Source organism: Eublepharis macularius, chromosome 3, assembly GCF_028583425.1.
Source record: "Eublepharis macularius isolate TG4126 chromosome 3, MPM_Emac_v1.0, whole genome shotgun sequence".
Taxonomy (NCBI): Eukaryota; Metazoa; Chordata; class Lepidosauria; order Squamata; family Eublepharidae; genus Eublepharis; species Eublepharis macularius.
Window position 1 is genome coordinate 16567922 of NC_072792.1, and position 72089 is coordinate 16640010.

Sequence of the window (72089 nt, forward strand, 5' to 3'; positions counted from 1 at the left end):
TTTTTGTGAAAAATCACCTTGCACAACTTTAGCTGCAAGCAGAAGACAAAAAAGAGGAATACAAGATGAACACTGGAATCAAGAGAAAGAACAGTAATTGCAATGCTAAGTACGGGAGAAATGGAAGAAATAAAAAAGAGGAGAGGCCATCACTGGTATGATTTCAAAGGAGAAAAAGTGCTCTTTCTGGAGCACCTTTTAAGCCTTAACTTCTGGGCTCCTGTACATCTTAGAGAACACCCTCTTCAAATGTTTATCAGATGTATCATCTTGTTGATTGCATTGGTTTACCCATCCTGAGTCATGTGAGAGAGGCAGACTATAGATGATGTAAAGAAAAATAAAATACATTTCCTCTTGTGACTGCTTCAAAGTTAGCCCTGGATCTCATTTTGGATAACAGCCAATAGCTGCAGTTTCAGCAAGGAGCTGTGGCTCCTTCAGAGGAGCTGCGGGGTCGATACACTTGGCTACCACCAGGGCTTTTTTTCAGCTGGAACGCGGTGGAACGGAGTTCTGGAACCTCTTGAAAATGGTCACATGGCTGGTGGCCCCACCCCCTGATCCCCAGACAGAGGGGAGTTGAGATTGCCGCAGCGCAGAGGACAATCTCAACTGTCCTCTGTCTGGAGATCAGGGGGCGGGGCCACCAGCCATGTGACCATTTTCTCCAAGGGAAACCCACTTAATTCCACCACCTCTTTTCCCAGAAAAAAAGCCCTGGCTACCACCCACGAGAGACCGCTTTAAGACTAGGAGCAGGGTTTGGATTCAGCATGCCCAGAACCTTGACATGAACATGATTGTGTGGCCATCTTTCCTCACTCAGCTCTCTCAATTCCACCTGTAGCAAGCTCTTAATCCACACTGCCTTTGGTAATTGTCAAATGTGTGCCTGCGCAGTAGCCTCTTGATCAACTGGTTCAAAATGGCTGCCACAAAATGGCTGCTACAGGAGGCGGAGCTAGCCACCAAATGGCTGCTACAGCTTACCTTCAGTCACACAGAGAAGATTCTATGGAAGCATCTTCTGCCAAAGCAAAAATCTGCACAGCCAGTCAAATCTCGAATAACCAATCAAAGCCCTATTGGGCAAAAGCCCCACCTGGCCCCACCCACTTTCTAAAAACACTTGGTGGGCCCAAGGAAAGGTGTCCATGGGCATAACTGTGCTTACAGACATCATGTTGAGGACCCCTGATCTACAGGATCAGGTGTTGCAACTCGCATCTTTTACTCATTTCAAGAACTAAGTTTGATCACATGTAGAGAAGGCACAAACAGGAAAAAAAGGGAACCTGATGTTCATTGTTCATTGTCATCCATGAACAGGGACTCACAAACACTTACGAGCATGACCTGTTCATGAACATGTTCATTGTTGGCTGTTCGTGGGGGCCAGCAGGCTCTCCTCCAGCCATCATCCAAGTCAAGATCCCTACTGCACCACTCCCAGAAACCTGACCTGAGCAGGCAGCAGGAAAGGTACCAATAATAACTAATAGCTTGGCCCCAGAGCCCGGCAGCAGCCCTGGAACTTGAACGGGTAGATCCCTACTGCACCACTCCCAGAAACCTGACCTGAGCAGGCAGCTTGGCCCAGAGCCTGGCAGCAGCCCTGGAACTTGAAGGGGTAGATCCATATCCCACCACACACAAAGAAAATTCAAGCTCCAATCCACTCTCTGTATCAAACTTAGCAGGATGTTTTGAATGGGCAAACAGTAGGGAAGAAAAGGTTAAGCAATCTTTCATCCATCTACAGGCCAACAGTTCTCAATTGCAACCTCTACGGCTCTTTTGGTTTGTTTGTTTAAAAAAGTGAGAGGAAACAATATGCAACCCTGTGAAGCCAGTAGTTTCATCCCAGGATATTGTACAAAGGCAAGACCGACAATAATAACTCACCAACAAACAATCCAATCCACCAATGGACATCCTGATGTGAATAAACTGATTCTCAGTTGACATCAAAAAGCTCTTCAACGGCAATAAATGAAATCAATTTCCCATCTTATCACACAGTTGTCTTGTGAATAAGGACCAGACTACCATATTACTACTGAAGGAGCCAGTCCAGAGCATTTTGTTCGCTCTGAGATTATTATCATCAGTCGTAGGTGTGCTTAGGGCATCATTTACTCAGCTCTGAGACCCCATTCCCCAGTTCAGCACTTTAATAAACCTCCCGTTTCTTCTGAATTCCCCTCCAACGGGCTTCAAGAATCAAAGCCAGGTCAATGGGAATTTTCATTTAAGAAGGACATTCAATTTGGATTTCCATTAAATCGCTACCAATGTTGCCGGAAGGATCAAAGCTTTTTGAGAGAAAGCCAGGTAATCAAGCTCCAAATATATATAACTTACAGCCAGAGTGGCCAGCTCGCAGCATTTAGACTTCATCCACGCCCTTAAGCAATTTACTTAGCTTGGAGACTCCAGATGAAATCGCACCAAATTCAGCTATTTTTGAAAAGTTTCTAACCCTCATGCTTGCAGGGGAAAGCTTGAGAACATGAGCCCACAGCCTGGAGGCAGGAAAAAATTAGAACTGGTAATACAAAGTTTTGTCAAGCCAGCTGGTGGTTATAAGGCAGCTGCCAGGAACCACTCCATAGACGTCAGAGGCCGCCCTGCCATAGCAACTGCCAAGTACTTGCAGTTAAACTGATCACTGAAAGCAACAATGTGTTGGCTTAAGAGTTAACCACTAACTAAGTCCTTGTTATAGTTTCAAGAGGAAATGTGGCAGGAACAATCTCTTGCAAGTGGCCATGTTGGAAACAGGAGAGATGTCCCTTGGAAGGGCTCTTCTTTTGTTAAGTTACTGGAGTCAAAACTAGAGATGGGCACGATCCGCATTAAGATAAAAAAAACCCACGATAATGGCAATCGCGCGATCATGACCCGGCGGATCGTTATCGTCCACGGCCAATGATCCAGTGATCGGGAGGGGCCTGGATCGGGGTGATCAGGCTCGGATCGGGGATCCAGACACTCAGGCGCCAGCAATCTATTCCCCTGGCAACGGAGCCAGGGGGATGCCTGAGCTGTGTTTGCCCTCCTTCTGTCACCCTGTAAACCCGAATGGAAGTCCAGCTTTCCTTGATCAGCAGGGCTTCCTTCCAACCACGGAGCAGCAAAGCAGTCACCAGTTGGGAGAAGACACCCAAGGGAGGGAGGGGGAAGGGGGTGTTCTGTAGCCATGGGCACTCCAATCTCATCCCTGCAAACCCTGATAGGCAGCTCTGACGGCCAAACACAGACAGCCAAACACAAACACAGATGCCGCCGGCATCACCCACCGTTTCTGTATCACTGGAAACAACGGGGCGCCCCTATGCTTTTGCCTCCACGAACCACGATCCACGGATCGGGAACGGGAGATGCTCGGTGTGGGTCGTTAAATCGGGATCGTCGCCGGTGCCGATCCACGATCAGCTTGATCATTAATTTTTTTTGGATCGTGCCCATCTCTAGTCAAAACCACATTTCAAATATCCTTTTTACAGATTATACCACTGAGAATTCTGTACTAAAAATATGTTATTCACAGCTCCAGAGGAGTTAGCCGTGTTAGTCTGTAGTAGCAAGATAGAAAAGAGTCCAGTAGCACCTTTAAGACTAACCGACTTTACTGTAGCATAAGCTTTTGAGAACCACAGTTCTCTTCGTCAGATGCAAGAGACGAAGAGAACTGTGCATCTCGAAAGCTTATGCTACAGTAAAGTTGGTTAGTCTTAAAGGTGCTACTGGACTCTTCTGTTTTGTTATTTACAGCATAATCCTAGACACATTTATTGGAAAGAAAATCTGGGTGCAATAGAATTTTCTTCCTAGTAAAAGAGTTTGTATTGTACCCTTGCCCTAGAATATCTCAATAGAACAGGCCCTAACCGAAAATTGTGCAAATATTTACAAGGCTTTTAAAAACTATTTGGTTACTTATTGCCTTTACAGGCAGTTAAATGATATGTGAGTTTGTGTGTGTGTGTGTGTGTGTGTTCCTTCTCCCTCCCGTACCTTATCCTGATATGCTCAGGTAGGATTCATCGTGTTTTTTGGGTTTTTTAAAAAAATTCTGTCTGTAGTTGTGCCTGCCAATAAACAACTTAATGGGGAAAAAATATCCTTTTTAAAGCATGGACCCTGCTTTTTATTTCTTCTCAGCCCCACCCCAAGCCACCCATTTCATATTTCATTTCCCCCATCATTTTTCTCTCTGCTTGTCCGGTCAGGGTTAATAAGGAACTTAGCCAAGATCTGGAGGTCATGTTCCAGGAAACAATGTTTTGTATCTACATTGGCTCCCTATTTGCTCCTGGGCCCAATTCAAGGTGCTGGTCAATACCTTTAAAGCATTATCCTGCTTGGGACTAGCATACTTTAAGGACTGCTTTCTCCCATATAAGGTTACCTGTCAACTCCAGTCATCTTCACAGGCCTTGCTTTGGGTGCCATCCCATCTGATTCTAGGCAGGTGGCTACCCAAGAAAGGGCCTTCGCTGTTGTGGCAAAACTTTGGAACTCCCTCCTCAGGGACATTCACCTGTCTTTCTCTGTCACTGAGTCTCTCTACATGAAAAATGTTATATGAAGACAATTGTAGGGAGAAACAATGTTAGCAGGGAAGCATAGTTTTAAAAGACAGAGCCGGCAGAGATCACTCCTCAGAGGGTTTGTCAATTTCATCTTCACCTCCCCAAAGGCTCTGTCAATTTCACCTCCCCTTCTGGGAGGCTTAGATGAAATTAACAAAGTCTCTGAGGAGCAATCTCTGCTGGCTCTGCCTTTTAAAACTCCTGTAGAGAGGTAAACTATGCTTCCGGCTAACATTGCATCTCCCTATACTTGAGCATCCCTGTGCAAGATGTCTTGTGTAGAGAGACTCATTGTCTTCTATCAGAGAGTGAAGACTTTTTTGTTCCTTTTGGCATACCTCCCATAAACTCTTCTCCCTTGTTTATAGATGCAGAGGAGTTAGCCGTGTTAGTCTGTGGTAGCAAAATCAAAAAGAGTCCAGTAGCACCTTTAAGACTAACCAATTTTATTGTAGCATAAGCTTTCGAGAATCAAGTTCTCTTCGTCAGATGCATGGTACAGAAACTGGTCAAATATAGAAGAGGAGTGGGGAGGAGGGGAGGAGAGCGAAGATGCAATTAGGGGGGGAGAGGGAGGTTGCAACCAAAACATTCCTTTGCTAGTAAATGTAAACATCTCCTTTTGGTGTGAGGTTTCAAAGGAGTTTGCCGTGTTAGTTTGTAGCAGTAAAACAGCTAGACCATTCAATTCCAATGCAGTATAAGCCTTCGATAACCACAGCTCTCCCCGTCAGATGCATCTGACAAAGCATTTACATTTACTAGCAAAGGAATGTTTTGGTTGCACCCTCCCTCTCCCCCCCTAATTGCATCTTCACTCTCCTCCCCTCCCCCCCTCCTCTTCTATATTTGACCAGTTTCTGTACCATGCATCTGACAAAGAGAACTTGATTCTCGAAAGCTTATGCTACAATAAAATTGGTTAGTCTTAAAGGTGCTACTGGACTCTTTGATTTTCCTCCCTTTTTTGTGTGTGTGGGTGTTTGTTTATGTCTATATGTTTTCTATAGCATTTATGCATACACTTTAAATGATATTTTAATGTTTTAAATGTTTTAATATTTGTTGTTTGCCGCTTTGGGGCTCTATTTTGGGCAGAAAAGCAGCTTATAAATGTTTTAAATGAATAGCATGAGGGCAATTTTGTTTATGGTTGACACTACACCTATACCAATAACAATGTTCACTCCAGCATTAAGTGCAATTTCTAGATGCATCTGGTGTGGTATAATGGTTAGTATTTCTTACTAGACTATGGGAGAACTAGGTTCAAATCCTCACTTTGCTGGGTGACTTTGTGAGCCAGTCACAAAGGCTCAGCCTAACCTACCTCACAAGGTTGTCGTTGTGAGGATAAAATGAGGGAGAGGAGAACAAAGTATGCCACTATACTTCCCAGCTAACATTGCATCTCTCTGCACTTGACAAACACGCATTGAGGCATCTCGTGTAGAGAGACTCCAAGACCTAGAACTACAGAAGGACAAATTAGCACTCCATGTCACGCTGAAGTCACTACAGCTTTCCCCATCTAAATACAAGTCCCAACGATATACGTGGTTTGTAGATCAACTTGCCTGACTGTAACACCCTGCCAGAGAAATCTATCACTATCTTCATGCTGTCCAATGCTTAATACCATGCTGGAATATTAACAGTACAGATTGGAAGGGAATAAAAAACCCAGTTACACAGGATTTGGAGTGAACACTGATTAACCCTGACCCTCTTCTGAGGTTCCAAACAAATCGCAGCACAGAGATATTCTGCAGTCCATCAATACTCCGACTGACTGGATAAAAATGAGTGCATAGTCCTTATCTCTGTATCCTACATCGGCATGCTTTTCCTTTAGTATGCTGTGTCTTCCCGCCACCTGTCTGCCTTGATAAGCTCAGCACCGCAATCTAAACCAGTCATCAAAATATATATTTACTTCACAGCATCGACTCTCACATGCATTTGGCAACTTTTTTTACGTGCCAAGAGGGTTTGCAAAGTTTGCATGTCAATCTGAAAATGGAAAACACTTTAAGAGTGATTCTGTCCTCGCTGGATAGCCTGGATAGTCCTCCCCTGAAGAGCCTAAGAAGAGTTCTGATGGATCAGGCCAATGTATTTTCTAGTCCAGTATCCTGTGTCACATGGTAGCCAATCAGTCGCCCTGGAGGGCCAACAAACATGGTACAGAGACTAAGGCTTTTCCATGATGTTGCCTCTGAATGTGGAGGTTCTCTTCAGTCACCATGGATCATGGATAACAACAACAATAACAACAACAACATTTGATTTACATACTGCCCTTCAGGACAACATAACGCCCACCCAGAGCAGTTTACAAAGTGTGTTATTATTATTTTCACAACAATCACCCTCGGAGGTGGGTGGGGCTCAGAGAGCTCCGAGAAGCTGTGACTGACCCAAGGTCACCCAGCTGGCTTCAAGTGGAGGAGTGAGGAATCAAACCTGGCTCTCCAGATTAGAGTCTTACTGCTCTTAACCACTACACCAACCTGGCTCCCTGAATCTTGTGGTGGGTGAACAGAAAACTATGCTGGTAGAAAAGAAAAGAAAAAAGCTCTATACCACTTGCCCATGGAAAACTCTTCTAACAGAAGGGTGGAAACCGAGTGGAACTAGAATGTACTGGAAAAGACTTGTAGATATTGGAAATCTTAGGTTGGCTCTGGGATGATTCCTCTCCCAGTGCTATCAAAGAGACGTGTGGTGTTGGAGAGTGCCCTCAAATCAGATTTGACTTATGGCAACCTCTGGTGGGATTTTCATGGCAAGAGACTACCAGAGGCAGCTTGCCATTGCCTGCCTCTGCAACCCTGGTCTTTGTTGGAGGTCTTCCATCCAATTACTAACCAAGGTCGACCCTGCTTGGCTTCTTCTGAGATCTGATGAGATCAGGCTCACCTGGGCTATCCAGGTCAGGGTATCAAAGAGATGTAAGCCATCATGTTTTCATCCACTCACTGTTATGTTTAGAGTTCTCATTCCCTCAGTGGGAGTGGGGGATACCCCGCTCCCAGCATCCACATCCCACCACCTCTTACCTGGCTGAAAAGGGGGAAAGGTTAGGGTTAGGTCAGGAACCCCCGAGCGCATGCTCCATGCACTCTGGAACGCTCCTGCATCACACCCAAAATGACATCATTTAAGACCCACACACACCCCTCTGGAGATCTGCATTCACTGTACTCGTTCTTTCTTTCTGCAATGATAGTTGTGCGCTTGCAGTCTGGCCGAGGAGTCTTGTAACAATATGCAACCACATACTTTTTTGAAAGAAAAAAAATTACTACCGACTTTTCCTGTTGTTCTGGCAGTTTCCACCTCCTCACACATCCCAATTTATTCTTGCTGTTTTATTTACTGGCTAGCTCCCCTCCCCTTCCTTCTCCATCGGGCTGCTGTGGCTGCTGAGAATTAACAGTTTGCAAGTTCCACACCACCAGGGGCTACATCCCACTGACCCCAGCCTCTGAAAATGAGGCACAGTCCTCAGATGCGGCCCCTTGGCCCCGATTTCCAAAATGAAACGTTGGCAATCCTGTAGAGCAATCCTGCAGCCTCAGTCCCCCTGTTATGTCAATGTCACTATGAAAACTACCGCAGCTGAAATGCATTATACCAAAACTGCTGTGATGTCGCTTTCTGCTGAATGACGTTCATGGAATGCCTTTTTCATTGCCTGTTTGGGAATCAAGCATCTCGAAATGCATTTTCCCCAGACTAAGCCAAACGTAGCAGTCGAGGATTGTGGTCTGGTCTCCCCCCAGCCTCGGTGCTTACTCATCAGCTCGCAGTATGAAACTCCCACTAATGATGATTCAGCCTGACCGGGGCCTTCATGTCAGTGTGAAAGAAAAGTACTCTGAGTTTTACTGTCCTGAAACTTGCAAAATAGATTACAGCGTGTAATCAAAGCTGAACAGAGGCATTTTTTCCCAGCGTTCTGCACTGTTGCCATACCTTATCATTCAGAACAATATCCCTCCAAGGCTTCTTGCTCATCTATGAAGGGAAGAACAGATTGCCTGAACACTTCATGCATTCATTCACTTTTTTCCTTCCCATGTTCAGCTGAAGATGTACCTGTAAGGGATTTTTGAGGGGGTTTTATATTAAAGAACTTTTCAAAAGAAATGTTCTTTGTTGAACCTCAGAACAGTTCTGGACATTACCGAGGGCCAAACCACAAGAGATGAATTACATGTGTCTATGCGAGTGAATATAATCATGTCTGTTCCTACCTCCTGTGTCCATCTTCCCCAAGGTGAGCACGTGTCCTGTAGCCCTAGACAATGCATTTATGGGCTATAATCACAGTTGTGAGTGTCTGTGGGCAGCATCAGTGAATCGCTGCTGTAGACCAGTCACTTTTATGTGCTTCCACTTCCCAACCCGGGGAAAAGGGGGGGAGGGAAAAGGGATGCTTGGCAAAGTGGAGGTGCATGATGGGATAGTATCCCATATCATGGAGGAATGCTGAAGAAACCCATGCCAGCCCAAGCCAGAATGAACACAGGGATGCGTGCAGTGTGGCTGTGCTGTGCTAGTGGACAGGAGAGCAATGGGGAAACACGTGTAAGTGCATTTGCGTGCCATTCATGTGCCATTCGTCTCATGTAGTTTTGCACCAAGTAGTATACCAAGTGTCCACAGAATGACTGACAGCAAGCATGGTGATGGTGTCAGACCAGGATCCGGAAGATCGGAATTCAAATACTGAGAACCAGTGTGGTGTAGTGGCTAGAGTGACATACTCTCAGCATAACCTACCTCACAGGGTTGTTGTAAGGAGAGAACTGGAGGAATGATGTATGGCTCATTGGGTTCCATAGGGGAGAAAGGAGGGTTCAAATAACAAACAAACGGAGGAAGGAAGGAAGGAAGGAAGGAAGGAAGGAAGGAAGGAAAAGAAAGAAAGAAAGAAAGAAAGAAAGAAAGAAAGAAAGAAAGAAAGAAAGAAAGAAAGAAAGAAAGAAAGAAAGAAAGAAAGAAAGAAAGAAAGAAAGAATAGGGTCCCCAGGATGTTGTATAGGCTTCTGCAAACCTGGGTGTAACTACCAGATTTGCAGAAAACTAAGAGTCTTTCTACACGAGGCGTCTTACACGGGGACACTCAAGTGATTAACTTTCTGTGTGGTCTGATATTCAAGTGTATTCCGTCTCCCTTTCAGTGCACATGTATCCACAATGGGAGAACAAGTGTAATATTTTTCACTTGAGCATCCCCGTGTACAATGTCTTGTGTAGAGAAACTCCAAGAAAAGTAAAACAAAACACCCGGAATTACATTTTTGAGTTATAAATCAGCCCAGATCTCACAAAAGTACCTTGCAAGTTCTCAGCAGATGACTTAGGACTGTTACTGTCTCACTAGCTGACCTATATTACAAGCTGGTTGCGAGGTGAAGATGGAGAAGAGGGAGCCACCTATGCTCTCCTGAGGTCCTTGTATGAAGTGTGGGACAAAATGTTAATTTTTAAAGACTTACACCTTGAATGAACTGTAGGCTTGATATTTCTTGCGACTTAACAGATCAAATGCAGGCCACCAGCCATATACTGTAGGATGCCCGTGCTAGACAACCCCTACCCCCTCCAGGTTTAAATGCCACAAGAGCAGCCAAAATGGAAGGATTAACAAGCCCATCAGAACACCCCCCCACCCCAGGCATCCAATGAAGTCAATGGGCAGTAGATTCATGACGGACAAAAGGAAATACTTCTTTACACAATGAGCGATTAAAATGTAGAATTTGTATTAGAGGTTGTAGTGATGGCCATAGGCATAGCTTTGAAAGGGGATTAGCAGGGTTTTTTTCTGGGAAAAGAGGTGGTGGAACTCTCAAAAGGGAAATGAGGGAGAAACACACTGAAGAAAATTGTTGCTACTTTCAAATGGACCACTGCCTTTTTCAGCTGAGGGGAGAGGGGGGTCCCCTCCCCCCTCCCATCAGCTGAAAAAAACCTGCCGAATTTGATATCAGCAACACTTTGCTTGTGAGGCAAGAAAAGTGTTGCTGCTTTCAAATGCCCTCCTCCCCCTCCCCTCAGCTGAAAAAAGGAAGCAGATGGTTGAAAGCAGTGTTGCTGCTTTCAAGGGCTGCAGCTTTTTTTCAGCTGATGGGGGATCCTCCTCCCATCATCTGAAAAGCGGTTGGCTTTGAAAGCAACGCTTTTCTTGCTGCTTGCAAGTGGCAAGAAAAGTGTTGCTTTTTGCCCAAAACTAAAGTGCTGGACACTTTAGGCTGTGCACAGGAGGAAACATGATCAAGGGGTGGGACCATCGGACATGTGATTACTTTCAAGATGTGCCAGAATGCCATTCCACAGTGCTCTGGTTGAAATAAGGGCCTAGGGATTAAACAGATTCATGGAGGACGGATCTGTCAGTGGCTACTAACCATGGTGACTAAAGGAAACCCCTCCGCACTCACAGCCAACATCAGAGGGAGGCCTTGGACTCTGTGCCTGGCTGTTGGCTCTCTGAAGTAACTGGTTGGCCAACTGTATGAGATGGACTACTAGTCTGATGTTTTTATAACTTACGTTCTGTGAGCTGCTCAACAGAAAGGTGTTAGGGTTTTTTGTCAAGCAGTGTAGCTGTCTGAGAGTAGCTTAAGCCTGCTAGTAAGTTATTTTCCACATATACAAACAGTCCTATATCATATGATCAGTAGCATTTCACACACATGCATGCCCTCAAAGCCTACTGCGATTACTAATTCCCCATTGCCACAAATCCATCATTGCTGCACCTCACTCCCTCGCCATTTACTGAATGACCATACCAATCAGTAAGTTATTTATAAACAAACTTTGTTTTAAAAATGTTTACCATTTGGACTTCCTTTAAATCCTTGTTATGAATGTTTGTTCAATCACGGACATGTTCACACAATTCTTCTGGAAGCTCTAGTCCCCTCTCCATGTCATTTAACCACCTAACCCAACCATCTATAAGCTTTCTGGTCAAGTGCAAAAACCGCTGCAAGATAGAAGGAAATGAAACTTCAGCACCACAGGTACTGCACAGCCTAGGGTGGTCATCTCCTGGTTGGGAAATTCCTCGAAATCTAGGGGTGGAAGCTGGGGTTGGCAGACAGGAGGAACTTCAGTTCTCTCCAGGGGAACCGATCTCTATCATCTGGAGATAATTGCAATTCCGGGCGATCTCCAGAACCAACATGAAGCTTGGCAACCTTAGCACAGCCATAAAGCTGTTTGGTGAGTTCCTCAAGTCAGATGACAACCGGTCAAGGGGATCTGAGGTTCAACTCACTAGTTCAAAGTCTCTATAGATGAGACATCTTACATGAGGATGCTCGAGGGAAGAGAGATACACTCTCTGGGAAACGTAGGAGATAGAGCAGAAGGCTTCGTCACTTTCACCTCTCTACACAGAGCCGGGAGATCACTCCTAGGAAGGTTTGTTTATTTCTTCTTTATTTCCCCCAACTAGGTGGTGAAATTGACATAGCCTTCAGGAAGGAGAAGAGGGGAGGGGAAATTAACAAACCCTCCGAGGAGCGGTCTCCCGGCTCTTTGTATCGAGGTGAAAGGTTGAAGCTTTCTGCTCTGTCTCCTACATTTCCTGGCTAACATTGTGGCTCTCTTCACTCGAGTATCCTCATGTAAGACATCTCGTCTATAGAGACTCTGAGAGCCAAGCTACAAGTGACAACTGACACAGGGTGGACACTAGTCGGCTTCCCTCAAGTTTTGATGGGAAATGTAGGCATCCTGGTCTTGCAGCTGTAATGGAGAGCCAAGCTGTAAAACCAGAATGCCTACATTTCCCATCAAAACTTGAGGTAAGCTGACTAGTGTCCAACCTGTGTAAGGCGTCACTTGTAGCTTGGCTCTCAGTTATTCTCCAATCCTGTATTGCCTCCTACCACAGCAGCCCAAAGTATTGCACCTCAGAGAAAATTTTTTGCACCTGCACACATGCTAGTCTGGATCCAAGCCCAGCGTTGTAGAAAAAGGCATATCTGCTTGCCAAAAATATCCGCTGTGATGTTTGCACCATCCGTAATAAGCAGCAGCATGTATTGGGGTCTTTTTGTTTTAATGTCATAAAGTGTAAAAGACAGTTATGAGTGTTGCCCTAATTAATGAGGAAAATTGGCGTTTCAAAATAATCTGCCAAGTTTCCCAGCAACTGACAATCTTGAAGATGAAGAGTAGGCATCAGACACTTTGGCTTTCCTAAGCAGAATCAAAATACTGATGCCTTGAAACGTTAGAGCTCAATCCCCCCAACAGCTTTATAAAAGCAATTGGTGTCACCAAGAGGCCAAAAGTCAATTACGCACCTTCACAACTAATGGCAGACATGAGGCTCCTTAAGATTTACCTCCATGCACAATCTAGTGGTTGTTTAACTTTAGAATATAAGGTAGTTTATTACCAAGAACCTGACATAACTTTCTTGGAACTTTGTGGATCCGTTTTCACTTCTCCTTTCCCTGCTCAAAAGAAATGCAAAATGTGTATCCAAAAATTGGTATAGGTTACTATTTCATTACCTATCAAGTTTCATTCACGTGATTTCTTTAAAAAAAAGTTCTCAATGTGATAAGTAAGCCTTCCTGTAGCAGGGAAACAAAAAGAGCCACGAGCTCCTCTCAGGGCCAAGCTACACATGACGAATGACACTTGAACGGCAAGTGGATTGAGTGGAGGGCAAGTGAACAGGGAGAAATACACCTGCTGTTCAAGTGTCATTCGTCACTTGTAGCTTGGCCCTCAGTCCAATTTCCACTTCCCTTTGACATGTTTTTGAACATGGAAAGATGGTGGATCTTGCGAACTGTGCTAGCATCACATGTCATTTCTCCAAGCGGCGTTGGGTGCATACAATCTTAAAGGATCGATCCCAAGGTCTATATATTATCAGTGTCTAACCAGGCTAGAGTCAATCATTTAGGTCAGGGAACCCCAATGTAGTCCTTGTGGGCACCGTGGCTCCCACTAACACTTTTTTTGTTGCTTGCCAATTGTTTTTAAAAACAGATGAGCCTACTTGAGTTTTTGATGTTTATGGAATAATGCTAAGATTTCCATCCCCCTGTTGGGAGCAGGGGAAACTCCGCCCCTAGTTGCTGCCCTCCGGACCCACTCATCTGGCGGGCAGGGGGAAAGCACGGGTGGGTTGGGAGCACTTGTGTGCACCCTTCTGTCCCACAGAACTGACTTCTGGTGTTTCCTCTCTTGTGCTGAAAAAACAAACATTATTTTCTAGTACAAGGGAGGAAACTCCAGGCACACTGACGCCTCCAAATAGCGATTTTTGGCTTCAGCGTGCCCCGCGGTTTTTCCTTCATGTTGGAAAATGATGTCAAGGGAGGAAACACTGGGTGCACTGAAGCCAGTTCAGTCGAATGGGGGGAGCACGTGGTCTGGAGATAAATACCCTGCTGCCCTCTGCCCCCAGCCCTCTTCACCCCCACTTTGGCCCCTGGAGCCCCTGGCCACCCTATATAATACAGTCATGATGAAGCTTACTGGGTGGACTGGGGCCAGATTCTCTCTCTCTGAGGGCCAAGCTACACATGACGAATAACACTTGAATGGCAAGTGGATTGAGTGGAGGGCAAGTGAACAGGGAGAAATACACTTGCTGTTCAAGTGTCATTCGTCATGTGTAGCTTGGCCCTGAGCCAAGCTGCAAGTGACGAATTACACTTGCCTGGGAAGTGAACAGACTCCCATGTATTCCTCCCTGTTCACTTGCCATTCACCTGATCAAGTGAAGCACAAGTGAATGGCAAGTGAACAGGGAGGAATACACGTGAGTCTGTTCACTTGCCAGGCAAGTGCAATTCGTCACGTGTAGCTTGGCTCTCTTTCTCTTTCTGTGTGCATGTGGGCAGGTCAGCATAACCTACGCTACGGTTGCCAGCTCCAAGTTGGGAAATTCCTGGAGATCTGGGGGGTGAAACCTGGAGAAACCTGGAGAAAGTGGGATTTGGGGAGGGAAAGGACCTTGGCATGGCATAATTCCATAGAGTCCACCCGCCAAAGTAGCCATTTTCTCCAGGTGAACTGAACTATGTGGCCTGGAGACCAGTTGTAATTCCGGGAGATCTCCAGCCACTACCTGGAGGCTGGCAGCCCTAACCTACGCCCCCTGAGTTCTGTGAATGAAAGACGGGACAAAAATATACCAGGTAGGTATTATACTAGATAAATAGAAGATAACTACTAGTGAAATGAAAGGATAAATGTACAAATATGTCTGGTGTATTCTGTATTTTCTCTCCATATATACCAATTTGTAGGATTCTCACTTCTAATTTTTAATGGTCTTTTATCCCACCTTTCTCACCAATGGGGGACCAAAGTGGCTTACATCATTCTCCTCTGTTTTTAATAATAACAACAACATATGATTTATATGATTTATATACCACCCTTCAGGACAACTTCATGCCCACTCAGAACGGTTTACAAAGTTTTATTTTTATCCTCACAACAATCACCCTGTGAGGTGAGTGGGGCTGAGAGAGCTTCAAGAGAGCTGCAACTGACCCAAGGTCACCCAGCTGACTCCAAGTGGTGGAGTGGGGAATCAAATCCGGTTCTCCAGATTAGAGTCCTGCTGCTCTTAACCACTGCACCAAACTGGCTCTCACAACACTGTGAGTGGGTTAGGCTGAAAGTATAGGACTTTCCCAAGATCACCCAGCAAGCATCCAGGGCAGAGCAGGTAATGGAAGCTGGGTTGGCCAGAGCCTGTCTGGCACTAGCCACTATACCACACTGCCCTTGTGATGTATGTTCTTGTGTATATTTTATTTTTGCCTGACTTTCTTCTGCCATACAAGATGGATCAGGCCATTCCTGTGTACAGGATTGCAGCATTATTGCCCTGGGGTCCAAAGTAGAATCCACTATGTTGCTTTTCAGCAATAACTAGACTTGCTTAAGACAAGACAGGGAGGACACCAGATATTCCTCTTCCAATCCCACAGATTCTTCCCTGGGGAAAGTTGTGTCTCAGTCCTGTGACAACGTACGTTCTTCTGTCCACTCTCCTTGCCATGGGAATCTCTTGTCTTAAAAAGCCCTTTAAATATAGTTTAACTTTCCACGCTCAGGAGATACTTGGTTCGAAAGTTGTATCTTCCCACCGAGATTAACGAAATGGGGGGAGCAAGACAGCGGGCGCAAGAACTCGGGCCTCACTTTGTGGTCTCCTGGCTTTGCATTCTAAGAAGAATTTAGCTTCAAATCTAGAGAAATTTCACGTCTCCCTCGGCTCTACACATAACAAGAATCACTAACTTGAGCAAAGCAATACAATCTTCATGTGTTTGCTCAAACTGCCGGACCACAGTTTGCAATTAAAATCCGTAAATAAAAAAATAGTTGACAATGATACAAAGTCAAGAGGGGGAAAAAATATTCTGTCTACCACTTACTTTGCTTGCATGCCCAGTCTCCATAATATCGGCTATCGTATCAGATCTGGGATATGAGGGAATGTTGAAAAGGGGTGTATTAAATTTTTATTATCTTACAAGGAATGATTTAGTAGCCTGTGTTTTGCCTGCCTGCTTCTTGGAGAGGGGTGTCATGTACAAATGACAAGGAAACTATGCAAAAAACGGGAGAAAACACTGCATATATTCACCTCACAGTCTTCCTCTTTTAGAATATTTATTATCTATCTCCTTATTGTGTTCCTTATTCATCTGACTGGCTGTGTTTTGTCTGGCCCATTCTGGGCACACACTTTGTCTGACCTCACTGTCTGCAGACTGCCTCGAGATGACAAATGGAAACAAGACACAGAAATGCAGAGCAGGTATGCCCTGATTTATGCATTGGCCCTGAAAAGACAGCTGTGGAATGCAACTGAAAAGAGGCCCTTGAAGCATGAGACAGAAATCAGCGGGAAAGCCTGATGAAGATGGTGATTTAATTGTTACGTATCTGCATTGTCTCATCCTCTGTGATGCTTTACAGAGGAAATCCATACAAGATGAGCCACTGCCCCAAGAGGCATACAATCCCCATTTTGACATTAGGGAAGGTTACGGCTGTTTCCTCTTGGTCTAAAAATAGCACGATACTCATGGAAGGCTGCCGGCTTCCTCGCACGATTTTCGGCACCATCCGTTTACAAAACGCCACGAATCACATTTGTAGCGTTTTGTAAACAGATGGCGTCAAAAATCGTGGGAGGAAGCTGGCAGCAGCCTTCCGTGAGTATCGCACTATTTTTAGACCGTGGGGAAATGGCCTATGCCTGGATAGCCCCGGAGATTCTGATCTTGGCCGATTCCAGACGACTAACCTTAAATCGCTCCATGCCGCCCTCTTCCGGATCGCGACGGGGAAAATGCGAAATATCGCGTTTCCTCGCGCGAGTTTTGCGCGACGACGCGCAAAACTCGCGCGAGGAAATGCGATATTTCGCATTTTCCCCGTCGTGATCCGGAAGAGGGCGGCATGGAGCGATTTAAGGTTAGTCGTCTGGAATCGGCCCTTGTCAGATCTCAGAAGCTAAGCAGGGTCAGCCTTGGTTAGTAATTGGATGGGAGACCTCCAATGAAGATCAGGGTTTGAGAGGGAGGCAATGGCAAACCACCTCTGTTAGTCTCTCACCAAGAAAATGCCACTTGGATCACCATGAGTCAACTATGACTTGAGGGCAGGGTTTCATTTTCATAGAATGGGGAAATTAGAAAGACAACAGTAGATGGAAAATAGGCATACAAGTTGCTCCCTCTGTATGACCATTCCCCCACAATCCAGGCAATGGTACAGCTGGGATTAGAGAAGAACAAAGGGAAGAAAAGCTTTCCCCTCCAACTCCTCATCAGCTGACCAGCAGTGGAAACGGTGGGAGACATGGAGCAGAAAATGTTCCAAGGTGTGTTTTTTGCTGAAGTATTCCCCTTCTTTCTATTACCAAGGGCCAGCTGTTTGAAAAATAAAGCAAGCTTTCTGTTTCAAGCATAGACCTCTTGCCCCATCAACTGCTGGATAGTGTTTGGGAGAGTAGAAAGCAAGTCCTGTAAGCTTTCTGCTCCATACCCCCCATGGGCATGGCAACAAGTGAGAGGTAGGGGTGGGAGGTACCCACCTGTCATCCTGGTACATGTGCATGCACCTGCGTCCCCTGGTGTCACCTTTGGCCAGATCTGGAAGTGATAATGTTTTTGCTACGTTTGGGGCCATGTGTTACATAATCAGACCTGGTGTGACACCATCACTCCCGGGTCGCACCAGAAGTGATGTCATTAGTTGGGGACACCTTCCCTCAGGGATAGTCTGGAATTAAAGCACAATATCCAATGAGCCAGTTGAGGCAGGGGTGGCTGGTATAGGGGTGGGAGCTTAGAGGGCACCCTGTGCATAAAAAGAGTACAAGAAGTAAGGAAAGGGAGAAAAATCGCAGCTGAGAGCTGATCATTACAATATCAAGGAGAGAAAGAACAATTCCTAACCAGGATTTGTGATGCTGTAGAGCCTTAGGTGAGAATAAAGCCTCTTACCCAAGGGGAGGTAGAGACGAGTTGACTCAACACTCTTCTGCATCCCAATGCTTGTTGTCAATAAAGAACTCACATTTTAGCAGCTGCCCCTCTGGCTATCATTCAGGCAATGGAGTCTCAGGTGTACCTGCCCCTCTTGCTAAACTCCAGACATTGATCATACTCTTTCCCTCTTCCCATTCTTGGCATAAGGACAAAATATTGAGAAACTACAGATATAGGGAATTATAACCACATAACGTGCGTTTATATGTGTATGTGTGTGAAGCGTCAACTCACAGCTAACTTACAGCAACCCCTCATGGTGTTTTCAAGGCAAGAGATGTTCAGAGCTGGTTTGCCACTGCCTGACTGTGCGTGACCCTGGATTTCCTTGGAAGTCTCCCATCCAATTAATTACCAAGGCCGACCCTGCTTAGCTTCTGAGATCTGATGAGATCAGCCTTGCTGGGCCATCCACATAAAGGGTCTTTTTTTCCCCTTCAGAACTAGGGAAAACTTGGAATAGAACCTGTAAGTCAGCATTATGCACAGGTTGAACAGCCAACTCAGGGAGGATGAGATTAACAGCATGGCAGGCTAATTGGCACAAGAGCTCTGTTGTTCAAGGAAACAAATCCCTCCCTACTGTGCTGCCCCTGCACTTTACCACTGGGAAAGTGGGAGTACGTAACAGTAGAAAGCTGCCTTTGTGTGTGTGCAAAGTGCCGTCAAGTCCCAGCTGACTCATGGAATTTTTCAAGGCAAGAGACAAACAGAGGTGTTTTGCCCTTGCCTGTCTCTGCAATCCTGGCTTCATTGGAGGTCTCCCGTCCAAGTACTAGCCAGGGCTGACCCTGCTTAGCTTCTGAGCTCCGATGAGATTGGGCTTGTAAAGAAAAAATGTTTAAGAGTATAGGAAGCCCTTTTGAGAGCTAGGTTGGAGGCTTCCTTGGCTGGAGAAATTCCCTCCCCCCTTTTGGAGAGGCTTTTCGCTTTTGCTAGCAGTAAGTTATGTTGGCTCTGTCCTTGAGTCCAGATAAGCTGTTCTTACTAGCTAATTGGTAATTAACTTCACACCTGTAGTTTGGGGTCGTGTGCCAAGAGCTGCAGACCTTCCACACGTCCCTTTGCGTACTTGTCAGGTGATGTGGTCAGGTTGGGAGCGGGTGTGGTTAGGCCTGCCTCACTTTGGTTCCAGCTTGAACCAATATAAACCGGCTGTTAACCAACATGGAGGAGCTTATGTTGAGTGTCTACCTTAGACCTCTGCCTATGCTCTTTTGCTTTGTTTCTGGCTCTATTTGTTGAGAAGGACTGAAGCTCCATCTTTTGCCTTGCTGTTTTGTGGGACTTTTGTTTGCTACAACTGAGAAACCAACTTGCTTTGCCTCCTAAGAATTTACTGTGGTATGTAGAGCTTACTGCTGTAGGTTTTTGTTTGTTTGTACTCACTTTTTGTCTCGTGTGTGATAACCCTGCACCTGGAATTAATAAACCTTTATATTTTTATCTTGTGTGGGTTATTAAGACTCTGAAGCCTCACTGCTATAAAACCTTTGTTGAACTCACCCTATGTGTGCTTGAGATCCACCTACCAAACAACTGTTCTTTTGCTGTGAACTCTGCCTGTAAGTTTATTCTTGCAAGGTAGACCTTGCTTTGGCTAAATTCCCTAATAGGCTCTGGAGCTTTGCTCCCTAACTCCTTAGCCTAGGGATAGACTGGGGAGCTGGTGGCAGCTTACTTGGTTTGCTATTTGCAACAGGACCTTCCAGGCAGCCTGTGTCCCTTCCCCTGAGCTGGGCTGGGCCCCAGGGGTCTGGAACTCCTTGACAGGGCTACCTTGACCTGGATCAGGGTATACATGGGGTGGAGGAATATACTGCATCCAGCACAGGATAACATCTCTGCTATTATCAAGAAAGAGAAAAGAATCATAATAATATCAGCAAGCCTCTTTTACCCGTAAATTTCTTGTCCTCCTCTTGTAGCGTACAGGGCTGTGTCAATTTCCCATCAGCACGAAGAACGTACAGAGCACAAAGGCCGGTGTCCTAATCTTCTGTATGTGCCAAGCAGATTGATGAATAGCACTAATTGCATGAAACAATACCGTCAGCACCCCGTGGGTTTTTTTGAGAGCAAGCTTTCTTTTAGCAGGGGAAAAACGAGATAAGTGGACTAAGAGATGAGTCTGCCTTGCAGAGCAACACATATGTAAATATCGATGCTTTCATCAGCTGTATCCATCAGGGTTATATTTTCCTGCTGATCGCAGCTTTACACACTGTAATAAAATATACACCACCAGTCACAGAAGAGGCATCTGCTCTAAATATTGACTATTGAGCTGAAATGCACCTGTCTGCTCTAGAATTTACAGTCCCCGAGGAATTCCCTGTGTACTACTGAAGAATTCTACACAGTTGTTGTTTCTAACTGATGTTTAAATATCCAAGAGCTTGCTTGAAATTAATTGAAGAGAAGGAGATTGGAGATCACACAGTATTTCTCAGTAGACTGTTTCAAAACGGAACGTCACGGTATCTTGAAGGGAAGATAGTTTTAGTATTGGAATCTGGTGGGAAAAATCTCTCAAAATGCAGTCCGATGAAAGAGGAAGATCACTTTCTGCCCCTTCCTTAAGCATCAGTTGAATCTTCAAGCTCTTCTTCCTTGGGCCTCTTGTGGATTTATTAATGTACAAAACGGGTTATTGGAGTTTTAGGTATGGAGTCTCAGAACTGATCAGTGAAGGTTTTTTGAGCGCCCGCCTTTCTGTTGTGCCAAGAACATGCAGACTTTGAGACTGCACTGAACATTAAAAGGTTGTAAACATCCAGCCTTAGAGCCTTATCCTGCCCACAACTAAAAGATCCTGAATGTCTATCAGTTTATTTACTTTGTAGTTGATCATTATGAAAGGACCGTTGAAGTATATAAGTTCAGTGATCTTCAGTCCCTCAGCAGGGTTGTGAAGCTCTACCCACTGGGTCATGACACCCTCTTAAAAACCTGCTACTACAGAACATGCATAAAGACTAGGATTGCCAGGCACTTAACTTTTGGCCGGGCCCATGATGCTCCTCACATGCACTGGTGCAATGACATCACATCCAGGAAGTGACATCATCATGCAGGGGCAGGGGCATATGTGTGCTTTGCAACAAGTTGATTTGGGGCTCAAATGGGCCCAAAACAGGCCCGTTTGGGGCCAAAATCAGCCCGCTGAGAAGTGCAGGAGTGCTCTCAGGGTAGTGTAAAGACGTCATTCTCAGGAATAATGTCATCACACCACCCTGGGAGCACGCCTGGGAGGCCTGTTCTCATGCCTTTCTCCCCCACCAGCCAGGTAAGTGGAGGTGGGGGGCAGAGGATAAAAATGGGGGATCCTCACCCCCACTGGGGAATGAGATCTCTAATGGAGACAAAGGGCTCCCACCTTCTCTGCATGCTAAGAGGAACAGCTGGGCGGTATGTTGTGATCATCCAACCATGGAGCAAACAGCGTGCACACAATGAGCATGGAATGGCTGTTGACAGGATGTTGTCATTCTGCTTATAAACCATCTACTCAGTAAGATCCACACAGTGCGGGGCTGATATGTGGGGATGCTACAACAATGACAGGGTGAACTGAATTCACAAAAGGACCAGAAAATTTAAGGAAAGCTATGAACATCAGGGTTATCCATCTACAACTTTCAAAATCACAGCTTTAAAAAATGCCCTGAATGAATGGCCCAGGCTAGCCTGATCCCGTCAGAATTGGGCTGCCAAAGAGGATCAGCCGTGATTAGAATCTGGATGGGGAAACAACTGAAGAAGTCTAGGATCACTACAGACAGGCAGACAATGGCCAAACCCTTCAAGTATGCACTGAAAGAATTTTAGTTTCAGTTCTGGGGGTTCTGAACCAACTATGCACTGTTATTCTTTTTCCAGCTGGGGTGTTTCCAGGCCCCAGGCCCCAAATTTGCAGGAATTTCCCAACTTTACCTGGACTTGGCAACCCTAGTAGTACGAAGGGCATGAGTCAGCCAAGGCCGGGAAGTGCTATGTGGCTGGCCGCCCTGCCACCATAGCCTCATAATCCGGCACCACAATGGAGAGGCCATTTGGCCACCTGCCCACCACCACCACCTCCTCTGCCTTCCAGTCTTGGGATGGAGGGACCGTGTGGTGGAGAGGCTGCATGGGCACCCACTCACTGCTACCGCCTCCTCCATCTCCTGGCGCTAGGATGGAGAGGCTGCTCAGGCACCTGCTCACCGCCGCTGGCTCCTCCTCCAGCTCCCAATGCCAGGATGGAGATGCTGCTTGGCAAGTCCAGAGGAAAGGCCGCTCCGCCACCTGCCCAACACCACCTCCTTCTCTGGCTCTCAAGCACCAAGACTGAGAGGCTGCTTGGTGAACGCAGCAGAGAGGGAATCCCTGCATGCCAGGACCAGAGCTACACCAGGCCCTCTGGGTGGGCCTGCCATGCACTGGGCTTCTCAGCTGTGCACTGAGTTGTGAAAATCCATGCACAATTGTACATGGGTGCACATTAGCAGGAACAGTAGTTCTGACTCTTGGCTTGTTCCTCACTTGTGCTCACTTTGTGTTTCCTGTTCCTGGCATGATTGGTGTGTATCCAGCACCCTGGCCTTGATGCTGGTGAAGTCATATCTTCAGCTCAGCTTCTTCCTGTCATGTTACTCTGCCATGCACTTGCAACTTAGTGGGTCCTGGATCTAGCAAGGTTGAAAACTGGTGTCTTAATACAGAAGGCCCAGTTGACATAAAAAACTTACCACACGGTAAATATCTTCCCGGACTGTTCCATATTTGAATACTTTCCAATGGGGACAAAATCCCTATAAACAGAAAGCCAGAATGGGGGAAAGAGGGCTAGACCAGAATCTGTCCCCCTGAAATCTAGTTTCCTTGGTACAGGGAATATTCATTACTAGCAACAAAGCATGTTGTGGGAAAAATACCACAGGCTCTAGAATGGGGAGGGGGCAGGCAGGCATTCGCTCCCCCTCCGTCACTGATCCTGGTGGGATAAAGGCTGAGGAGGTAGGCATGGCCACTTCCTCTGTGCCTGATCCAGGCCCAGTGAAGGAGGGATGGGCAATGCCACCTGCTCTGTGCTTGATCCCAGTTGAGTGAAAAGGAGGTGGGCATTGCCTTCTGCTTAGCACCTGATCCCAGCTGGGTGCTCCATGCCTGATCCTGGCTACGCGAAGCCGGGGGGTGGTTATTGACACCTGCTCCACTCTTGATCCCAGATGTTTGAGGGGGGGTACGTATTGCCACCTGCTACACTCAGATACCAGTTGGGTGAAGATGGGGTGGGGGGAGACATTGCCTTCTGCTCCACTCCTGCTCCCACCTTGTTGAATGCAGGGAATGGCCACCTGTTCCCCTCCTGATCCCAGCTGAGTGAAGGGCAAGCAGGCATTGCCGCCTACTTTGCTCATCCCAGCTGGGTGAAGGCAGGGAGCAGGCATTGCCACCTGCTCCACTCCTAATCCTGGCCAGGTGAAGGGGGAGCAGACATTTCTACATGTTCCGGTCCTGATCTTGGCTGAGTGACCGCGATATAAAGTCTTGGATGCTGAATGCATAAAAAATAGTCCGGAGTCTGTGTTCGGAGTATCCCCCTTGTGAAGCACTCACAGCATCTCTACCGTTTTTATGGACACACACCAACACACACACAACATGGGTAACTGCCCAGGTGATCATGAACATCTAAACGACACCGCCAGAATGATGTAGTTCTGTGATGTGTGTAACCATCCATGGAGAAATTTAAAATAACGGCACTCTTATTATGCTAACGCTGGGTGTTATGCAAAACCATATACCAACCGAGAATAATATCAGCTTCTTTGGGCGGTTAAGACCGAATGTTTTATACAAATGCTTTGCAAAAGAAATCCTCCCTCTCTCTCATCCACCTCCCACCATTCTCCCATATACATCTATTAGGCTGAAGAATGTGACTCGAATGCCTTAGCGAATGGTTTGCCTTTACCTATTTCCTCTTCAAACAGTGGCCTTTGCGAAACAGACATGTTATTCGATCTCTACCTCCTCCACTTGGGCACTGCGCCCGTTCCAGCGTCGTTAGGATAATGTGATAACTATTCAATTACCTTAGGCTAAATCTGCAAGGGGCCGAAACACACGTAGACGCACACAAAACAAGACGTTAGTCGTGACCTTCAGCAACCGGTTTCTTCTGATGCCAAAAAGAATGAATAAAAATAAACAAAGGGATTGGGGGAGGGGGGAGAATCGTAACTCCCAGGGACCCTTCTGCTCTAATCTTTTGAGTTCTTGTGACAGCTTGTTTGCATCTGCATTGCAAAAATTTGCCTTTGGGCAAAATCAATGCTGCTATATAACGTTGCAAGTATTTGATCACTGCATATGAATTTACTGCGACTGAGATGTTGCATTGTGTGCGCCTGGGACGTGATGTCCACCAGTGCTCTGAACTCTCTGAAAGAACAGCCATGTTTTTATTTGTATCCTACCCTTCCTCCGACTCATGGTATCCATTGTCCTCTTTACCACTCAGCAAACTTCATGTCAGAGTGAGAATTTGATATCATAGAATCCTAGAGTTGGAAGGGGCCATACAGACCATCTAGTCCAACCTCCTGCCCAGTGCAGGATCAGCCTAAAGCATCTCTGACAAGTATTCATTCAGCCTCTTCTTGAAAACTGCCAGTGGGGGGGGAGCTCACCACCTCCCTAGGCAGCTGATTCCACTTTTGAACTACTCTGACTGTGAAAAAGTTCTTCCTAATATCCAGCCGGTACCTTTGTCCATGTAATTTAAGCCCATTGTTTCAGTCCTACCCTCTGCTGCCAACTGGAACAGCTCCCTGCCCTCCTCCAAATGACAGCCTTTCAAATATTTAAAGAGAGCAATCATGTCCCCCCTCAATCTCCTCTTCTCCAAACTAAACATTCCCAAGGCCCTCAGCCTTTCCTCGTAGGGCTCGTTCTCCAGACTCCTGATCATCCTTGTCGCTCTCCTCTTCACCCTCTCGATTTTGTCCACATCCTTTTTGAAGTGAGGCCTCCAGAACTGCACACAATACTCCAGGTGCGGCCTGACCAAGGCAGTATAGAGAGGGGCTATGACCTCCTGCGATTTCAACACTATGGCCCCTTTAATACAACGCAGGATTGAATTGCCCTTTTTTGCCACAGCATATCCAGGTCTCCCAGATCCTAGGTTGACACTAGCCCCTTTCAGCTGTTACAATCCTGTGACCTGTGACACTACCAGCTGTGTGTAATTGTCCCAATATGTGCAGTCACCATGTTGCGTGAACGGAGGCAATGTGTGTGTGTTTAGCGTGCACATTCACCTTTAGTGCAACTCGAATCTTGAAAATACACAGTTGTATCTCCCCTCTGCCATGGAAACTTGCTGTGTGATCTTGAGCCAGTGACACACCCACAGGCTAACCTACCTCATAGGGCTGTTCGGAGGATAAAATGGAGGAGAGAGGAATGATATAAGTTGATTTGGGATCCCCATTGGGGTGTACGTGAAGTAAATACATGGACATGCATACAGAGGCTGTACACGCCTGAGGAATATGTTGTCCATTCATACAGTATGTCAGCCGTATTGTACTGCATGCTCCCATTATGTATGGACATAGGAACGTAATGTCTGAAATGGATAGCTGTAACCACTCTAATCGCCCCTCAGATCTCAATATTAATGCATGCGTGCATGCATACGCCACCTCATACAATTTGCTTGTACTCCGCATTCCCGAGAAATCATCAAATGGCTGGAAAACGTAGTAGAATAACTTTATCCACATCCGACAGCACTGTTTTGTTTTTCTGTTTGTAGAAAGGGCGATATCATTTCATCGAAAACTAGGCATGGTGTTTGTAAGTGAAACAGCAAATGTCAGGGGCAAAATTGAAACCGAGTTTCTTATTCCAGCATCTGCAAGACAGTGTTGTGTTTTCTGTCATCTAATTATATGCAACAACACTAATAATCTGGCATGAACTGTTCACCTCTGAATTGACATCGTTGCCCTGACATAACCTGGCATTAATAGCGGACAGCTGCTGCCAGTGTTGGGCGTCACACAATTAATCTCATTTGGCCCTTAACAATAGCTGGTACATAATAGTGACGGAGTGGGATGAATCCAATTTAACAGCAAATCTACTGGCATGTTGTTAGCAGATCGCCCTGCCTCAGCAGAAAGCCTCTCAGCAGCCACATAAAAACAGTAATTATGATGAATATGATATTTGTGGCACAAAGCAGGGGCCCTGGATCAACACTGGAGGCCAGGCTGCGCTGCAGAAACGCCCTAGCTTCATTTTTTGGCACCTCCGGGTAATTCAGATCAGACTAGAATCTGGGAGACACAGGTTTGAATCCCTGCTCTGCCATGGAAGCTTGCTGAGTGACCTGATTGATTGATTGATTGATTGATTGATTGATTGATTGATTGATTGATTGATTGATTGATTGATTGATTGATTGATTGATTGATTGATTTACTGCTGCATTTGTTTCTTATAGAGTCTCTCTGTTCGCCTTAACAACCAAGAAAATCCAGGCTAGAGTTGTTTCCAGAGACAGCAACGGTTTTATCTGATTGGTATTTTCTGCCTAGATCATTTTAATCTTTTAATATATGTACATATGTTTACATGTTAGGGTGTTCGATGTGTTTTATGTGTATGGATTGTAACAGCTTTTGTCCACAAACAATAAACTTACCTTACCTTTGCATCTATCTATCTATCTATCTATCTATCTATCTATCTATCTATCTATCTATCTATCTATCTATCTATCTATCTATCTATCTATCTATCTATCTATCTATCTATCTATCTATCTATCTATCTATCTATCTATCTATCTATCTATCTATCTATCTATCTTCTGCCTGCCCTGCACGTGGGCTCAGAAAGGATTGCAAACGGAAGATATAAAATCAACAGAGTAGAATGAAAGTATAAAAGCATCCTTATCAAAAGTCATGTAAACAGCAGTACACATTTTGCACAACACTCCTCGGGCTAACACTCTCTCAACCTAGCCTACCTCACAGGGGTTTTTGTAAGTACAAAACAGAGAAGGAGAAAACGTTTTACACTGTTCTGGATCCCCACTCGGGAGAAAGGTGAGGTATACACGAAGCAAGTCAAATAAACTCAGGTTGCCTGAGCGTATATGCACTTTTATATGCATTCGCCCCCCACCCCTCAACATTGGAATGCTCCTCTGCGCATGACAGGTACATAAACTGGGTGCTTTAGCACATGTTACGATTCCCTTTCAGAACGATTGCTGGCATGGCAAAACACAGGTGCTTATATGAGAAAGCAAATGACAACTGAATTCTGCTGATTATGGAAGGAAACCTCCCTCGAATGCAGACCTGCCTTATCTAGCTGATTCTAGAAAATCTATTGGATCATCAAGTCCAAGATTTATTACAAGGCTGTATGCATTTCATCCACTGACTAGCAGATTTTCCCTTCTGCTTGTCAGGGAAGCTTTCATTGGCTTCATTTGGGTCTAACTGCAATATTGTTGGATTCCTCAATGAGAATCCCAAGTCAGGATGTTCCTACCACCAGAGATTAGAGAATCCAACAGACTCAGTAAAATAAGTCCTTCCCATATCTTCCCAAAAGGCAGTTTAATGAACTGTACACTCAGATGGGAATTCAGGACTGGGAATTGATATTGTGAGCTCCTGGCTGTTAAGTTTTTAATATGATTTTTAAATGTTGTATCTTTTTTCACAAAACAACCCATCATTTCAAATATATTAAAACAGTAATTCATAAAGGCTAACATTTCCGTGGACTACTATTTAAACCAGTGGTTGCAACGAGGATATCCTTCTAAAGAGGGAGCCACTCTTGCGAAAAGCTCTGCGGCCACGCTTGCCAAAAGTTCTGTATACATGTGTTAAAATATATCTCACCTTTTCTAATAAGCCCAAGGTGGCTTAAATAACACAATTACAAACAACACCGAAGGATAACATTGCAAAGGAAAGCAACTCTGAAGAGATTACCTGCCAAAGAATGTCAGATACTTTCAGTTTATTTTGGGGTGGGGGGGAGTTCTCCCTACCATTGCACCTTAATGTATTTGGTTAATTTATTTTATTATTGTTTATTGTATGTTGATTTTAGAATGATTGTTTTCTTGTTTTTATTGATTTTAACTGCTGTTCACCACCCAGAGCCCCTGAGGATGGGCGGTTTATAAATTGAAATGATAACGATAATGACAATGACAACAACGACAACGACAATGACAACAATACCGATACCGATACCAATAACGTAACCGATACCGATAATGACAACAATGACAATGACAACAACAACAATAACAATAATAGTTTAAAAGGCTGTCCCTTTATGACAAAACCTGAAAAAAACCATGAAACTGCCTTATGCCGAGCTGGATCTCTGGTCTATCAAGGTAAGTATCATCTACACAGATTGCTGGCAGCTCTCCAGGGTGTCAAGAAGAGGTCTTTTACAGAGCTTAATTCATAGGGTCACCATTAGTTGGAAGCGACTTGATGGCACATAACACACATATGCAACCTGGAGGTGCCAGGAATTGAAACTGCAACCTTCTGCATGCAACACAGATGCCGTAGCACTAAGATACAGCCACCTTTAAAGTGACGGTTATCAGTGATGGAAGAGTCCAAGGGCCAAGCTACACATGACGAATGACACTTGAACGGCAAGTGGATTGAGTGGAGGGCAAGTGAACAGGGAGAAATACACTTGCTGTTCAAGTGTCATTCGTCATGTGTAGCTTGGCCCCAAGTCAGGTAGCACCTTAAAGACCAGCAAGGTCTCCAGGGTATGAGCTTTCAAGAGTCAAAGCTCTCTTTGTCAGATACAACAAATGGAGCTTTGACTCACGAAAGCTCATACATTGGAAGTCTTGTTGGTCTTTAAGGTGCTACTGGACTCAAATGCTGCTCTTCTACTGACGACCAACATGGCTACTCACCTGAAACTGCTGCAAGAGTAATAAAGGTCCTTTGGAAGATTGTCCATGCTGAAGTTCTCCAAACTGACTCTGATAATCTATTTCCATGGTATAGGGCTAGGATGGGGAGGGGTGGGGAGTGAAGAAGCCTGGGAATGGACAATGGTAGAGATGCCACACAAGGAGGGGCAACCAAAAGGAGAAACTCCTGCAAGAAGAGCAATGGGGAAGACGATGATATGGGGAGTCCGTCAGATATGTAGATCTCAGATGATGAAGGTAAGAACTGGCATCCCGAACTAAACTTGGAAGTAATTAGGAAGCCAATATAACTGCTTCTTGTGCACAAGCAAACAGGCAAGCAGCTTTTCCGCACTAACTGGAATTTCTGGAAGTCTTCAAGGTCAGCCCCAGGTAGACTGGAGAATGGATTACAATAGTCCAACGTACAGGTTATAAGAGCATGGATCAAAGTAGCGAAAGAAAATGTGTCACCTCCTCTTTTAATGTTTCCAAAGATAACTCAGGGCCAAGCTACAAGTGACGAATGACACTTGAACAGCAAGTGTATTCCTCCCTGTTCACTTGCCCTCCACTTGCTCTCCACTCAATCCACTTGCCATTCAAGTCGGTCATCACTTGTAGCTTGGCCCTCAGACTAAAAAAGGAAGGATGAATGGAAGGGGGTGATTTTGACCAATTCCCTCATCCTGAATAAAAGAACATGAAAGACACTGCAGACTTGGACAACCTGAAAAATCAGCAGTGGCTGAACATAGCCTAACTCAAACAGGGCACAGTATCTTATTCCAGGACACCAAAATACTGGACAACACTTCCAACTACTTTGTCAGACTGCACAGGGAAGCCATTGAAATTCACAAGCATAAGCAAAACTTCAACAGGAAAGAAGAAACCTTAAGAATGAACAGAGCATGGTTTCCAGTTCTGAAAAACACCAGGCTAACAAAACACTCTACATCCGACAATAGCCCTGCAGAGAAGATTAGCACATCAAGCACCAATCCATATGCAAAAGAACCTCCTCAAGATACAGTGAAGCCTCCCTCCATTAGCATTCCACACCCTGGGAAACTCTTACAGGATGACTCAGCTCAACTCCACCCCTCCTGAGTAGATATAAATGACCCGCCAACATCTTTTCCACACTGTGACACTGAGAGATCTCTGTCTTTTGGTGCTACACCTCTGAAGATGCCAGCCACAGCTGCTGGCGAAACGTCAGGAACTACAATGCCAAGACCACGGCAATACAGCCCGGAAAACCCACAACAGCCATCCCTCATCCTGCTTCGGGGCTCTGAGTCCCTCTTCATGCCTCTCCCATTGCCATTGGGGGGGGGCATGCTGGATCCCAATGGAAGTCACGCTTCATGGACAGAAATCCCTCTGGCCCATAGACACCAGTGTGGCTCCAACTCATTGTTCTGATCTGCACGACAATTCTCAGGTTCTTTCAAAAATTAAGCAATTTGTGTTTCTGAGGATGAAAAACAAGCTCCTGATTCCTCTGTGCCCTTCAAATGCTTAGTTTTGTATGAAAGCAACTGCATTCAGACCGTCTCCAGGTACAAGTCTGACTTTCCCTTCCCACCTCAGGTGACTTCTCTCTTCTCCCTCCCTCCCTCATCTGCCATTCTAAAAACAGTCTGAGGTTCCCACATCTCCCTCTGGGTAATACTTTAGCATTAATGTGTGTCTCTCCTCCAGACTGCACAGATGTTTAGATTTAATGCCTTCTAACGTCTCTCTTATTTTCCAACTTAAAAGGCAACCCTCACTTGGGGACTTGATAGGCTATATTCCAGCGTTAAGACATCTACCATCCTGTGTTATAGATCATGTATTTTACCGCAGCCTACAAACAGAGGAAACCAAACCAGCGGGACGGGGAAAGAGTGCCCAGATCACAGCATGCAAGCAACAGTGAAATGGAGTCGCTCAGGCACCGCACCTGTCTTTGTCAAGGAAAACATGAAGAGTGACTATTTCAATACAGTCATCTTCAAGGTTTCACTGAATTATTACTCAGAGGAGGAGGGAGGAGGCTTTTGATGCCATCTGCTACCCAGGACACTGTAGCGATTCATCTCTGTTTCCCCCAGCAAGTACCTTTTGAAGTGTTTATTTTAAACAGGGTCCAAGAGAGAGAACCCAGAAAGGCCGTCACTGACAACTCAAAGAACTGGGCCCAGCATGAACTGCGGCTAAACTGAAGGTTTCCCTCACACATCACCTCAGATCATCCTCGTAGCGTCTTTGGTTCGGGTAGGTGTCCAAAAGGTTCCTGGAAATTCACATTTCTTCCTTCTTGATCTCTTGCCTAGAGACACAAATACATTGTTCTGGGCCTAATCAATAATAATAAGAAGCACTTTCATAGTTCTTTAGGGATACCGGAGGTTTTCATGCTGTAGGATGCAGACCCCCGGAGGTTCTCTTGAAGCTTACCACTGATTTCTTAACGAGAAGATGAGACCTTAATAGATAAGCTTCCCTGCTTATCTCTATCAAATTGTCCCCCCCCCCTGCCATGAGTATTTGCAGTGGGATCTTCGATGTATTGCAAAATTAATGTAGAGCAATAGTGAGACCAGAACTGTCTAGATAGGGTCCTGAACGGACTGTGCACTGTATAACAGTCTGCAGAATCCTGTACAAAAACAGAGAAACCAACAGGGGAAATAATTCCTGAACTTAAGTAAGTGACCAAGTTATGTATCTTTGTTTTGCACCTGGCAATATCCTCTCCTGACCATGACAAAACAGCACGTCCAGAGATTTCCTCTTGTTCTGGGCAGAAATCTTTCTCCTCCTACCAAATCCATAATCGCAGAAGAGAAGTTTCAAAATTGTGCCTGTGACTTTTATTCCTCATTCTGGATCTTCACATAGCAAAGAGAGCAACCCAGGCTTGGCATTTCACCTGTTGGATATTGCATTATTGCATATAAACACGTGACGGTATCTTACAGTGAGTCAGACGACTGGTCCATCAAGGTTAATCATCAATATATTTAATTCTTAACATGGCCAAATCTGTAAATACTTAAATCCAGAGATTGGAGCCATGAACAGTCAAGACAGATTTTTCTACAAACCTGAAAAAACACCCTAGGTTTGCAGAAAAATCTGAAATCTGAAGAAAAAAATACATTGGGGGGAATTTTTAAAAAAGCATCACCTGTAGCTTTAAGAAACAAATGCCATCCTTGGCTGTTGCTAGGCAACCACACAGTATTGCCAGCTTTCAAACTTGCGAAGGCAGGGGGCACAGCCCTTTCAGAGCTGTGTGGACCATGCCACGTGACTTGCATGACTCACTCAGGACTGGCTGCTTGCGACTGTTCAACAGCAGCCACCCCATGAAAGCCAGTGTTGTATAGTGGTTAGAGTTTCAGGCTTGGATCTGGGAGAATTCAGTTTGAGTCTTCACTCTGCTGTGGACATTTCCAGGTTGACTTTGGGCCAGTCACATGCTCTTAGCATAATTTACCTCACCAGATTGTTGTGAGGATAAAATGGATAAATATAGCTGAAGAGGGGGGGGGGCAGATAAAAGTAGATTGGTGGGTGGGTGGGAAGGAGAGAAGGAAGCAGGGAATGGTGAGGATATGGGGTTTGCCAGGAAGATGAAAGAAAAATTAACATGCAAGAGAAAATGAGGTGCCCCCCATAAGTCCTTAAAGTCTCCCACTGTAGCTGGCACCATGCAACTGGGTGTGGCCTGGCAGTCAGCACTGTGTAACTAGGCCATCATAGATCCAGAGGAGTTAGCCGTGTTAGTCTGTAGTAGCAAAATTGAAAATAGTCCAGTAGCACCTTTAAGACTCACCAACTTTACTGTAGCATAAGCCTTCGAGAAACACAGTTCTCTGACGGAGAACGGGAAGGAGAGGAGGCAGAAAAGGGGGGGGCTATGGAGAGGAAATAGTAGGGGAGGGGAAAATAACGTGGTCCTCCTTGAGTCCTTGCAGCTCTCATTTGTATTGTCGACTACTCAGATAGGTGGCAGCTCTTCATAATTTGGGTCGGGATCTTTCACATCACCTCGAAACTGGGACCTTCTCCATGTAAAGATGATACTCTTCCATTGAGCCCAAACCATCACCCCACAATCCTTCACAACCAGAATTTCCTGTGTGGACAAGACAACTGGAGGGGGAATTCATTGGCATCATGCAACAAGAGCACGATGTGCCGTAATGCCTGGGTGCATCTGGCGTGCCAGCCCTTTCCACTGCCCCTGATGGAGGAAGACTTTCAAAGCCCTTAGCGAGGCCCTTTCCACTTGGCTGCAAAGCTTCCTCAGCCGGTGTATGCAGCTGACGCTGAGCCTCAAAGCCAAACTACAAGTCATGCCTGACACAGGTTGGACACTTGTCGGCTTCCCTCAAGTTTTGATGGGAAATGGAGGCATCCTGGTCTTGCCACTATAATGGAGAGCCAAGCTGTAAAACCAGGACGCCTACATTTCCCATCAAAACTTGAGGTAAACTGACAAGTGTCCAACCCGTGTCAGGCGTCACTTGTAGCTTGGCTCTCAGGCACCTGGTGCTCTGAAGACATATTAAGAGGATATGAAGCAATGCCTGACTAGAGTGACCATAGAGTGGTGGGCAGCTGGCTAAAGACAGGTCGTTAATTTTTGTACTTGGATGCACATAACTGACTTTAAAGAGGACACATACCCAGTTAGGCACAAAAGGCATGTGAATTTAGCATTTGCTTTGTTCCATTGTAGAATACATGGAACTGGGAGCCCAACCAGCCAATGCTGTTGGCTTTTCCCATTGTTTAGGACGGAATGCGGTGAAAAGCACGTGCGTGCATTTTTAAGGCTTGATGAAGCCAGGGTGCATTCTTGTACTCCAAGTACAATAAGTCAAGCAATTATCTTTGCACTGTAAAACAGATGCTATTAAATAAAGAAGGCATTACGCCAAGGTATCGCTAGTATTATATAATGTAAGTGATATAACGGACAGATACATTTCAAGGGAAAACGTCTCAATTTTTAAGCCATTATCTAAAGGGCAAAAAAGTTAATGCTGCTGAGTAACAGATGGCCTCTTTGCCAATCATTTTATGACCACGGTTCTTATCTATTATTGTGTGTTGCCCTGTGAGTTCTCGTTTGCCATTCAAAAATAATCAACCGGCATTTAAAACACAAGCTCCAGCCACTCCCCTTTTGTTTAGTACTATTTTTAGCCTTTTCAAGGAACAATGTATTTTGATTCTGTTCTCTGTTGCTTGTTCATTCACTGCTTTTACTCAACCAACTTCAGCCAGCCCGGGGTCTTCAAGTTCTCTTTGATGCATGGTTCCATTTTCCAAGCAATCGGTCACAAGTTTCATCAACAGCTCATGGAATGATCTTGGGCGAGTCTCTTTTTCTAACCTACCTCACCGAATAAAAGGGGGGAGGGAAAAACATGTGTACTGATGTGATCTCACAACGGAGGGCTTCAAAAGTGTTTTTTTTTTAACACAAGGACCTGCAATTCCAACTGCCTGTGGTAAGAAATAATAATAAACTAGTTAGACCAATATTCTGATAAACGAGGAAGAGGAGGAAGAGGAGAAGAAGAAGATATGCAGACTCTACAGTAGTAAAGCAGTGGTATTTCATAGTTCATGGAGAGCCATATTCAATTACCATCAACCCCAAAGGCCACATTTCCTTCCACCCTGGAATAAGGTCTGAATACTCAGAGAGGCTCACAGCTTACCTGTTCCCTCAGCTATGGTTGTTTCAAGATGGGAACCCACCCGCCAAGCCCCACCAAACAAGGGCTCAGCCCACCTTCCTGAGACATGGAGCAGGAGCCACATTGGCTCTCAGAAGAGCCACAGGTCACATGTCCAAGAGCCACATGTGTCTCCTGAGCCACCAAGGATCCCTGTTGTTTATCACAAATGGCCAAAGACTGTTACAGTATCTCTACAGTAGAGATGGGCATGAACTGGAAAAAAACCGAACCATGTAGTTCATGGTTCATCAAATTTCATGAGCCACGAACCACGAACTTTCACGAACCTGCCCCTGGTTCACAAACCAATTTGTTTGGTTCGTGAAAACGTCATATCCAGGTCAGAAAATCGTCACTTCTGGATCATCAGAAGGCCACTTGCGGGCCAGCAGAAAGCCACTTCTGGGTCAGAAAAAGGTCTGCAGGAAGTCCACCCCCTGTTGCCTAGGAAACTGATTGATCGGCACCATGCTGTCTGCGGTGACGAACCAAAAAATGAACCAAATGAACCAGCCTAAATTTCATGGTGGTTTGTCAGAAATGGGCTCTGACAAACCGCTTGTTCCCGAACCATGAACCGGCCTGGTTTGTGCTTAATTTTGGTTCGTATTTTGGTTTGTGCCCGTCTCTACTCTACAGTATTTAAACAGATTGGCTTAAAATTACAAATTATATATGCTGTTGGTTGCCATAGTAGATAAATATATCCATTTACACTCTATTTTGTAGTGTGCTATAGCAATCAAGATGGGCATTTATTTATTTCTTTATGCCCCAATTTTCTTCTCATTGGAGACTGAGGGCCAAGCTACACATGACGAATGACACTTGAACAGCAAGTGTATTTCTCCCTGTTCACTTGCCCTCCACTCAATCCACTTGCCGTTCAAGTGTCATTCGTCATGTGTAGCTTGGCCCTGAAAGAGGCTTGCATCGTTCTTTTATTCCCCATTTTCTCTTCACAACAACCCTGTGAGGTAGATTATGCAGAGACTGTCATCCAAGGTCACCGAGCAAGATTCCTTGTAGGAGTGGAGACTTCAACTTAGGGCCAAGCTACAAGTGACAAATGACACTTGAACAGCAAGTGTATTTCTCCCTGTTCACTTGCCCTCCACTCAATCCACTTGCCGTTCAAGTGTCATTCATCACTTGTAGCTTGGCCCTTAGACTGACATCCTAAACACTACACCACACATGTTTGCTAATACTGATAAGCCCAAGGCAGCTGGCTTTTTATGTTAATAAAACATTAAAGAATCTAATACAAAGGATAAAGGCTGCATCCATACATCATTGGATATTGCCGTACAGTTGTCTTTTTGTAGTCATGCACACCTGCTTTTTCTGGCACGGACATGACCATTCAGTGGAAAACTATTGCTATTGTTCCCAATTGTGAAATATACAACAATGCAGCACAGGAACCTCTACAACGAAGCAGTAATCCTTTGAATATACCACTGACAAGAAGCAAAATCTGTGGAAGGCCTTGTCCTCTTTGGCCTGTTGTTGGTCATCCAAAGTAATGGGTTGACCACTGTGTAAGACGGGATGCTGGACTAGATGGACCTATGGTCTGATCCAGCAGGGCTTTTCTTATGCTCTTATATGCTGGATCTGCTCCCTAGATGTTGTATGTCGCACCACTTCCAGATAAAGATCCCAATCCCTCGGTGGGGGCGGGGGATACCCCGCTTTCACCCTGTACCCCCCGCCTGCATTTGCCTGGCTGGCAGGGGTGGAAGGCATGGGAAAGGGCCTCCCAGGTGTGTTCCTGGGAGGCGCGACATCACTGACGTTATCACACCACCCTGGGAGCACTCCTGCGCTTTACTGCAGGCCAATTTGAGTCCCAAACAGGCCAAATTGGGCCCGTTTGAGGCCCAAATTAGCCTGATGTGTGCCCCCTGCATCTGCATGGTGACTGGAAGTGATGTCACCGGAAGTGATGTCACTGGAAGTGGCATCACTGCGGAGCCACAGGGCCGTGTGCACCCAGCACTCATGAGTAAAGAAGAAAGAAGGAAAGAAGGAGGTAAGAGTCAGGTCTTCCCACCACCACCATCACCACTGGGAGGGTAAGGGGATCTGGCAACCCTACTGCCAGACTATTTCATTGTCCTTTGTCAGGAGAAAAGTCATAAACTGACAAAGCCATTGCCATCGTTCAGATAGCGCCCTCCCCTTGAGGTCTTGTAGCAAAAAAAATGCAGTGGATATGGGTTAAATTTCTAGCATTAGGCAAAAAACTCCCCTAAATTTTCTTTTGCTTGTTCTCCTTAGTTTGACTGAAACCTTCACATTATTTACATTAAGTGCGACAAAGCATCCACTGCAAGAGGAATGATAGTCCAGCCAGTGGATAACCATTATCCCCGCTGCTTTGGTTTGATTTGTTCACGGTCTGTATTTCCCCCCATAGGGATGTTCCTTTGCAAACGGCAGAAGAAACTTTTCTGCAGAAATAAATACCTGCAACTGCCATTCCTGGTTCTGCAGGGCCAACACAATAAAAACTAAGCTATCCAAAAGGCAAGTAAAGTATATTAGCAACAATAATTCTCAATATAGACTGTTCACAGATTGGGTGGGAGAGAATGGCAAGTCCTGCTTCACTGGTGGGCACTGAATCCAACTTTAAGTTTTATGATGTGACGAGGCTTTTTGTTTGTTTGTTTTTCAATTAAAACAGTTGAATTGCAACAATTAGCATGCCCCTATTGTGTGTAAAGTGCTGTCAAGTCACAGTTGACTTATGGCGATCCTGTAGGGTTTTCAAGGCAAGAGATGAACGGAGGCTGTTTGCTGTTGCCTGCCTCTGCTCAGCAGCCCTGGAATTCCCATCCAGATGTTAATCAGGGTCGACCCTGCTTAGCTTCTGAGATCTATCTGATAAGATCAGGCTAGCTAGGATCAATCAGGTAAGGGCCAGCCCCTATCACTGAATTTCATATAGAATGCTTTGAATTCATATTGTGCAGCAGCTTCCACCTCCTTCCATTCACTTGTGGCTGTGGCTGTGGATAAAACATTGCAAAAAAACAATTTTGATGTGATTGTTTGTAAGGTTGTATTAATAATTGTTGTGTTTGGTGACTTACCAATGGGCAGATTCTCATGCACACATTATTCATTAAAATGTTTATGACTTGCTTTTACACCAACGTATCTCCAAGGTACCTTACATGAGTACGTTCCAAACCTATAATGCCATAAAACCTAAATCTGCATTGACTGTAAAAGCAGCCAATATCAATATCTCAACCAATAAAATGGGCAGTAAAATCAACATAAAATCCTGGGGTATACGCCTTGCTAAATTCAGGCACTTCTGTTCTCAACAGTACTGGCAAACCTTTCCAAAACATTGGAACAACTGCAGTAAACACCCTGGTATGGGCCTTCTTATGGAACTTGCAAAATCATTAGCACGGGAAATGTTCATCACATCACTTTTTTTTTTTTTGCAGTGTTTTATCATGGTACATTGATAACACAAGAGGGGGAAAGGATGCAGAAAGTGGCATCACTTCTGGTTTGTACCTGAGAGTTATGTTATGACACTCTAGGAATCCACCCATTTCTGTTTTTTTAACCATAGCGGAGTGTGATTTCTAGAGCACTGTGACATCATTTCCAGGTCCAAACCAGAAGTTACATCATGATGGCCCATGTCATTCTGTGACTTTGCTCCCTACCCCTTGGTCTGGCTGGAGCAAAGGCCCAAGTCATGCCTGGAGCCCACGAGCAGGAGCTTGTCCTCCACCCCCAGAAGGATAGCAACCTTATTTTCAAAGCACCCTCACTTACTATGATTCTATGTACAAGAACTCCTTGTCCTTTCAGGTGTTTAAATGCTTCTTGAACAGATTTCCATGAACTGGTTTAAGCCTTTTAAAAATCAATTTAAACTGGTGTCTACCATTGGAACTTGCAGTACTTAATGCCATAAACGTATTAAAAGATTTTCTGCCCTGAGCCTGCTGCAAATCATTTTCTGACCCTGAGTTCCAGTATGATTTCTGAGTAAATTAAGTTTTAGTAACTTAATACATTTCTACCACGAGTCCCAATACTAATTTCTTCTTCAAGATTAAAATTTCTTCTTCAAGATTAAAAATTCCCCAATGTTTAGCCTTCCTCATTCCTTGATCAGCTATTAACCATGACAACAGAAAGGATCTTCCGTTTTACAGTGGCAAAATCAGATGCGGGCTGAGTTTTAGTCACAGCTCATAACACTCCAGAATTGGTGGGTCGCTGAGGAAAAGAAGATGCCAGACTAGAAATACAACAGTGAGGTAGTTCATCAGCTGAATACTCGAAGAGGCAAATAGACCTCTTCCAAGCATATCCATAAAAAAATACCACCTTTCGAGTGGACACCTGACAACAATAATTGCTAATTGATGGTAGCAGTCTCTCCCTTCAGACACCTAAATACTGATTTGGAAATTCTCAAGATGCTTATCATTTAAAACATGGGAGGATTTTTATTTCCAGAAAATGCCATTCTGTGTAGCATACTCTATATGCACCTTGTGGCCTTCTCCCTCTTAGTAATCTTAAGAGCTTCAAGCATCATTAACAAGCCAGGCAGGCTTTTTGTCCGGGAACAGAGACGTTACAAATAAGTACCTTAACACTCTGCACACGTTAAATGCAACAGAACAAAGCTTAGCACCAATTTGCAGGCACTGAAATCCTTTTGAATGCTGCTCTCCCACCACAGGGCAAATTGCTTGAAAACACACTAATTGTCAGCCACACAGTCCTCTCAAAGATTGTGCTTCTCTAAAAGATTGTGGGTCGATGTGGTGTGTTAATATGCTTTCCAGTGAATTTGGGCTGAAAAATTCAGCTGGCTCCATACTGTATCTCCCCTTCCTCCAATTTTGAAGCAAAAAGAACTACATACATTTGAGAAAACTGAGATTTTCCTTTTGGTGTGGCTATTATCCTTGAACTTACTCAGCATGGAGTGACCTGAGAGTAAGCAAGGGTTCCCCCCCTCATTAATTATCTTTTATTCAGAAAAAAAGAATAATTAGCATTCAGTTTTCTTTAGCAGACCCCAGAAATCTTTAAAAATGGATAAGCTTTGCTGTGTTCCAAACACTTCAAATAGGCTATCTCAGTAACTTGTACTGCAGACCACTAAGGTACAAACCAGGGCTTTTTTTTCAGGGGGAACGCGGGGGGGAACGGAGTTCCAGAACCTCTTGAAAATCGTCACGTGACTGGTGGCCCCGCTCCCTGATCTCCAGACACAGGGGAGTTTTAGATTGCCCTCCGTGCCGAGCAGCACAGAGGGCAATCTAAACTCCCCTCTGTCTGGAGATCAGGGGGCAGGGGGCCACCAGCCATGTGACCATTTTCTCCCAAGGGAAACCCACTGAGTTCCACCACCTCTTTTCTCAGAAAAAAAGCCCTGGTACAAACAATTGTATGCATTAATTTGGGGAGAGAATGAAAAGCAAGTTTATGAACTACATTAAAAACCTTTGGTGCACCTGCGTTACGTACGTACGTTATAAGGAAAACAATGCTCAATCTCCCTAAGTGAAATTTAATCAGAGGACTTTCTGATTTCCTGCACATTATCTTAACACTAACTTTAGTAGTCTTGTCTTTTAAAAATTAGCTGGATAAAAACTCATCGCTGTTTAGCAAAATCCCCCCCCCCCCCGATTCCACTGAAAGTCAGTTTCTCCTAGTCCTACCGCAAGCAATTTCAGGGTAACCCTAACCCTAACCCTAACCCTAACCCTAACCCTAACCCTAACCCTAACCCTCCCCACACCCTTCACATTCATACTGGCATGACCTTGCAGCAAATTTCCATGGTGAATTAGCTCTTTATTTTATCATTATTTATTACACTTATATACAGGGTTGCCTATTCACCCGCTATGACAAGCAATTTCCCCCGCCACCTCCCAAACCTTACCACTGCTCAAACGAGTGGCATGGGGAAAATGAGAGGGGAGGCGAAAAGCTAAAATCACATCGTAGATATTGGCGAAATCCTAGAGCGTCAGCGACGTCACTTAGAAATAAGATCCACTAGAATCATAACTAAGCGAACAGCCGAACTAGAGGAGATGCCAGACATGAAAATGGTACATGTCAGTTTCCCACAAGATTTGACGGGAAATGTACTGAGGCATCTCGTCTGACTGCTACCCCCCCCCCCCTGTACTTGCTTCACCCGCCCTGTGCCTGCCGCCTTCCTACAAGTGGAGGGGTGAGAGCTCCAGGGCCTCCCCTTGCCTGCACCGTGGAGCTCCCCAGGCACAGGGCAGCATGTGGACTGGCTCCCTGGCTCCCTCCCAATGCACTCTGCCTGTCAGCAACCGAGGTGCTGGATGAGAGAGCAAGACGGGTGGGTGGGAAAGGGGGGAGCTGCAGCTGTTTCTTCCAGGCTTCTTCTCTAGCAGCAGGGAGTAGCATTTGGCTGTTGCTGTTGAGGACGAGCCAGCCAGCATCGTCCACCCCTCTCTGCAGCTGGCAGCAGGCGGGCTGACCTATTGCCCCATTCTCCTCTCCACCTGGACCCGCATAGCATGCTGTCTCGCCTGCCCTGCACCTGCTCTGGTCAGCCCCAGCACCCTCCCAGAAGGGCTCTCTCCCAGGGGGACCATCTGGGGCTGCTGCACTTTCCTGGGTGAGAGGCTTTGGCACGGCGCTGGGCGCCCTTCTTCCACCGGGGCCAGCAGGGGCAGTCAGATCTGAAGCCTCACTACATTTCCCATCAAAACTTACAGGAAACTGACACGTGCCATTTTTGTGTCTGGCGACTCATCTAGTTTGACTGTCAATCGCAAGTAAAAACAAAGAAAGTTTCTGTGACTCTTTCATTGTATGTTTAATGTTCTACAGTCAGAATGGTCTGAGAGTAAAAAAAAAGGTTAAAAAAAAAGGTTTGGATGATGCTAATGGTAGCAAAGGCCACAGAGAGATAACCCTGAAGGAAAACATATTTGTCGGGCCATGCTACTACACCCTCTGCCTGCTGCCAGTAGATAATATATTTAAGTACATGGTTTACATAAAGCAAAACTCACTAAGAAACGACAAGGGAAAACTCATATTTTCTAATACAGCTGAAGTGTGGGCCTAAACAATATCTCCAACAGCTGTTTTATAACACCAAAGGGCAGACATGTTTCTTCTCTAGAAGAATTCTGAAGTTTTCAGCATTAGAAGAACATTTGTTTTCTCAAGATTCCACCACTATCTTGAGCATGAGATAATTCTCTTCTCTGCTCAGGTCTTCACCTAGAGTATTGTGTTCACCTAGAGTATTGTGTTCAGTTTTGGGCACCACATTTTCTGAAAGATATAGAGAAGCTGGAACATTTCTAGAGGAGGGCAATGAAGATGGTGAAGGGTCTGGAAACCAAGTCCTATGAGGAAAGGTTGAAGAAGCTTGGTGTGATTAGCTTGGAGAGGAGATGACTTAGAGGTTATATGATAACCATCTTCAAGTACTTGAAGAGTAGTCATATAGAAGATGACGCAGAGTTGTTTTCCGGTTCCTCAGAAGGTCGGACCAGAAAGTATTTGGAAATTTCCTGCGTTGTGCGGGGGGTTGGACTAGATGACCCTAGAAGTCTCTTCCAACCCTGGGATTCTATGACGAGCGCTGCCATCCTCCGGTTGAGGGCTGGCGATCTCCTGGTATTACAACTGATCTGCACACAGCAGAGATCAGACCGCCTGGAAAAAATGGTTGCTTTGGAGGGTTAATTCTATGGCATCATATCCCACTGAGGTCCCTCCCCTTCCCAAACCCCACCCTCGTCAGGTTAAACCTCCAGGAATTTCCCAACCTTGAGTTTACAATCTTATATCCCATATTTCGACATCCTGAACTGAGGCCTCTTAGAAATACGGGTGAAGACAATCACAGGAACAGACTAGTGGTCTATGTGGCCTTTGGCACTACAATCTATCCGTACTGCATTAGGGCCCCAGAAGGTTTCAGAATCTTACCTATGTAATAGCAACAGAGAACTGTTGACTTGTCAGTTTGGAAAACTTACTGAATACAAAAAGCCGGGAATCCACCAGTTCACCAAATCTTACTATTAAATATAAGTGCAAAGTGCAGGTGCAAACAGTGTAAACAGTGTACAATAGCAATAAATGAATATAAATATCAAAGTCCGTATACAAAATCCATAAATAATCCACAATGGGAGATCTGGAGGTAGGAGAAAGCTGTGCCAGGGTACCAGGTATCCCATTATCTGTCCGTGGATAACCTTACAGTAAAAGACATGATCTAGGAGTGTTTGTGACCGGGAGAACTCTGCCCTTCCATGTTCATTGTGCCTAAGAAGAAGCGTTTTCAACACGAAATGGGAACTGGAAAATCTAGGCATGCATCTGCCCATCGGCACACTCATCTTCTACCCCTGTGTGGACTGTGGTCTACTTACCTGGTACTTACCTGGTACCCTGGCACAGCTTTCTCCTACCTCCGGATCTCCCATTGTGGATTATTTATGGATTTTGTATATGGACTTTGATGAACTGAAATTGCATTCATATTTATATTCATTTATTGCTATTGTACACTGTTTACATTGTTTGCACCTGCACTTTGCACTTATATTTAATAAAAAGATTTGGTTAACTAGTGGATTCCCGGCTTTTTGTATTCAGTGCTATCTACTATCCGGGTTTGTCTCCCCTACTCTTGGTAGCAGTTTGGAAAACTTAAGAAATGAAACCATTTTTCCCGTCAGGCACTTCCGCAATAGCCTATTCAGAATTAAGTTTGGTTTAATTCTTCTGTCACAAGCAATGTCAAAAAACATGAAACAATGCATCATATGGCTTTATTTAGGAGACAGGAAACACCCCTATAGCAAAATTCCTAGAACAAGCAGTATGTAGGATTGCTCCTCACATTTCAGTCTAAAGATTGAGGGGGTAACTCTTTGCGTCCTTCGTAAGGATTCTTTCTTACCCATATAGGGTAATACATGCTTGGGTCCAAGCCAGTCTTATGAACCGCCAAGCCCTTTAATGGAGTCTGGAAACTCAACAGACAGTCTGGGAGCCAGACGTCTCTGCTATCCATATCCCTTCCTTTCAACTCCTCCTAAGTCAGTAACAATAGATGCAGCCATCAGTTTAGGTAATTCAGTCTCTTCTCTGGCCTCTCCAAGCAGCTCCATCTCGACATGAAAGTTATGTAAATCATCTTCTCTCCTTATCTTAATTATGAACTAAAAACTCAGGCTGTGAAGCACTTCGTAAAAATTCTGTGTAATAAGTCTCCATTTCAGACAAAGGGCATCTCCAATCACAAAGACAGACGAGATAATGGTACGCAGAGTTGGCCTGAATGGGAATTATTCACCCCACACCCATATTCCCTGTACAAACTAATTTTAGATCAAGATGGGTAGCTGTGAAAAAGTGAGCTGTGACACGGAGGCCACCAGACTTACTGGGGGGCCTGGTTGCCGCTGGCGGGTGGGGAAGATCAGGGCATGATGGCCGCCATGTTGAGGGCTTGCCCGGTGTGCTCCGGGCGGGCCCTCAGCCAATCAAATTCAAATCCCAGGCTGACCTATCACAGGCAGCCTGGGAAGGAACTGTATGGGGGTAGGGCCTAGCTGCGGACCTCAGCTCTGCAGTCTGCACTCAGGTCCAGCAGCCGGGTATTTATTCGACTGCCAGCCCTGCCGGCCCCCACTTCAGCTCTGGCTCGCGATCATCCACCCTCCTCTCCCTGTATCATGTTTGACTGTTCCTTTTGTCACAGCTTGTAGGCGGTTGGCATTAGATCAGATCCCATTTTATGGGAGTCTGGGCCTGCACGCACAGGCTGCCCTTTGAGGGGATTCCCATAAGGAATCTTGGGAGTGAGTATGGAGGTGCATGCCCGGCTTGGGGGCTGCCGGGGCATTCTCACTCCCAGGTGGCAGGGGAATCACTAAGGGGTGTTCACCCATGTGATCTCCCCCTTAATGCCACTCCTTAGTTCCCCCCCTCTCAGCCTGGGTATGGGGAGGTGGGGGTTCATCGGCTGGCAGGCGGGTCAGCTTTTGGGGATCTGATCCACATGAGGTGTCAATACTCCTTGCTGCTGCTGTTAATAAAGTTGTGGCCTATTTTTTACTCCAGTCAACGTGTGGGTCTCAGTTTGTTACCATGCCCCCGGCTCGATCCCTGCCCTCAGCCAGCTCCTACCCTACCCCAAATTTTGTTAGTCTTATAGGTGCTACTGGCCTCTTGCTCTTTTCGACAAACTAATTTTAGTTTGTAATTGAATGCCACCTTCTGATAGCTTGGAAGGAGCACTTTAGAAAACTGCTGTGTGTCTCTGTGAAGCCTCCTCGTTCAATCTGCCACTTCATGAGGTATTCTCGTCTCTTAACTCTCCACTCTAAGCTGGAGTCCTTAGCAATAACAAGCTAAAAGCCTGTCACATCAGAACAGCACTTGGAATACCTCCTTTTAAAAAAAAATGCTGGGGATTTGCTTTTGTTCTCTGACCAAATTTTCCTCTTCAGTAAAGCTCTCAGCATTGCAACTAATTGTGGTATTTTGGGTTCCCCCCGCCTCCCCAGATCAATTGTAAAATGTGAAAGAGACAAGAATGAATATATATTTCTAAAGAGAGTGTCTCTTTGGCGGCAGAGGCACTCCCAAGCAAGCTAGCAGAGCTTGGCAGATGGAAATTCCACCTTCTGATGAATGCATAATGCCTTACCTAACAGGAATGAACTTTCCATCATATCAAGCAAAGATCTGGAAGCGTTTACATTTCCAAACATTACAGATAACAACATAACCATCTTCTATACCACCGAGCAAACGTCGGAGACACAATTCCCATCTTACACGGCAGGTGTGTTTCACCACCTATATATGCAAAGTGTGAAGCGGAGCACACTTCTCAGTATTCACCAGTCTTTTTGGAGACAAGTGTCTCCCTTTCACACTTTATGACTACAGGTAGCAAACCAGTGTAGAGGTGGCAAAAGACAGCTGAACAATGTGAGAATAAATCCTCAGAAGCCCAATTATCCAGTCCAAAAAAGAAAAAAGTCAAGATTTTTTTAAAAAAACTGTTTACTGCTGCAACGTAATGGGATATATATTCCATTTACTGATGCTATTATAAAGATCCTGAAAAATCCCTGGGAAAAGCACATGGGGAAATTTAAATGGTGCCTAAGGAAATCAAAGCTTGGCTTTTATGACATGGTTTCCCTTGCGCTTCTCTATGGCCATGCTGGAGGCAGATCTGCTAAAACACTCACTTCCTTTGCCCTTCCTAATGTGCAAAAGAATGTTTTCAAGGAGCTGCATGGCAAGTAGAAGGGAAGGAGAGGAAGTGAGTGCTACAGTAGGGGAAGTGCAAGGGAAATGATGTCACAGGATCCATGCCAAACCATGATCACTGGCCAATCTAAATGCCATAGGGCCAGGGGACATACTAGGCTCGTCCGCTGTGGATTCTTGGTGCCGATCGAGGTTCTGAGAGACGCTTTTTGGCTTGTGGGGCAGGTTCTCGCAGGCCATTCTTGGGAATGGAGCATTGGTCAGGGCTGTCAACATGATTAGCCCTAGACTGCCTGGCCTGGCTTCACAGGGTGCTGTTGGAAGTGAAGCAAGCAAGACTCGGAAAACCCAAGCTGTGGTCAACTTGGCCATTTAAAAGCTAGCATCACAGTGGAGCTGGTGGTGAAGAAACCACATCGACATCATATCTGCCAATCCCTATCCAACAAAGCTGTCCCAGGAAGTCAAGAATCAAAGCAAGACTTGGTTAAACACCTGCCTGAAGCCAGCAGTAAGCCTGGGTGAGAGTTAATAGATCCCGCTCAAGCCAGAAAAAAAGATGTGATGCTGGTGGGGGCCAAGAACCACAGGTTGGAAGGGGTAAGACTGGCTCAGAGACCCAATGCTGTGTAGCAGTTAGAGTGTGGGATGAAGATCTAGAGGACTCAGGTTTGAATCCCAGATCTGCCATAGAAGCTCACTGGGTGACCTTGGGCCAGTCAAGTACTTTCAACCACTATGAGGGTGTTCTATGTGTGGAGCTCTACTTAAATGCAGTTAGGAAACTCCATCTGATGCAGAATGTCACAGCAGACTTTTTGATGGGTACATCCTACTATATAAAAGGCCAAACATATTCAAGACAACTCACTTCCTGCCTTGGTGCACCTCCAGAGGGTGCTGCTGTGGAGGGAAGTCCAGATGAAGCAGCCAGACCTCCAGAAAGTGTGCCACGGCGGGAATCCCAGGGCGAAATCAGGAGCAGAGCATGCGGCAATGCCTGCTCCCTGTCTTTACCCAGCTGGGATCCAGAGTGGAGCAGGTGGCAATGCCCACCCCCACTTCACCCAGCCAGGATCAGGCACAAAGCACGCAGCAATGCTCACCCCTCCACTCAGCTGGGATCAGGAACAGAGCAGGTGGCAATGCCCACCCCCTTCACTTGGCCAGGATCAGGCGCAGAGGCGGTGGCCATGTCTGCCCCTGCCTTCATTCAGCCAGGATCAGTGATGGAGGAGGAGGGAATGCCCACCTCACCACCCTCCTCTTTCTAGAGCCCGTTGTATTTTTCCCCACAATGGGCTTTGTTGCTAGTAATCCTATAATACTAAAGCAACTCTGCTTCTGGGCCAAATTTAAGGTGCTGGCCAAGTCCATTTCAGAGGATGTCTATTTCAGGGCTTATCCTGTATGGACAACGTTCCTCTGATAAAAGCCTGCTTAAGGTACCATGTCCCCCAAAGGGCACACCGGCCTCTGGCATAACAGGGCCTTCTCTGTAGCTGCCCCCGTGCTTCCAACTGCCTTATCCTGAGAGGTTCAATTGGGCCCATCCTTACAGGTGTTCTGTCAAGGAGTAAAAAACATTCTTACTTTCTGCTCCTTTTTAACTATACTTTGAAATTAAGTTTTTAATTACGCTTTTACATCCTACTCTGACATCGTATATTGGCACACTTTAATTCAAACACTGACAGGGAAATTCTACACAGAGTTACTCCAATCTAAGCTCATTGATTTTAATGGGCTTAGACTGAAATAATCCTCTTTAGGATATCACTATTAATCTATTAGGATTGCCAGAGCTCCAATTGGCAATTCAAGTTGCTTGCCACCTCTCTGGTGGTAGGAGAAAAAGTTTTTTAATAGCATCAGTGTTGCTGACATTGCTATGTCACTTCTGGGCTGTACTGGAAATTTACCATAGAGTTTCCAGTGATTCCTGGAGATACCCTTTGTCTCTTCCAATATCACATGTACACTCCGTTGTCCCCACACCCAGTCCTCCCACTGGTTACCAGGCTTGACCTGGTCACCCTAGAATATATAAGATGCTACTTTTTTTTTAAACAGCTTTTACATAAGTGTTTAACGTTTTATTGTTTTTAAAAGTAGCCAACAAATCTTGTGAATAAATGAATCAATAAAATAGACATCATCACATTAAATTTACAAGCTAAACACTGAGATTTCATTCTTCTCCTGAATTGTATAAAACTTGATACTTTGAACCACAGTAAGAGAAACCCAGAGAATGAACTCTTATTGATTATATATCTATAATCAACACTCTTTCTGGACAACCTCCAATATTCCCATGTAGAACACAAATCTTAATAAGAAGATTGAAAAGTCTTGGGGCAAAGAGTTTCCACACGTCTCAAGGTGGCCGCTGGAGTCCATCCAAAGGAAAAGACAAAGTGAATGTCAAAGTGCTCCATGGGTGCATCTCCAAGGATTTCAAGGGCAGTCAAAAGACTTTTGATAGGATGAGCAAATTGCAGAAGTCCTCTGTGTAATATGATGTCACACTCCAAACAATCAAAGAATATAAATGGTGACCTTTATAAAGTCTCAAACGCTAGGCAAGAGTCAAGACAAACCCCAGAAACTGATGTGGTATTTTCTTTTCATTTCCCCCTAGAGTGTTCTTTTGAAACTAAGATGAATTTTCCCCACAATAGTTTCGCCGTTATCCACTGATATGTAGATTAATAATCTGAACTATTCCCTTAGATGTAAACCTATCTTCCTACCCATCCATTTTTAAAATCATGCTTTCTTACTTGTTTCCGTTTCCCCCCGCCAAGCTGTTGCTCTGAATTCTTACAGTGCCCCCTAAATGATCCATATATCTGACTTGAATCAAGCCGGTACTTGTAGCTAACAGCAGGTGTAAATTCAGTATCACAAGATGGATCCATTAGTATCTGAACACTATTGATGGAGATATGAGGATGGAGCCCATTTTTCCCATTCCAGAGGACAAGAAGTGGTTCTCTCATAGCCGGAAAGCATTCGATCAGTTCTGTCAGCACCAAAACGAGTGGGTCCCTATGATCCTACCTGCAGCTGAATGGAAATGAGATTTTGTCAGCAGACATTGGTTCAATTAGGAGTATCATCCTGTCTGTATCCCACCTATCGTTAACAATTCAAACCGAGTTGCTGAAAGAGCATTATTATAGTCTTACAAATAATAGAAGCTCAAATGCAAAATAGTTGTGTGTGTGTTTTTAAGGCAACTTAAAGGAGCTTTGTATAAATTGCATTTCGCCGAAGGTAAACACCAGAAGGCAATACTGCTTAGAGTAGCAAACTGTGGTGAATGATCTCAATGGTTTTGTATACAAAAGGTTAGATCCAATCAGATTTACCATTGGTGAAAAAGGAGCAGCAATTCCTTTGACCACACACAAAAAGGCTATGCTGCAGCTCCTGGGACTGTAATAGGCAAAAGCCATGCGTGATGCGGGCTGTAGAAAGGAGTGTTGGGTGAGACAGAGTAAAAAAAGTGGCTGGATCTGATCCACAGGATGGCTTCATACCAGTCCACTATGGTGCATTATGGTATCCCAAAACTACAGAGACGTTCAAACGCAAAGCCATGAATGTCATTTGTATTTAGAGACATTGGAGAGTAAAATATTAGATTAGATTAGGTTGTCACTTGATGATGACTTGAAAATCATCTATATTGAATTATGTGGCTCCAATGGAAAAGGAAAAAAACAAGAGAAAGAAAGAGAACAAACGAACGAGATACTGACAGCATTATCTTATGTAGGTGTTTTATCATTCAGAAATCATAAACAGCGTTAACTTTTTAATTTTAATACTACATTAAGAGGTCCTGGTTTGCTTTGTTCTAAAAATAAAAATGTATAGTGCAATCCTAAACTGAGGGCCAAGCTACACATGACGAATGACACTTGAACGGCAAGTGGATTGAGTGGAGGGCAAGTGAACAGGGAGAAATACACTTGCCGTTCAAGTGTCATTCGTCATGTGTAGCTTGGCCCTGAGTGGAGGGCAAGTGAACAGGGAGAAATACACTTGCCGTTCAAGTGTCATTCGTCACTTGTAGCTTGGCCCTGAGTTATTCCAATCTAAGCCCATGGAAATCAGTAGGCTTAGACTGGAATAACTCTGCTGTTAGTTTCTTGCCTTCCTTTCTCCCCACTTCAGGTGCTTTATATTATTCTTAACCTTATATGGGATTTTTGGAAGCAACAAGCAGCTCTATGAAATAATGAAAAAGAAATTCAAGAAATGCCAGAGAAATTCCAAAGGGCAAGCTCACGCGGATGTGTCCACCCCAATCTGTGTACGTGGGGCTTGTTCTCAAGATACCCCCATAATAAAGAAGAAAGCAGCTAACTACATTTGTATGCATCCCCATTTATCTTGATGTCATCTTGTCATTGTAAGATCCAACTTTTAATAAAGTTGTCTTAGTCGCTGGCAGAAGGAATAGTTGCTGAATGCTCATATTTACTGTTAAAGAGCAGAAGGTTAATAGGTTCAGTGTGGTCATTTTCTGTATGTCAGGGGATGAAATTTAATATTGTACCGATGGTGGGCTCTTTCTTATCAGAAGCCTTCCGCAACTGCAATGTTATCTCTTAAAAGGAGTATCGGCAGGATTGTGCCGTGGTTATTCGTCAATGCATCCGTACGCTACAAGCACTAGCTATGTAACCTATGCAATTCTATCAATGTGAATAACACTTGAAAATGTCACTCTTTTATGGCATCAGGCTACAATCCTGGAGACACTTCACATGTCACAGAAAGACACGCTTGCATAACAAATGTACCTACTTGATTTGATTGCATGTTCATGCTACAAGGGAATGGGATTTGCTCTGCAGCACACAGGCCCAGCAACAAGTACACAGTGTATACAAGCAGTATGTGTGTGGGAGGAGGGAGAGGACTGTGGCCCACAAATAGGGTTACCAACCTCCCTACAGTTACAATGCCCACAATTACAACTGGTCTTCAAACTACAGAAATCAGTTTACCTGGAAAAATGGCTGCTTTGGAGGGTGGGTTGTACAGCATTATACCTCATGGAGGTCCATCCCCTCCCCAAACCCCACCCCACCCCTCGGTTCCACCCATAAATCTCCAGTAATTTTCCAACCCAGAGTTGGTTACTCTCTATCAACATGTTTTGAGGAAAACAATGCAGGCATATGGCACATATTGAACACTACTAGGAATGCAAGCTTACTTGAATTCATTTCAACTTTTGTCTGGTTCCATATTTTCAGTAGTCCTTGAAAACACACACACAAACGCACACACACAAATGGACATGTTGCAAAGGACATGGTATCATCAACTCCTGTTCAGGTCTCCTCAGCTGCTACTTGAACCTGCTTGTATTACTTTTCTTTGTGTTACTTTTGGTTTACTCTGACTTTACTTTTCTTATAAAGTGTGAAGAAGCCAGAAGCTGATTAAAACATGTCATACATAGTATAGCAGGGATGGGAGAGTTCCAATAATCTGGTTCCTTCTCCCATGTTTAAAACTCCTTGAAGTAGGGAGAGAGCACATCTGGGAGACGTAGGGCCAAGCTACACATGACGAATGACACTTGAACAGCAAGTGTATTTCTCCCTGTTCACTTGCCCTCCACTAAATCCACTTGCCGTTCAAGTGTCATTCGTCATGTGTAGCTTGGCCCTTATAAAGTGTGAAGAAGCCAGAAGCCGAGTAAAACATGCCATACATAGTATAGCAGGGATGGGAGAGTTCCAATAATCTGGTTCCTTCTCCCATGTTTAAAACTCCTTGAAGTAGGGAGAGAGCACATCTGGGAGACCTAGAAGCCATTTTTCCCAACATGCCAAACAAAAGACAGCATCACAAATGGAACCCTCTACGCATATAAGTTTCAACATTCTTGTGAAGACAGAATTACGAGCCCAGATTTACAGCTGGATCAACATGTAGTTAGAAATATAACCTGTGATAGGAAGGGGGAAGGAAAGGACTGAGGAGGTTCCTAGACCCCCTGTTCTCACAGAGGGCGAAGCTACACATGACGAATGACACTTGAACGGCAAGTGGATTGAGTGGAGGGCAAGTGAACAGGGAGAAATACACTTGCTGTTCAAGTGTCATTTGTCACTACACGATCAAGTGGAGCGCAAGAGAACAGGGAGGAGTACACGTGAGTCTGTCCACTTGCCGTTCAGTGTCATTCGTCACTATGGGCCAAGCTACACATGACGAATGACACTTGAACGGCAAGTGGATTGAGTGGAGGGCAAGTGAACAGGGAGAAATACACTTGCCGTTCAAGTGTCATTCGTCATGTGTAGCTTGGCCCATAGAGTGCAGCCCAGAATCCTTTGGGCCCAGATATTCATTGGTGGCAATGACAAGGTGTTGAGTGGCATCGTGCTGTGACATCATATAACTAGAACTGATCTCTTTTGTCCCCATGACACTCTAGTAATCTCCCCAAACTCTACAGGAAACCCTCTCCTGCTACAGCAGAAGGTTTAGTACCCCTAGCATGAGGGTATCTGAAGAATTTTTAGGGGACCTTGGCAAGCCAACCCCTAATCAACGAGCACTTGTGTGCGCTCTCATGTGCACATGTGTCAGAGGGCTCTATGTTTTTGTGGGGCAAGCCTCCTCCCCTCTTCTTTGGTAGTATGGATGTCTAGATGGGTAAACAGATACCGGGGAACATAACCCTGCCCAGTGACACAATAGGAACTGATCCAATTTTAAAGGTTTATTTTCTAAGCATCATGCTAAAGAAGACAGTGGGAATTTGGCAAATGAAGTCCAATGGATGTAAAATAAAAGATTTTAGGAGCGGGGCCGTGGTTCAGTGGTGGGACGTCTGCTTGGGATGCAGAAAGTCCCGGGTTCAATTTCCAGCATCTCCAGTTAAAAGGACCAGCTGGTAAGCAATGTGAAATACTTCTGCCTTGAGACCCCCGAAGAGCAGCTGCTGCCCAAGTAGGCAATAATGACTTTGATGGCCCAAGGGTCTGACTCAGTATAAGGCAGCTTCCCGTGTGTTCATAGGTTCATAAAGATAGTTTATCTGCATGTGCACTGAGAAAGTTAGGCTATATAAACATCAAGTTAAATAAATATATTTCCAGTTAAACAGTTGCAAGATCTCCCTCAGACCCTCCCTCCTCCAGAGGAGGCCAGCCAGTTCTGGCACTGTTGGCAGCCTGCTTTCACTGTGTAATCCGCCTTGAGTGTCAGTGAAAAAGGCAGACTATAAACAGTGTTGATAAATACATTAAATAAACTCCAGAGACTGACAGAACACAAGGGCTTTTCTTGACGATGGCCGTTTCCACACGTCCTTAAAGGCACGGCCCACTCACTGAACGCTGGCGACTTTTCTCTTTCACTCCACACACCTCCAATATCAAAGCGGCAGCAGGCTGTTTGGCTTCCATTTTTTCGGTGCCTTTTTGGCGACACAAGGAAGTGTGGGAAATTGAGTTCTCAGAAAAGGCACCGAAGAAATGGAAGCCAAACAGCCTGCTGCTGCTTTGATATTGGGGTCGTGTGGACTGAAAAGCTGCCAGCGTTCAGTGAGTGGGATGTCGCTTTAAGGATGTGCGGAACCGGCCCGTATTTCCCCAACCCTGAGAAGGAAAAAAAATCCTTAGTGTGTCAGTCAGAAAGTGGGTCTTTCTTGCAAAAGTTCTCTCCGAAAGACATCTAACCTAACTATTCTCAAGGATTATACAAAGTTTTGCACCTGTTTTTTTTTGCAAAGCTTGTGTGCTATGTTCACAGGAAAAATGTGAGAGGTGACAGACAGGAAACACACTCCGTCTTCCCACCCCAGGATGCTGCCACTGGCAGACCATTGGGACATCTGGCTACAGACTAGACCTCAGAGGTAAACTCCTCATTTTTATTTATTTATTTATTTACTTACTTGTTTGCTTGCTTACTTATTTCATTTATATCTTGCCTTCCATTATTTTCCTCTTCTCCATTTTATTCCCACCCCCTCCGCATGAGGTAGGTTAGGAAGAGAGAGTGTGACTAGGCCAAGATTACCCAGCAAGCTTCCACAGCAGTCGGGATTTGAACCTGGGTCTCCCACAACTTAATTAGACATTCTAACCACTATCCCACACTGAATGCCTATGCAGTTCATCCTTCTCAGCAGAACGGAGGTCCTTTTGTGTGTGTCTTTTTAATCAGCTAGGATTCCACACACAAAACTGGCCCAACCTGTTAAAACAAATATGGTTTACTGCCATGGTGGTGGATAGTGCCTCATAGCTGACTTATGGTGAACCCTGTTGGGGTTTTCATGGAAACAGAATAACAAGGTGATTTGCCATTACCGGGCTCTGCAACCCTGGTCTCCATTGGAGGAATCCCATCCAGTTACTAACCAAGGCCAACCCTGCTTAGCTTCTGAGATCTGACAAGATCAGCCTTGCCTGGACTATCCAGGTCAGTGTGATTTACTGAGTATAAAACAGTAAAACTCTGAGTTTTCTGTATTGGTGATGTTCCTCATTTGCAGTCAGTATTTGCCAATCTAGACTATACATTTCTTAATGGGAAGAAAAGACTGATAGTGCATGCAGAAAGATCAAAATGGTATTCTTTTTTCTTTACTGTCCCTTTTATTTCATTTCCTAACGCAATGGTTGCAACTTCAAGAAACAATGGCTGCAACATAATAATGATTTAACAAGCCATTTGATATCTTTCTCATGTCTCCAGATTATAGATTTAAATTAATACAAGAAGAGAATCCCTATAAGAAAACACAAGATAAGAACTACTTATGGCCATATAGAAGGTACTATTAAAAATTTAAACAGGAATACTAGAGTTGGAAAGGAAGAATGTGCTAGCAGGTGTTCAGTGCTCTCTGAAGTGTTAAACCCCTGAACATCAATTCAGAGTTCAGATGGATGCTCAGGTCCAGGAATACGGATCCACCACCACTTTTGCCTCCCAAATCTTTTCACAGAGAACACGATGTGCTTTCTCTTTAAGGGCCAATCCGCAGGGATTTTTTTGTTTTGTTTTCTTTGTTTGTTAAATATTTACTCCCTTCATGAGAATCAAGCCTTGGAGGTTGAGCTAGGACAGTCTGAACATCAAGACATTTACACAAGGGCTGCTTCCACACATGTTGGATAATGCACTTTCAATGCTCTTTAGTGATCATTTGGAACTGGGTTTTCGTGTGTGGAACACAAAATCCACTTCTAAAGGATAACTAAAGTGCATTGAAAGTGCATTATTCAATGTGTGTGGAAACGGCCAAGGTCAGAAATCAACAGTATCGTCTAATTTCACAGGTTTTTCAGATAAGAAAGGAATGTTGTGGTGCTAAAATGCCGAAATCATCAATGACCTGTGAATAGATGTGCAAGACCCCGAGCCACACTCTCAGGAAGCTGTTTGGGGCAGGAACTGGGTGGAGAAAGTGTCATTCTACCTGCCCGAATAGGCCCAGATTGGGCCTGAATTGGCACTCCCACACTCCGAAGTGGCCCACTCCAGGCCCAAATACACCCAGATCGGCCTGGAACGGGCCACTGTGGTGCACAGGAGTGCTCCCACACTCCACAGTGGCCCATTCAAGGCCGATTTGGTCCCATTCCAGGCCTTAACCATGCTGCCCCCCCACCCCCCCAGGAGGGTAAGGAGACCTGGCAATCCTATGAGGGAACCCTCCGGTAGGGTCTCCCCCACACAAATTGCAACAAGCCCTGGAAACTGATATTTACCCCACTGGGGCAAAGTACTGATACTGATATGGGTCCCAATATATTGAGTTCAATAGGACGTATAGCAGCTTCCAGCAGCCATTTCAGATCTAGAAAACTGAATTGGGTCTGTGGGTGGGGATTAATCTTCCCTCCCCATTTGCTGCAGTCCCTACCCAAACTGGGTCCACACACAAACTTGTTTCTGAGAGAAGAAACAAAAATACCCCCCAGATGTCTTGCATATACTTGTCCAATGCTAGCCATTTACACCTCACTGCCTCAGTGTCAACCAGGCCCAACTGTTAACATTATTTTGAGTTGCCAAGGTTGGCTGGGGAAATCCCTGGAGATTTGGAGGTATGCCTGGGAATGGTGACAAGAGGGAGCTTGGCGAGGATATGATATTGCAGAGTTTGCCCTCTGTAGCTTCCTTTTCCTCCAGGCAAACTGATATTTGTAGCCTGGAGATCACTTGCAATTTCAGAAGACCTCCAGGCTTAGAGGTTGGCAAACATATGAGGAGGACTTCCACTTCCAATTTTAAACCTCAGAAAGGAAACATGAACCATGCCACAGAATAATTTGCATCCTAATTTTTCCTCCCCTCCTTCTTTGGTGGAATCCCACCTCCTTCTTAGCAGGCAGACCCTCCCAAGTTTCTCTCTTAATAAACAGTTGGGATGTAAATAATGGGTGTGAGCTTCTCAAGGGCATGAGAAACCTTGAAGCATAAGGCCAGTAAATACAAAAGGCAAGAAGTGGCATCGGAGTGTGATGTCTTTGTCAGCGCTGGGGGCAAGCCAACACTTTTTTGGGTAAATGCTGAAGCTAACAAAACAAGAGCCATAGACTCCCAACCTGGGAATCATCGCTGCTGCAAGAAAGCTGTGCTTGGGTGGTGTTGCATGAAAAGTGGCTGCTCCTGAGAAACCCATCGAGGGAAGACGGTTTATCACCCGGCTGCTACTATATTTCAGGATGTGTTTGCTTGCTTAAAAATTCATGAGCACCATCAATAATTGACTGGGCTCTTGTGCTTTAATTTTCCAAAGCCCAAGTCAGACAGTCAACACTGCAACATTGTCTTGCTCCTCCGTGTTCCTGCATGGCTCGCCAGAGCCTTCAACAGCTATCCCTTGAGGACAGTTGCCAACATCAGCCTGCTATTTAGCAAAGACATACCCCTGCATACACACACACACACACCAGTAAAATTCAGAGAAGGTTGGAAGACTTCTAGAACTTCCAAAAACCTCATGGGGTTTACTATGCCTGAGGTGGAAGATATGTTTTCAACAAATTACCAGCATATTCTGATTGTTTTAGCAAAAATTTTTGTGCAGATTATTTTTCCTTGGTTTCCTTGGCTGGCATTTTCATTACCTATAGGGAAAAAATTATTTTTAAAGAACTGGCAAAGAGGGACAACATTCCTTGGAACATGGCATTTGTCCAAAAATTGTAGAAATGGATTCTTACCATGAATGCAATATAAAAGCAAAGTATATTGATGAAGTGAAGCACTGAGTGGGCTATATTAAATCCCCAAAATAAGAAAATGAAACTTTTCTTTTATATTTAAGAGTCAGATAAGGCTGTCATCCTCTAGCTAGGTTCTACAGTTCTCCAGGAATTTCAAATGATTGTGAAACTAAAGTGTAGGTTCTGGCATATCTTAGGAAAGATCTCGAGCCTGATTAAGGAGTGAAAGAAGTGAGTTTATTCAGGAACTACAATAGAAAGCAGAGAAAAAAGAATAGATGCTAATAGAGATGGGAATGGACCGAAATACGAACCAAAGTTCATGACGAACAAGGCCAGTTCGTGGTTTGCGAACTGTCGGTTCATCAGAGCCCATTTATGACAAAACACCATGAACTTTATGCTGGTTCGTTTTTTGTTTTTTTTTTTTTAGAAAATTTTTTTATTGGGTTAGAACATTTTTATTTTTACATTACAGTCAATTTTCCCCTAATTTTTCGTTTCTAACCCCCTCCCTTTCCCCCCCTTTTGTTGACTTCCAACAGCTTTCCCACCCTCTGTCCCTTTTCCCTTACTTCTATTAAATTCCTCTGTCTAAAACAGATATACATTCTCCATTATATTAAGCAGTACATCTTTAACTCCTTTACTTATTATACACCCAAACTATACGTCTTTAGATAAACAATTTATCCCATTTTCCAGTTTTGAATATTTCTATATAAACCTATATATCATAAACCATAAAAATTTCCCACATTTAAATCAAACAATTTGATTTGTTCTCTATATATTACTCATTTCAACTTTTTATGGTAATTCTATATAACTCCTCGCATAATCAATCAATTTAACTCTTCTATACATTCAGTTTGGTGCATATAAATCTTATCAAAGAAAGAAAATATTGTTATTTACTCAATCCTCATGTTTAAACCTTATCATTAATTATTCTCTATCAATGTTCTATCAGTTAACCTATACATATCTATATATATCTCAATCAATTAATCTAACTGCTTATAAATTCACATTTCTCTTCCTCCCCCGGTAAAGTCACCCCTCTCTTTTATACTTTTATTATACTTCAGTAGTTCTCAAACTGCCACAGTTTTCCTCCCACCTCCCATTTCTTCTCCAGATATTGTTTCAGCTTCTCCTAGTCTGTGTTAAACTGCCCTGAGTCCAGATCTCTCAGTTTTCTTGTCATCTTGTCCATTTCAGCCATATACAGCAATTTGTAAATCCAATCTTCAATAGTTGGCACTTCTTGTACTTTCCATTTCTGCGCGTACAAAAGTCTAGCTGCTGCAGTCATATAAAAAATCAACGTCCTATGATGGGCTGGAATTCCCTCCATTCCCAAGTTTAGCAGCAGGAGTTCTGGGTTCTTATTTATTTGAAACTGTAAAATTTCACTCATTTCTCTTATTATTTCCCCCCAGAACTGCCTAGCTACCTCACACGACCACCACATATGATAGAGGGAGCCCTCATGTTTAGGGATGTGCGTTTCGGCATTCAGAATGCCGAAAGAATGCCGAAACAAAAGTGTTTCGGCTTCTTTCAGGGAATGCCGAAACGTTTCGGGGAATCCCGAAACGTTTCGGGTAGCCGAAAGAAAAAAGCCGAAACGTTTCGGGATTCTTTCGTCTTTCATTCGGCTTTTCAATGGGAAAATGCCTCCGTCTTCCCGGACGTCTGGGGGAGGCATCTTCCCACCGAATAAGCCCAAAATTGGTGGGGACCTTCCTCTAACCCTTCTCTAACAACCACCCAAGTTTCAGACAGATTGGACTTTGGGGGGCCATGTTATGGCCCCCCAAAGCAGGTCCCCCCATCCTCCCATAAAGGAGCATCTTCTTCATTATTTCCTATGGGGAAAAAATGAAGAAGCAGGCTTCCTTTGCCAGGGGTGGCATTTTGCATGCAAAATGCCCCCTTACCCTCAGGGGCCCTTCTCCCACCCCTCCTCCCACCCCCCACCAAGGCTCAGCCTGCTCCCACTTGGGGGGGCCATTTCATGGCCTCCCCAAGTAGGTGCTCTAATCTCTACCACTGACAGCTGGGGGAGGCTTGTGTTGCCAGGGGTGGCATTTTGCATGCAAAATGCCCCCCAACCCTCTGGGGCCCTTCTCCCACCCCTCCTCCCACCCCCCACCAAGGCTCAGCCTGCTCCCACTTGGGGGGGCCATTTCATGGCCTCCCCAAGTAGGTCCTCTCAGCCCCTAAATTCCACCCCTTACAGCTCCACACAAACCCAATTCCCCCCAGCTGCCACACACAGACCCAAATCCCCACATTAGCCCCTCACAGACCCAAATCCACCCCCACCTGCCCCACACCCATAACCCCAGGAACAGGCTGGCAAAGGCCAGCCCTCTCCCTTTGTTCCCTATGCTGGGAACTTCTAAACTCTCTTTCCCTGGGCAATTCTGCACAGCCCAGGGGTGCCACAATGGTGGGCACACTTCTGAGTGCCAGCTGGTCCCTGTGAAAGAGCACCTGAACCACAGACACCCTCCCTCAAATTCCCCCACCACCTACAGAGATGGCTGGCCAGCCAGCCCCATTGTTCCCTATGATGGGAACCAACTGCACAACAAAGAATAAAACAAGAACAACACAAAATAAAGTTTTTTAAAAATTATTTTCTCCCTTCCAAAGTACAAGTAGGCAAAGCATTATGACACATAACACCAGCAGTCCCCCACACAGAAAAATAACACAACTCACTTAACATCAGAGAATCACAAAGCACGATTCCTGTCAAAAACACTTTATTTCTTGAACAGCTTTAGGCTACACAGCAGGGGGGGAACACCAAAGGGCATGGCAGCAGTATCTTACACAAAAATAACACAACTCACTTAACATCAGAGAATCACAAAAGCACAATTCCTGTCAAAAACACTTTATTTCTTGAACAGCTTTAGGCTACACAGCAGGGGGGGAACACCAAAGGGCATGGAAGCAGTATCTTACACAAAAATAACACAACTCACTTAACATCAGAGAATCACAAAAACACAATTCCTGGCAAAAACACTTTATTTCTTGAACAGCTTTAGGCTACACAGCAGGGGGGGAACACCAAAGGGCATGGAAGCAGTATCTTACACAAAAATAACACAACTCACTTAACATCAGAGAATCACAAAAACACAATTCCTGGCAAAAACACTTTATTTCTTGAACAGCTTTAGGTTACACAGTAGGAGGGCACAAAAGGGCATGATAGCAATGTACTACAAAAAATAATACAACCCACTTCACCGTTTTTGACAGCAATTGTGTTTGTGTGATTCTCTGATGTGAAGTGAGTTGTGTTATTTTTGTGTAGTACACTGCTTTCCTGCTCTGTGGTGCCTTCCTACTGTGTAACCTAAAGCAGTTACAGAAATAAAGTGCTTTTGACAGCAATTTTTTGGGGTGATTCTTTAATGTGAAGTGAGTTGTGTTATTTTTCTGTGTGGGGGACTGCTGGTGTAATGTGTCATAATGCTTTGCCTACTTGTACTTTGGAAGGGAGAAAAAATTTTTTTAAAAACTTTATTTTGTGTTGTTCTTGTTTTATTCTTTGTTGTGCAGTTGGTTCCCATCATAGGGAACAATGGGGCTGGCTGGCCAGCTATCTCTGTAGGTGGTGGGGGAATTTGAGGGAGGGTGTCTGTGGTTCAGGTGTTCTTTCACAGGGACCAGCTGGCACTCAGAAGTGTGCCCACCATTGTGGCACCCCTGGGCTGTGCAGAATTGCCCAGGGAAAGAGAGTTTAGAAGTTCCCAGCATAGGGAACAAAGGGAGAGGGCTGGCCTTTGCCAGCCTGTTCCTGGGGTTATGGGTGTGGGGCAGGTGGGGGTGGATTTGGGTCTGTGAGGGGCTAATGTGGGGATTTGGGTCTGTGTGCGGCAGCTGGGGGGGAATTGGGTTTGTGTGGGGCTGTAAGGGGTGGACTTTAGGGGCTGAGAGGACCTACTTGGGGAGGCCATGAAATGGCCGCCCCAAGTGGGAGCAGTCTGAGCCTTGGTGTGGGGTGGGAGGAAGGGTGGGAGAAGGGCCCCAGAGGGCTGGGGGGCATTTTGCATGCAAAATGCCACCCCTGGCAACACAAGCCTCCCCCAGCTGTCAGTGGTAGAGATTAGAGCACCTACTTGGGGAGGCCATGAAATGGCCCCCCCAAGTGGGAGCAGGCTGAGCCTTGGTGGGGGGTGGGAGGAGGGGTGGGAGAAGGGCCCCAGAGGGTTGGGGGGCATTTTGCATGCAAAATGCCACCCCTGGCAACACAAGCCTCCCCCAGCTGTCAGTGGTAGAGATTAGAGCACCTACTTGGGGAGGCCATGAAATGGCCCCCCCAAGTGGGAGCAGGCTGAGCCTTGGTGGGGGGTGGGAGGAGGGGTGGGAGAAGGGCCCCTGAGGGTAAGGGGGCATTTTGCATGCAAAATGCCACCCCTGGCAAAGGAAGCCTGCTTCTTCATTTTTTCCCCATAGGAAATAATGAAGAAGATGCTCCTTTATGGGAGGATGGGGGGACCTGCTTTGGGGGGCCATAACATGGCCCCCCAAAGTCCAATCTGTCTGAAACTTGGGTGGTTGTTAGAGAAGGGTTAGAGGAAGGTCCCCACCAATTTTGGGCTTATTCGGTGGGAAGATGCCTCCTCCAGGCGTCCTGGAAGACGGAGGCATTTTCCCATAGAAAAAAGCCGAAAGAATGCCGAAATAATGCCGAAAGAATCCCGAATCCCGAATCCCGAAAGAGATTCTTGTTTCGGCTTTCAGCTTTAACGATAGAGAATTTTCTTTCGGCTTTCTACTTTCGGCTATAGCCGAAAATTTTTGGCTTGCACACCCCTACTCATGTTTCTTACATTTCCAGCATTTATTAGAAGTATTCAAGTTCCCTAGCGCAATCTTCTTTGGTGTCATGTACCAACGATAGATCATTTTGAAAATGTTCTCTTTAATATTAATGCATGTCGTTGTCTTCATTGTAGTTTTCCACAAGTATTCCCATGCCTCCATTGTTATTTCTTTATTGAAATTTATAGCCCATTTCACCATCTGTGTTTTAACTATCTCATCCTCAGTATACCATTTCAACAGTACTTGGTATACCTTGGATATTCTTTTCTTGTCTTCTTTAAGAAGGGTCTGCTCTAGTTCCGAGTTCTCTATTCGTATGCCCCCTTTTGCAAAGTCCGAGTTGTATAAGTCTCTAATCTGTCTATACTGGAACCAATCATAGTTAGGTGATAGTTCCTCTTGCGTCTTTATTCTAAGTTTAGATACTTCAATCTTGGTTATTTCTTTGTACGTTAAACATTGTTGTTCATTATCCACAGCTCTCGGATCTATCACCTCATATGGAACCACCCACAAGGGGGTTCCTTCTTGTAGGTAAGTTCTGTACTTCTTCCAGATTGTATATAGACTTCTCCTTACAAAATGATGCAGGAACATCGAGTTGACCTTTACTTTGTCATGCCATAGGTATGCGTGCCATCCAAAAATTTTTTTATATCCCTCTAGGGCTAATAGTTTCTTATTCTTTAATGTCATCCACTCTTTTAGCCAAACTAGGCAGATTGCATCATGGTAAAGTCTCAGATTGGGCAGTTGCATTCCGCCTCTCTCCTTTGCATCTTGTAGAACTTTTACTTTCACTCGAGGCTTCTTGCCTGCCCAAACAAAATCTGATATTTTCCTCTGCCATTTTTCAAATTGTTTAGAGTCTCTGATGATTGGTATTGTCTGTAACAAAAACATTACTCTTGGTAACACATTCATCTTAACTGCTGCAATCCTGCCCAACCATGACAAATTCAGTCTATTCCATTTGATCAAGTCTCTCTCTATCTGAGTCCATAATTTTTCATAATTATTCTTGAACAAATCTATATTTTTTGCAGTCAGCTCAACTCCCAAATATTTCACCTTACTAGTTACTTCACAGTCCGTTGTTTCCATTAACAATTGTTGTTTCTGCTTAGTCATGTTTTTACATAGTATCTTTGACTTCTTTTTATTAATGAAGAAACCTGCCAAGTCACCAAACTCCTTAATCTTATCTATCACTTTTGGCATGTTCTCCAATGGATCTTCTACAATTAACATTATGTCATCTGCAAATGCTCTAACCTTGTATGAATAGTCCTTTATTTTTATTCCTCGTATTTCCTCGTCTTGTCGTATTTGTATCATCAGAATCTCCAATACTAATATGAACAACAATGGAGATAACGGGCAACCTTGTCTTGTTCCTTTACTAATCGTCAATTTCTTGGTCAGTTCATCATTCACTACAATTGCTGCAGTCTGGTCCCTATATATTTCTTTAATTGCTCTGATGAATCTTTCTCCCAGTTGTAGCTTTTCCATAGTGGCAAACATAAAGTCCCAGTTTAAATTGTCAAACGCCTTTTCAGCATCAACAAAGAAGAAACCAACCTCCTTGTCACAACGCTTGTCATAATATTCAATAGCATTGATCACTGTCCTTAAATTGTCTCTTATTTGTCTGTCCGGCAAAAAACCTGCTTGTTCTTCCTCTATAACTTCCGAGAGCCACCCCTTCAGTCTCTCCGCCAATATCTTTGCAAAAATTTTATAATCATTGTTAAGTAATGATATAGGCCTGTAATTTTTCACGCTAGTCAGATCTTGGCCCTCTTTTGGGATCAATGATATATTCGCTTCACTCCAAGTATCTGGAATTCTTTGATCCCTAAAAACTCCGTTCATCACCTCTTTTAGGAATGGTGCCAGTTCGTTGGCCATTGTCTTATAAAATTTAGCCGTAAGTCCATCTGGCCCTGGCGCCTTTCCTAGATTTGCGGATTGTATTGCCATACTTATTTCCTCGTCAGTTACTTCACTGTTCAACTTATTTCTCCAAGCTTCCGAGATCTCTGGAAGTTTGGTTTTCTCCAAATATGATGCTATTGATTCTTTGTTTACTTCTTTTTTATTATACAGCTTAGCGTAAAATTTATAACCAGCTTTTATGCTGGTTCGTTTTTTGGTTCGTCACTGCAGACAGCCTGGCATTGATCAATCAGTCTCCTAGGCAACAGGGTATGGACTTCCTGCAGACCTTCTGCTGACCCAGAAGTGACCTTCTGCTGACCCAGAAGTGATCATTTACTGACCTGGATGTGATGTTTTCACAAACCAAATGAACCGGTTCGCGAACTGGGCCAGGATTATGAAAGTTCGTGGTTCATGGTTCATGAAATGTGACAAACCATGAACCATATGGTTTTTTTTTCTGGTTTGTACCCATCTTTATATGCTAACTAACTTATTAAACTGAGGGAGAGAGTTCTGGGAAGAAGCAGGAAGTAGCCTAATACCAATCTGGAGACATGCAAGAAGGACAGAGAGGCAGAAAGAATGATCACTTTTTGCTATTGATCTAACAAGACATTGTATTTCCAACATAGAAATCAATTCCCCTGGGGAAACTTTGGAGGGCAGACTTTATGAAACCACATCCCTGCTGAGATCTCTCCACCCCACAAACTCCATCCTCGCTAGGCTCTGCCCCCAAATCTCCAGGAAGTTCCCAAGCCAGAGGTGGCAACCCTAGTGCCAGAGGAAGGAAGAGGGCTTGCACGGGTACGTGTGAAACGTTGCCTGTTATTCTAATGGCACTGAAAGTTCAATATTCTCCTTTTCACTAAATGGCAATGATCAACCCATCACTCCATACAATAAGTAGACATACGTGGTAATGGTCTCTTCTGATTGCGGCTGCCCAGAAGGAGAAGGACAACCACCAAGATGCAGTGGTAACTCTTAGGCAGCACTGCTACTTGCTCATTCACCCAGGAAGATGAGCAACTTTGACGCAAAGACAGCCACTTCTTGCTCAGTTGCCAAACTCCAGCTCTATGGCACACACATAATATACTCCCAACTTTATTTTATTCATTTTCAAATCGTATTTTGCAAAAAATCAGGGGGTTTCCCTGGGTCTGCAGAACTGTAATTGTAGTTGAGGCTAACATTTGAGCAGATTTTTGGAGCCACACAGGGGTCAGCCGTTGGATACACGGATAATGCTAATCACGTTTAGCTTTTGCATAATACTTGAAAACTTTTCAATCCACACAGCACCCCTGTAAGTAAGGCTGGCATTACTGTTCCCGTATTCCAGGGGGGGGGGGTTCAGGTGGTGAGAGAAAGTAGCCCATCACCATATTGTAAAGTCAGGACTGAGGACGGAGACATTTGGATCAAAGACTCGAGCAACCTCACCATTTCAAATCTTCCCTTTAGTTCCTAAAAGAGTCGGTCTGCATCTACGAAAAGAAATCCAGCACACTCGCGGGTTCCAAACATACAGCCAAGCTGACTCGGCATTTATGTCTCTGATGCGCTGTTGCTCCTCTCCAACAAAAACGACCGGACAAGGCGTTCATCTTGCTATGCATTATTCATCGAATACTGAGTGTAATAATGCTTCCAAGACCTGTTATAATGCATACCCACACATAAGCGTTCTTGCAAAAAGTACTATACCCCGAGCATCTGGACCTATAATTCTGTTAGCAGTCTTGTTAAATGGGCGCAGTTACCAATATGAAGGTTAACTGGCTATTCATTTCACAAAGGAGGTCAAAGTTGCTCAAGCAGGGTTGAAGTTTACCAGGGTATCTCTTTGGCCCTCATCTCTGGGGTGGCTTTTTTCCCACCTCCCTCTGTTTACTCTCCTGACTTCCCTACCACCTCTGTTGCTTCTTTATAATGTCTTGACATTCTCTCTGCACAAAACACATTCTGTGGCTGCTGCTATCCATACATGGTTCCTCCTATATACCCAGTCTTCATCGACCCACTCAATTTGCACTCTCTGAACTGTTTTACATTGGGCACATGGCAAGGGAGAGGAGTCTCTCTACATAAGACATCTCACACGGGGACGCTCAAGTGTAGGGAGATGCATTGTTAGCCAGGAAGTATAGTTTAAAAAGACAGAGCTGAAGGCTCTGTCAGTTTCACCACTCTACAGGAGGGTAGTTTAAAAAGACAGAGCAGGCGGAGATCACTCCTCAGAGGGTTTGTTAATTTCATCTTCCCTCCCAAAAAGTTCAGTCAATTTCACCTCCCCCTTCATGTAGAGAGACTCTAATTCCTTGTATGCAGCATTGTTGCCAAACACTAAATGTCAAGGCAAGGCTTCCAGAAGGAGCGGACAGGATATAAATGGAACATATAAATAAATAAAATAAAAAGTGGATTGTTTTCCAGAATGTATTTTAAATGCTTAATTCCTTCCTAATAAGATGTTTGCAACACTGGCCTTTTTGAATTGTGGACAAATTTCTGAGATGTTAAAGAGAAATTGATAGGAGTTCGCTGTGTTAGTCCATAGTTGCAAAATCATAGAGAATCCAGTAGCACCTTTAAGACTAACCAACTTATTTGTAGCATAAGCTGTCAAGAACCACAGCTCTACATCTGACGAAGAGAGCTATGGTTCTCGAAAGCTTATGCTACAGATAAGTTGGTTAGTCTTAAAGGTGCTACTGGACTCTCTACTAAAGAGAAATTGGACTCAACTAAAAACAAAAACAAGTGTGAATGTCCACATCACTTTTTTTTTTTTTTGCAAAGTTTTCTGCACCTCTGCTGCTAGTCATCCTTGTCAATGCTTGGAAGAAAATCAAGAGTAGAACTAAAACTGCCTTGACTGCCTTGAACATTAACAGTGCAATCCTATGGAGAGTTACTCCAGTCTAAGGCCATTGGCTTCAATGGGCTTAGACTGGAGTAACTCTGCATAGGATTGCACTGTAAGTCTCAAAAGGTAAATCCCATAACTGATCATTATATTTGTGTTACTGAACAGAACTATGCACATGGACTGAGTCGCACTTGTGTAACCACATTCAATTACGGGATTACACGTGTGCACACAAATACATGCCTTTCAACTCTGCATTTTAAATCAATCATTTAAATGAAGTTAAATTGTTCACTTTTTTTTTTTTTTACATAAGCAGCCGCTATCATAGCTAGATTGATGAACATGCTTTAATTGGAAAACAGCCTACGGCTCACTAACATATTTGACGAACAACATTTTATTCCATAGAAACTACAGGGCAAATTCTGTTTGCCATTTACAGCAATTAACAAATAGTTGCTCAGCTCGAACAGAAGGGTTTATTTCAATGCCTCAGAACTGCATAATTAGATGTGCCTTATTTTGGTTTAGATGATGTTCGTAAGTTAACAGTGCACATTCCAAATCTCATGACGAATGACACTTGAACGGCAAGTGGATTGAGTGGAGGGCAAGTGAACAGGGAGAAATACACTTGCCATTCAAGTGTCATTCGTCATGTGTAGCTTGGCCCTCAGACTATATGACTAAGGAACTCGAGAGTGAAACTGCAGTGGTATCGTGGTTACAGTAAGGGTCCCCAACGTGGTGCTCGTGGGCACCATGGTGGCTGCTAGCACCTTTCTTAGTGCCTGCCAAGTGTTTTAGGAGGTAGGTGGGCATAGATGGGGCTTTTGCCCAGAGAGCTTCTGATTGGCCTTTGGAAAGCTGACTGGCTGTGCAGATTTTTCAAGATTTGGTAGTAGTTGCCACCACAGCAAAAGGATCTTCACTGTGTGACTGAAGCCAAGCTGTGTGTATGGAAGAAATAATTTTTAAACAATACGTTAATTTTAAATGCCATCCTGTTAATCAGAGCTTCTTCCTGAAATACTGAAGAGTTACTATTAGATTTTAGCACAGACTCACTCCTTGGCGTTTTGAGGTCAGCTCCCCCTCCAGAGAGAGAATTCCAAAAGTGTCCGCAGGCTCCAAAAAGGTTGAAAACCCTTGGGTAAGAGTGTTAGACTAGATTATGGGGACCCAAGTTCGAATTCCCACTCTGACATGGAAGCTGGGTGAGCTGAGGCCAGTCATAGTCTCAGGGCCAAGCTACACATGACAAATGACACTTGAACAGCAAGTGTATTTCTCCCTGTTCACTTGCCCTCCACTCAATCCACTTGCCGTTCAAGTGTCATTCGTCATGTGTAGCTTGGCCCTCAGTCGACTCTGCCTCAAAGGGTTGCGATTGTGAGAATTAAAAAAAAAATGGAGGAGAGGAAAACACTGTGAGCTAATGTGGGTCCTATGCAGAAGAACAGTGTGGTACAAACCAAAAGAGTTAGGGGCCACAAGGAATCCCCAGTGTAGGGGGGAGATAAGATAGGCATCCTGCCCGGAACACATGTTCTGTGCCATTCTACGAGACAGCCAAATTCCAGCATTAGGTGCCCATTGAGCACAGAATCTGACCCAGTCTGCATTGTAGCCCACTTCTCCTCTAGCCATTAGCTTGGGCTATGGGAGCAAGAGGTCTGCTTGCATACCCCAAGTTTGAGCAGCATGGTATACACAATGGGAGTGAAATCTCTCTAACTGCAAACTTCTCCTTATATTATTTCACCAGGATCCTAGAAGCTATTAGAGGCTGGGTTTTTTTTGCAGTTGATAGAATATTTATTTATTTGTTTATTTATTTATTATATTTTTAACCTGCCCTCCCCACAAGCAGGCTCAGGGCGAGGTACAACACTGATTAAAATACAACATAAAAATAATAAACACAGCATAAAAACAACAATCAATAAAACCATTCTAAGATGGGCAGTCCTGCACTCCTGCCCATCAGCATACAAAAATGGGAGGTAGTAGTGGATAGATAGCTTACTGTACCCCTTTTGGGGGCAGCCAGCAGTGGGCTCTCCATAACCCCTCATAGAGGGAGACCGGTGGAAGGCTCGGCACTAATGGACTAAAATTAGCCTCCACCATATGCCTGGTGGAACATCTCTGTCTTACAGGCCTACCTAAATGATACAAGATCACGGCGGGGCCAAGTGTCCTCAGACAGAAAGTTCCACCAGGTTGGGGCCAGGACCGAAAAGGCCCTGGCCCTGGTAGAGGCCAGCCGAGCCTCCCTAGGGCCAGGGACCACCAGTAGATGTTTTCCCGTTTAACGAAGTGCTCTCTGGGGCACATACAGGGAGAGACGGTCTCTTAGGTATGCTGGTCCCAGTCCATTTAGGGCTTTATAGGTCAGAACCAACACCTTGAACCGGATCCAGAATTCTACTGGGAGCCAGTGAAGCTGCTGCAAGATATGCGTAACGTGTGTCCTACACGAAGCTCCAGTTAGGACACATGCAGTAGCATTCTGGATCTGTTGAAGTCTCCAGATCAAGCCCAAGGGCAGCCCTGCGTAGAGCGAGTTACAGTGGTCCAACCTGGAGGTGACTGTTGCATGTATCACTGTCAGTAGGTCAGTAGGTCAGTAGGTCCTGGACGTTGTCTCTTTCAGCTTCAAAGGACCGATCCATAAATGATTATAGAACTTTGGGATTGAAGGGAAAGGGATAGAGTGGCATATGTGTGTGATGGTATGCAACTCTCAGTCCTATCTACACCCTCCAGAGTACGATAACTGGCTGGGGAACCAGTGCGGCTAATCTCCCTTTCCTGCTCTGATTTTTTATTTGTTTGTTTGTTTCAAACATCTGTATGCTACCTTTCCAGGAATCCTGCTCGAGGAGGCTTACAAGTGAAGCGTGATAAAAATGCCAGCAGATAAAATTACATAAACATTGACAAACTGTTAAGTTAACATAGCATTAAAAAAAATTTTTTTTTCAACCAAGGTTCAACCATCTTCAATATTTTACACTTCTCTGACATACATGCTTGGTATTTTGGGGGCCCTTTCCCTCCTTCATTTATGCAAACACAACTGTTGTTGCTTGAGGCTGGCCCCATTTCCTTGTCCTATAGACAGCCATAGGGCCATTAATTTTGCTCTTAGCGGGTGTGGTATCAGTTCCTTGCCTGAGTAGATTTCACCCAGTTAGCACTAAAGACATCCAAAAGCCACACCTGAGAATTCTCCATCAGGGGAAAAGTTGAGAAATTTTGAGAAAAGCCAAAAGTTCCAAAAAAACCTTCAGAAATTTCCCAAAGAAGTTTTGTCTAAAGCAAAATTTGAAGCCATTTTCCTCCCCTCGTCAGGCAAACCATTTTGAAGGAAACCAAGAGCTTTAACAGGACGAAGCCAAGCAAGATTTCTCACAGGTATCAAACAAGGCCCTAATCTTACATAGGTATATGCTATCAAGTCACGACTGACTTATTGCAACCCCAACAAGGGGCTTTAAAGGTAAATGAGAAGCCGAGGTGGTTTGCCTTCCAAGCTCTGACTGGGGCTGACCCTGTTTAGCTTCTGTGTTCTGACAAGACTGGGCTACGCCATGCCACCTTCCCTCGCCATCCATTTTACTGTTTAAAAAATCATCTATACACTTTGCTAAGAGAAACGGAAGCTAGATTTCTGTCACGGTTCTAATCCATGGTAGATGACAACTTGAAGAAAGTTTGGAAATCGCTTTAGAAGCTAACATGATGTTTCAGTACAGGCCTACAAAATATTATAAAAAATTGTGAGGGCGTTTTTTTTTTTAATCGTGAAGAGAATCATCTCCCAATCATGATCTGCCCCCCTATGCAAAGTTTTAGTAATATTAGGAAACATCAGTAATCGCATTTCCAAACCCAGTGAGTAAAAGGCCAGGCTGTGTTTTTGAGAAATGGTGCGTTATAGCAGCTAGGACGTCAGCCTGGATCAGAGATAGTGGTGCCAGCTCTGGGATGGAAAATTCCGGGAGATTATGTTGGGTGGAGCCAGGGAGGGTGGGGTTTGAGAAGGGGAGGGACCTCAGTTGGGTATAATGCCACAGAGATTACCTCCCAAGGCAGCCATTTTCTCGACAGGAACTGGTATCTGTTTGATGTATTGTCGAAGGCTTTCACGGCTGGAGAACGATGGTTGTTGTGGGTTTTCCGGGCTGTATTGCCGTGGTCTTGGCATTGTAGTTTCTGACGTTTCACCAGCAGCTGTGGCTGGCATCTTCAGAGGTGTAGCACCAAAAGAAGTCTTTTGGTGCTACACTTCTGAAGATGCCAGCCACAGCTGCTGGCAAAACGTCAGGAACTACAATGCCAAGACCATGGCAATACAGCCCGGAAAACCCACAACAACCATGGTATCTGTTTGCCTGGAGATCTCCACCACTTGAACACCCTGTGATGGACTCAGATTCAGATGCTAAGATTTCCAGTCAGTGAAGTATGATTGGCATGCCCCCCACCCCACCACATTTGGCTAGCCTGAAATGGCAGTTGGGGATGGCATGTTGGGGAAGCTGTCAGTTGGAGTTGGAGAGAAAAGAAGAGAGTGGAAGGGAGTTGGAGCCTGTCTTTAGACCAGAGAGGGTCAGCCAGAGAATCCTCTGGGAGAGGAAATAATGTTGGTGAAGCACTTTTAGTCCTAGGACTAAAGCAGGAAAAACCAGCACTAACTCCTGCTTAGACTGGAGAGATCTGGGAATTATAGTGGGCCAAGAAAGTGGGTAGAGAGGAGTCTCCCCTTCAGTGCCAGGAACAGGGTTATAGCTCATAACTATAACGCCTACCCAGTATCTGGTAAGGGTTTGTCTCAGAGGAGCACCCTTAAGTCTGGAGAGGAGGGAAAGTCGTGCTGTGTCTGTGCTTTAAAAGTGTAACATCTGCGAAGCAGTGTCAACCTCTGAAT